This window comes from Miscanthus floridulus, unplaced genomic scaffold, assembly GCF_019320115.1.
Source record: "Miscanthus floridulus cultivar M001 unplaced genomic scaffold, ASM1932011v1 fs_327_1_2, whole genome shotgun sequence".
Lineage (NCBI taxonomy): Eukaryota > Viridiplantae > Streptophyta > Magnoliopsida > Poales > Poaceae > Miscanthus > Miscanthus floridulus.
Window position 1 is genome coordinate 1,363 of NW_027096586.1, and position 72,089 is coordinate 73,451.

The 72,089-nt window shown below is 49.6% G+C and overlaps 1 protein-coding gene, 1 long non-coding RNA gene and 1 pseudogene across 2 annotated transcripts; 1 reads left to right on the top strand and 2 right to left on the bottom strand.

Moving 5' to 3' along the window:
- Positions 1–11,984: 11,984 nt before the first annotated feature.
- On the bottom strand, positions 11,985–18,441 carry LOC136531326 (transcription factor Y1-like; annotated as a pseudogene).
- On the top strand, positions 13,180–17,194 carry LOC136531328 (uncharacterized). Its single transcript, XR_010778004.1, has 9 exons — positions 13,180–13,470; positions 14,529–14,977; positions 15,111–15,509; positions 15,607–15,724; positions 15,806–16,011; positions 16,085–16,379; positions 16,464–16,556; positions 16,643–16,984; positions 17,077–17,194. It is a non-coding gene; the product is annotated as an uncharacterized lncRNA (long non-coding RNA).
- A 5,275-nt stretch (positions 18,442–23,716) lies between the features above and the next one.
- LOC136531327 (transcription factor Y1-like) lies at positions 23,717–28,829 on the bottom strand. Its single transcript, XM_066523994.1, has 3 exons — positions 28,330–28,829; positions 27,998–28,127; positions 23,717–24,916 (listed from the first exon to the last, which is right to left on the bottom strand). Exons 1-3 carry the CDS (start codon positions 28,460–28,462, stop codon positions 24,052–24,054), a joined length of 1,128 nt encoding a protein of 375 aa, XP_066380091.1. The 5' UTR covers positions 28,463–28,829; the 3' UTR covers positions 23,717–24,051.
- Between the last annotated feature and the right edge of the window lie 43,260 nt (positions 28,830–72,089).

Here is a 72,089-nt window from a genome sequence, read left to right on the forward strand (position 1 = left end):
TACCATCCTTAGCACCATGGTTAGCTCAATACCACTTGGAAAAGAAAGTTATCTAGTGATTTCAATTCATCATTCAATCTAACAACTAATATACATCACACAAGCATGGATGTTTAAATTTAATACTCGTGCCATGCAAGCAATCATATGAAATGCACATTCAAATGCACCATACAAGTTCATGAGCTTGCTCCCCCTACTTGTGTGCTCAAAATTTTAGTTGATCCCTTTCCTTTGTCATATCTCTCCCCCTATGTCATATATCAAGATATCATATGTTTCTTTCCCTTTATGATATTTCTTCCCCTTTTTCACTATCTTTGCTACTATCTTTGTTTCTCTCCCCCTTTGTCATCAATGACCACAAAGGTTCTAAATATAGATAGTATTACTTGTAGGGTCGAGATTATCAATGTCAATCAATGGGGTGAGGATCATTTTCTCAAATTTGGTCCAATCTAGATTATTTGTCAAAGATATTTAACTCGGTTTGATCCAAGGACAAGCTTCTTCACACCTCCAAATAAGGGTTATCTTGTACCATGTTGAGTTAAAAACTTAAAGCTCATTTTCTAGATCAAACACTAGGTTTACAAGCCCATAAACATGTCATATGCTATCACTAGATCAAATCAAGCATAGAAGCAATAGTGATACCATATAGACATCAAAATTATTTGATTTTCATGAATGAGCCTAATAAAATAGAACCACTTGAAATGTTCTAATAAAATTGAAAATGTGACTAGATGCACTAATCATGTCCTTAGCAAAGATGTATGTCATGCCAATCAACTTTTACCTTGGATAGCTCGAAGGAGAGGCATGCCATATGAGTGGGCGTGCATCAACACATATTTGAGAAATCCAATATGTTCAACTCATTCCTTAGCTTGCAAAACCTTTTCTTATCCAATGACTTGGTGAATATATCGGCAAGTTGATCTTCGGTGCCTACACTCTCAATGCCAATGTCCCCTTTTTGTTGGTGATCTCTTATGAAATGGTGGCGGACATCAATGTGCTTTGTTCTTGCATGTTGAACCGGATTGTTGGTTAACTTGATTGCACTCTCATTGCCACATAGCAATGGCACTTTCTTGAACTTGATTCCAAAGTCACACAAAGTGGTCTTTATCTAAAGTATTTGTGCACAACAACTACCGGTGGATATGTATTCGGCTTCAGCGGTTGATAATACAATACTATTTTGTTTCTTTGATGACCATGAAATAATTGATCTTCCCAACAATTGACATGTGCCCGAGGTACTCTTCCTTTCAACCTTGCATCCCGCATAATCCGAATCAGAGTAACCAACTAGCTCAAACTTTGCTCCTTTGGGATACCACAAACCAACATTTAGTGTATGCTTCAAGTACCTCAATATCCTCTTTGTAGCCTTCAAATGACTTTCTCTTGGTGAGGCTTCAAATCTTGCACACATGCATACACTAAACATGACATCCGGCCTTGATGCGGTCACATAGAGTAGGCTTCCAATCATAGACCGATACAATTTTTTATCTACCATGTTTCCACTTGCATCACTATCCAAGTTGCCATTGATTCCCATTGGTGTGCTAATGACTTTGCTATCAATCATGCAATACTTCTTGATCATGTCCTTGGTGTACTTGCCTTGACTCACAAATGTACCATTCTTTAATTGCTTGATTTGAAGACCAAGGAAGTAACTCAATTCTCCAATCATGGACATTTCAAACTTATTAGCCATCATTTTTCCAAACTCATCACAAAATTCTTGATTTGTTGATCCAAATATGATGTCATCTACATAGATTTGCAAAACAAATAGATCTTTTTCAATCTTCTTGATGAATAGAGTGGTGTCAACCTTGCCCATTGTGAACCCTTTAGAGAGGAGGAAATCCCTCAATCTCTCATACCATGCTCTAGGTGCTTGCTTCAAGCCATACAATGTTTTCTTTAACTTGTACATATGGTTGGGCTTCTTATCATCTTCAAAATTGGGAGGTTGCTCAACATATACTTCTTCATTGATATAACCATTGAGAAATGCGCTCTTGACATCCATTTGATAGAGCTTGATGTTGTGGGCACAAGCATAGGCTAGCAAGATTCTAATTGCTTCCAATCGAGCAACCGGAGCATATGTTTCTCCAAAGTCAAGACCTTCAACTTCAGTATAGCCTTGTGCTACCAATCTTACTTTGTTCCTTACTACTATCCCATCTTGATCTTGCTTGTTTCTAAAGACCCATTTGGTTCCAATCACATTGTGTCCCTTTGGTCTTTCTACTAATTCCCATACTTGATTTCTTGTGAAGTTATTCAATTCTTCATATATAGCATTCACCCAATCAACATCCTTCAATGCTTCATCTATCTTCTTTGGTTCAATGGATGATACAAATGAGAAGTGTTCACAAAATGATACCAATCTTGATCTTATTTATACACCTCTTGAAATATCTCTAATTATAGTGTCCAAAGGATGATCTCTTGAAACATTGGTTGGTTGGAGGATTGGAACTTGATTGCTTGCACTTGCTTGATCATTGGGTTGAGATGATGTACTAGCCACTTGATCTTATTCATTGTCATGAGAGCCACTTGCACTAGCTTGATTTGTATCATCTTGCACATTTGAGTTAGAGAGCACTTGCACTTGATCATCTTCATCATCATCATTCACTTGCCTAGGTCTCAATTCACCAATATCTATGTTCTTCATGGCATTTGAAAGTTGAATGCCTCTAACATCTTCTAAGTTCTCATTTTCTACTTATGAACCCTTGGTTTCATCAAATTCAACATCATGAACTTCCTCAAGAGTACCATTATCCAAATTCCAAACTCTATATGCTTTGCTTGTGGTGGAATAGCCAAGTAGAAATCCTTCATCACATTTCTTGTCAAACTTGCCCAATCTTGTGTCTTTCTTCAAGATATAGCATTTGCAACCAAAGACCCAAAAATATGCAATGTTGGGCTTTCTACCATTCAAGAGCTCATATGGTGTCTTCTCTTTCAATCGGTGATAATAGAGGCGGTTGCTACAATAGCAAGCCGTGTTGATAGCTTTGGCCCAAAAAGATTGACTCACATTGTACTCACTAAGCATAGACCTTACCATATCAATGAGTGTTCTATTCTTTCTCTCAACAAGGCCATTTGATTGGGGTGTGTACTTGGCTGAGAATTGATGTCTAATTCCAAATTCATCACATAACTCATCAATTCTAGTGTTCTTGAACTCACTACCATTGTCACTTCTAACTCTCTTGATGGTTGTTTCAAACTCATTGTGAATGCCTTTGACAAATAATTTGAATGTTGCAAATACATCACTTTTGTCCACTAGAAAGAATACCTATGTGTATCTAGTGTAGTCATCCACTATCACAAATCCATATTTGTTACCACCAATACTAGTGTATTGTGTTGGCCCAAACAAATCCATGCGTAATAACTCAAATGCTTTACTAGTGCTCATCATGCTTTTCTTAGCATGGGTGTTTCCAACTTGTTTGCCGGCTTGACAAGAGCTACAAAGCTTATCCTTTTCAAACACAACATCTTTCAAGCCTTTAACTAAGTCATGCTTAATCAATCTATTCAATTGTTTCATTCCAACATGACCAAGCCTTCTATGCCATAACCAACCCATGCTAGACTTAGTGAACAAGCATGTAGATAATCTAGCTTCACTAGCATTGAAATCAACCAAGTATAGATTCTCATATCTAAAGCCTTTGAAGATCAAGTTAGAGCCATCTACACTTATGATCTCTACATCATCTACCCCAAATATGCATTTGAATCCAAGATCACACAATTGTGCCACGGATAGCAAATTGAAGTTCAAGCTCTCTACTAGCAACACATTGGATATGCTCATGTTATTAGATATTGCAATCTTACCAAGCCCTTTGACCTTGCCTTTGCCATTGTCACCAAATGTGATACTATCATAACCATCATTGCCATTGGTGTTGATTGAGTTGAACATTCTTGCATCACCAGTCATGTATTGAGTGCACCCACTATCAAGAACCCAATGCCTTCCTCCGGCTTTGTAATTGACCTACAAGAGAAGATCAATTCTTTTTAGGTACTCAAACTTGCTTGGGTCCTTGAAGGTTAGTCATTAGGCTCTTTGGTACCCAAATGGTTTTCTTCTTTGAGCCCATCCATGGTTTACCAATGAACTTAGCCTTTACACCATTTGTACCCCTCGTGAGCATATAGCATGAATCAAGCTTAATGGAGGATACATTAGCATTTTTGTTCTTGTTCTTGTATTCTTGCTCTTTATGACCAACTTGCTTGTAACTAGTGCAAAACCGACCATTGTTCTTCACAAAACTAGTCTTGTGAGGAGCAAAGGTCACTTTGCCTTTCTTGGGGGTATAGCCCAATCCCTCTTTGTAGAAAGAAGCTCTTTGGCTACCCAAGCACATAAACAAGCGGTCCTCACCACTATAAGCCTTAGCTAAGGTGTGAGTGAGCTTAGTGACCTCCTTCTTGAGGTTCTCATTCTCAACCACTAGTGAGGCAGCATAAGTGAGACCATCACTACTAGATGAGGTGGAAGTAGAAGTGCTACAAGAAGGGTTAGTAGTAGCAACAATGATAGGCATAGATAGTGATTCATCAATTATATCACAAGTTAAACCTACATTGCAAGTTTCAGCATGCTTCTTTTTATTTTGCTCATCAAGCAAAGATGAATGAGCCTTTTCAAGTTTTTTGTGAGCTTTGCCAAGCTTCTCATGGGCTTCCTCTAGCTTCTCATGAGTTGCTTTGAGCTCATCAAGGGCTTGCTTAAGGGCTTTTACCTCCTTATTCAAGCTCTTGCATTCTCTTCTCTTAATGTCAAAATGTTCTTTAGCATCTTCTAACATGTCAAATAATTCATCTTTAGTAGGTTCATCATTATCACTATCACTATCATTTTCATTTTTATCATCATGTTCTTCATCACTTTCATCATCATGAGATGTACCTTAGTGGCCTTAGCCATGAAGCATGATGAAGATTCGAAGAGAGAAGGCTTCTCATTGATAGCAATGCTTGCAAGAACCTTCTTCTTGGTGGTCTTGTTATCATCACTATCATCATCATCATCACTTGAGGAAGCATCACTATCCCAAGTGACTACATATGAACCACCCTTCTTCTTGAATGTCATCTTGTCCTTCTTCTCTTTCTTTTCCTTCTTGTCCTTCTTCTTGTTCTTCTTGTTGTCATCATCATTGTCGCTATTGTATGGGCATTGAGCAACAAGATGATCTTTGCTTCCACACTTGAAGCACCTTCTTGACTCTTCTTTATTCTTGAATGAAGATTTCTTTCTTCTTGCACGGTAGCCCTTCTTCACCATGAACTTGCCAAATCTCTTGACAAAGAGAGTCATCTTCTCATCATCATCATCATCCCATGATTCATCTTCTTCACTTGATGTTTCTTGCTTTGCTTTGCCCTTGGATGATGTGGCTTTGAATGCCACGCTTTTCTTCTTGTCATCCTTCTTGTCATTTTTCTTCTCCTTCTTTTCTTCCTTCTCATCATCATCTCTATATGCATCATTGGTCATGATATCTCCCAAGATTTGGTTTGGTGTCATTGTGTTCAAACCGGTCCTCACTAGTAGGGTGACCAACATGCTAAATCTTACGGGCAAACATCTCAAGAACTTATTGGAGAAGTCCTTGTCCTCTATCTTCTCACCAAGTGCCTTGAGATCATTGACAATCACTTTCATCCGATGGAACATGTCCGGCACACTCTCATCTTCCTTCATCTTGAAGCTTGCAAACTTCTCTTTAAGAATATATGCCTTTGCACCCTTCATGGCTTGAGTACCCTCAAATGATTCTTCCAATTTCTTCTAAGCTTCATGAGCCATTTCAATATTCTTGATTTGCTCAAATATTCTTTCATTAATCGCATCATGAATAGCACTTAGAGCAATGTCATTGTTTTGGAGAAGTACTTCTTCGGCCGCGGTGGGATTCTTCGGATCTTTAATCTCAATTTTTGTTTCTACCACCTTCCAAACCTTCCTATTGATTGACTTGATATAAGTTATCATCTTAGCCTTCTAATAGGGATAGTTGGAGCCATCAAATTGGGGTGGCTTATTGGTGTTGTTGATTTGAGCCATTTTAACACCGAAGGTTGTTAAGCCTCAAATAACGGTGACCTCGGCTCTGATACCACTTGTAAGGTCCTAATGGCTAGAGGGGGGTGAATAGCCTAATAAAATTTCTACAACAACACTTAACAAAAGGATTAGACAATTATGAGGCGAAGCGAGTTTTGTGCTAGCCTACCAAAATACAAGCCACCTACCACAATTCTAGTTTGGATGGAGTATATCCACACAATAGCTATATCACTACACTAAGTTAGTGTGCTCTCAAATGCTAACTAAAGAGCCACACTAACCAAACTAACAAGCTCTCACAACTAGTTACACTAAAGAGCTTGACAACTAGTTTGCGGTAATGTAAAGAGTAGGCAAGAAGGTTATACCACCGTGTAGATGTATGAACCAATCAATCACAAGTGTGGATAACAATGAAGACCAATCACCTCGGAATCAAAGGATGAATACAATGATTTTTTACCGAGGTTCACTTGCTTGCCGGCAAGCTAGTCCTTGTTGTGGCGATTCACTCACTTGGAGGTTCACGCGCTAATTGGCATCACACACCAAACCCTCAATAGGGTGCCACACAACCAACACAAGATGAGGATCACACAAGCCACGAGTAATCTACTAGAGTACCTTTTGGTGCTCCACCGGGGAAAGGTCAAGAACCCCTCACAATCACCACGATAGGAGCCGGAGACAATCACCACCCTCCGCTCAACGATCCTCGCTGCTCCAAGTCGTCTAGTGGCAGCAACCACCAAGAGTAACAAGCGAATCTCACAGCGAAACACGAACACCAAGTGCCTCTAGATGCAATCACTCAAGCAATGCACTTGGATCACTCCCAATCTCACTATGATGATGAATCAATGATGGAGATGAGTGGGAGGGCTTTGGCTAAGCTCACAAGGATGTTATATCAATGAAAATGGCCAAAGATGTGAGCCATAGCCGGCCATGGGGCTTAAATAGAAGCCCCCACGAAATAGAGTCGTTGTACCCCTTCACTGGGTACTGATTGGGGTGACCGGACGCTCCGGTCCTACTGACCGGACGCTGCTCCTCAGCGTTCGGTCGCCCGATGGCGGCCACGTGTCTCATGCGTTCAACAGTGAATGTTTGATCTCAACGGTCGACATGTTGACTGGATGCTCCGACAGAGCTGATCAGACGCTGGACCCTTAGCGTCCGGTCGTTTACAGTAAGGGTCCAAAACATGATTTTGCCGACCGGACGTGTCCGGTCATGCAGGACCGGACACAGCCCAGCGTCCGGTACTTAACCCTGATCATTGTGCCATCCGACAATTTGATCGGACACCGTTCCTCAGCGTCCGGTCGCTGATCGACCCAGCGTCCAGTCAGTGGACCGACGCCAGCATCATTGCGACCAACTCCATTTCACCTCTAACTTCTTCACCCTTGCTCAAATGTGCCAACCACCAAGTGTATCACCTTGTGCACATATGTTAGCATATTTTCACAAACATTTTCAAGGGTGTTAGCACTCCACTAGATCCTATATGCATATGCAATGAGTTAGAGCATCTAGTGGCACTTTGATAACCGCATTCCGATACGAGTTTCACCCCTCTTAATAGTACGGCTATCAAACCTAAATGTGATCACACTCTCTAAGTGTCTTGATCACCAAAACAAAATAGCTCCTATGGTTTATACCTTTGCCTTGAGCTTTTTGTTTTTTTCTTTCTTCTTTCTAAGTCCAAGCACTTGATCATCATCATGGCATCATCATCATGTTATGATCTTCATTTGCTTCACCACTTGGAATGTGCTACATATCTCATGATCACTTGATAAACTAGGTTAGCACTTAGGGTTTCATCAATTCACCAAAACTAAACTAGAGCTTTCAACACGGCGGTATAATCACCCTACTCAGTCCTTTATATTTCTTGCAAACTAGTTGCTAAGCTCTTTAGTGTAGTTAGCCTTTGAGAGCTTGTTAGTTTGGTTAGTGTGGCTCTTTAGTTAGCCTTTGAGAGCACACTAGCTTAGTGAGTAGTGACTTAGCTCTTGTGTGTACCTAGTGATCATAGCTACTAGAATTATTGGGATAGGTGTCTTGCAACCCTTGTAGAGTTAGAGCAAAATTGCATTACACCGTTTGTGGTACTAATCAATTGCTCTAGTATCCTGTAGGTTTTTTAAATAGAATATTCACCCCCTCTAGCCATATTAGAACCTTTTAGGGTTTTTCCTTAGCAATTGGAAATGGCAGTCATGTCCCTCGTCCTGTCAACGCGTTTCGGGAACAATTTCGTTTCATGTTCTGGCCTTATTTATTAAACAATTACGTACATATCTGTATTGTAAAAAGCTTCTAGAAGTAAAGCAGTAAAGTATCATGGTTCTGGCCATATCGTTCATGAGAACACAACTGCTAAGGATTGTTTGAGGCGTTGTCAAGATATTATCTATTCAAACTCTAATCCAAGAGCTCAGAATTTAAGGGTCCGTTCGGATTGAAGGAATTCTAAAATAATTATGGAGAAATCTATTCCTATGAGAAGGTTTAGCATTTTATGCTGCGTTCGCTGGTCTTATCAGACCAACCAGCCGGCTGATCCCCCTCTCAATTTATTGTTCATCAAACCAGCAAAATAGTGTTTTTCTCTCACAACAAACCAACCAAAACAGTGTTTTTCAACCAAGTTTCAGCCGGCCGAACGGGGCCTAGTGTTTGGAACAAGGGAATGATAAATTCCTTTCCTCGTGAACGGCTTCATCCTGTGTTCAGAATGCATACGAAATAAAACACCCTAGACCCGTTGGTTTTTGTTCCTTCACGAAGACCGAAACAACTGCACACACTTTATCGTTGTCTTGTGTGTGCCATCGACAATAAACTAGCTTCTTTGCTGATGTTGCTGTAGGTCTGCACTTGAATTATGTGGTCTTCTATCTAGTGGACCCTTGTGTCAGTGTCTCATAAATGCATAATGTGAGTTCTTGTGCTCCTTTGCGAATTCTTTCGATCCAAACACCGGTTCCTATGTATTCCTAGGTTTTTCTTTCCCTCTGTTTTGATATGAACTCCTAATTCCTGGGTTTTGCATTCCTTCAATCTAAACATGCCCTCAGAGTGTGTGTTGTTTTTTCCCTTCAAAACGGTACAAGTACATGCATATATATGCCAGTTAACGTCACAAGAAAATATATATTGAAGTATTATTCATGATTTTTGCTATTTATCCGTTGACAGATTTTTTTACTAAATCTGTTAGATTTATGTACGTTTGATTGTGTTTTAAGATTTGTGCTACAACTGTCTACTGGGTCACATTTATAAGATAATCTGATAGATTTGGCCAGATAAAAATCTGTTGATAGATAACTGGACGTTCTCATTACTGATTCAACGGGTGGCACAACAGTCCGTTAGTTAACTGTGTGTGTGTGTGTTTTTTTCTCTCTGCGATATGATGCATGCAAGTAGCACCACCAACCGAAGCCGAAGCAATGGCCCCTGGAACAGCATGTTGATGAGTTTGCCGCTATCCGCGTTGCGATCAATGCCAAGTGACAAATTTTCATGATGACATTCAGCAGTCGAGGCCGGTGAGCGATCCAACAATTCGATGGTCCATCAGCATCAGACGACGGCGCCCAAATAATGATTCTCGTTTAGCACGAACAAACGCGCACATTAGCCAGCGACACACCGAGAAGCAGCCGCTGCTACATCATCTATCGACCATGCATGATCATCCATGACCATCGATATCGATGTGTGAAAGCAAAGAAAGCATGCACGGACGGCGCTTTGGTTGAGGAGGTGAGACGTCATGGATAGATAGATCAGGGCTCATTCATGTGGAAGCATGTGATGGCTCTCCCGGCTGCAAGCTGACAAGCGCGTGGTGGGCACTGGGCACTCACTGCTGCCGCTGCCGCAGCTGCAGCGGCGATTGGTCCCGGCTCTCGTACGCAGTAGGCACGCAGGCACAATTATTTGGCCATCTGAAGATGCATGCAATGCAGCGGCAGCGAGCGAGTACATCTTGGATAGATCGATCGATCGATCGATGGCCAAATAATTGCGCAAGGGAGCAGACGACACATGGATGGCGAGAAAAAGTTGGAGCAGGCAACAAACCTTAGGTTGAGCGAGCTCATCATCGTCTGCCTTTCCACACCTCGCTTTCGATCGAGCCTATTCAGACGCGGCACCTGCTTTTTCATAGCGACTATTGGGCAGGGGGAGAATGTACCGTGGCAAATCAACTGTCAGACGCAGATCATGGCAAGCATGTCCTAGGGCACTATGGGTACATCGATCTGCAGCGCCAGATTGTAACGGCGGCAGCGACAGATTGCCATCCCACCCATTTCCTGAGAAATCTGACGCCGGGAAGACTCGGAGGAAGACGTTTCGATTGGGAAGCCTGCCGGAGGCGAAGCCGGCCAGACATACATCAATCGCGCGATCCAAACGGCCGATCGGTCTGCCCCCGGGCGTGCCGGGCAAGCGGCGACTGTTGGCTGCCGCGGTCGCACAGCCGCGGACACTGACCGGCCACCGAACGCCGACGCCGCCCGTAATACAAGGCAGGCAGTTCGCGCGGAGTTGGGTTGGATCGGCACAGCAGGGCGCGGCCACTGGCGGTGTGCAGTGCGGAGCGAGACCTAACGGGACGGGAGAACGTGCCCGATCGGCCAGAGCCGTCGTAGCTTGGAATGCCCCTGTGACAGATCCGCGACACCTCCTTTCATTTGCCAATCGTCGTGTGTCCCGTGCTGCTGCTGGTGCTTGATATGATCATCGTCAGGGACTCGGCCACTCAGGGCAAATAAGTGAAGTGCTTGGTGAATGGTTACCACGTCGACCGCGAACGCGTTGGCGAGATGCACTGTGAGTCTGTGGGACGGTACGGAGCGGAGGGGGCTGCAATCAGAGGCCAAGGCGGATTTCGTGTGAGGATGTGAAGAACACATTGGGCATGTCCACTTGTCCAGCATCTGATGTTCCGATCTGACAGCTAGCACTAGAGGTTTATAATCAGAAGGAGAGGATCTTATGACGAGGGACAAATCCGCTGAGCAGAGCTTATCCGGCTGTACGCAGTACACGCGCGCACGGTACCAACCTGCTCCAACCTTTTTCGCGTCGACACGGAACCATGTGTCCATGTGAGGTGGACGCAGGCCACGGCCACAAGCTGTTCACTGCGGCGGCCTATACATGCAGTTCAGCAGGAGTGCTCGACTGCTCGTGCTGTGTCATTGCTTCCTGTCGGCTATCCCTTCACTTGATCCAAGGAGGAATGAGCTCACTGCTCACGAGCCAGATGGGTACTTGTAACAGTTGTAAAATGTCTAGTAGAGCAGTGAAAGTTCGGCTCATTCCTTCAGCCGATGCGATGATTCAGGCATTCAGCTTCGAGACAGTGCAGCGTTGCTCATTCGCTAGCTCTGTCAAGGGGTCTTCGCATATTCTTCCAACGAGGAGATTGTCAGGACTCAGATCACAAGGAACATTTTCATCCCTGTTCACAAAGCCATAGCACACACTGCCAAACCGGCCGCCTCCCTACAAGCTACAGCAACGTCTACTGCTGCGCTTTTATTGGTCTTCACTTCACTTCACTGAGAGATGGACGAGCACCTGGTTACTACTACCCTTACATGCCATGCATCATGCAACTCTCTGCTCTCTATTCTACAGCAAATGTGAAGAAGAAAAGGGTCCATGCCAATACGCCATGCACGAAACATCACCTAGTTATTACGAGCTAAAAACAAAATCCACAAAAGCTGTACTGCGTCGATCATATGGCCACCTGGTTGGTCTGATCGGTTTGATGGCGGAACTGTCAGAACGAGTCGGACAGGACCCAAGTCTCCAACGCCTCAAGCTGTTCGTCCGGGGTGCAGGCCGCAGCAGCAGCCTGCGGCTCGGCGGCCTGCTGCAGCTCCGCGCTGTAGTCGTTATGCTCCGGCCCGCCCCATAGATGGGCCGCGAAGCCGTCCCAGTCCATGTCGAACAGGGCGTCCACCTGAGCCTCACCGCCGCCGACTGCGTAAATCCTTCCAGAGGTGCGCCTATGGACGACATCAGGGCGTCTATCTCACTCTCGGCCTCCCAGAGGTCCCCGAGCTCAATCGGGTCCAGCACCCACGGCCCGGTTGCGTCCTCGCTTCAGGGCCCCTCGGCCGTGCTGCCGCTGTTGCTGTTGGGCTGGTTCGGATCCGGGTCCACCACGGCGGAGCCCAACGCAGCAGCAGCCTGCGGCTCAGCGGCCTGCTGCAGTTGCAAGCTCTGGTAGTTCTGCTCAGGCCCGCCCCATAGATGGACCGCGAAGCAATCCCAGTCCATGTCGAATAGGTCGTCCACCTGGGCCTCACCGATCACCGTGTCAAATTCCAATCCTTCTGGGGTAACCGTGGAATCGTGGCCAGCCCCGATAGCCATCAGGGCGTCATCGCTCTTGGCCTCCCAGAGGTCACCGAGCTCTATCTGGTCCAGCTCCCACGGCCCGGTCGCGTCATCGCTGTAGGGCCCCTCGGATCCGGATCCGGGTCGCGCCCCGTCGCTGTGCGCCGCCGACGTCGCGGCGGTGGCCGGGCCGGACCCGCCTTTCGCGTCGCCGGACTCCGGTTCGGGCTCAGGGTCCGGCTGATTGCTCTTGGTCTTGCTGCCCGGGGTCCTGTCGCTGCGCAGCTTGCTCATGTCGATCTTGACGGTGGCGTTTTTTTTTATTATTTGGCCCCTCTCGTGTGCCCTTAACTCCGGCTTGATCCACTTTTTTTTATCCGGAGCCGTGTTTTTCTCACAAATTTCTCCAGCATTCCTCTAAACCATCCAAATTCCTCCAGAATTCCTCCAAGCGAACAGTTCGCTTGGAGAAATTCTGGAGAAATTTGGATGGTTGGGAGTAAACATTTTTTTAAATTAATTTTAAATCTAACATTATTTGTCTTTTTCCCTCCAAAACTAACACTTCTGGCCGCGCCTATTGCCAGGTGCGGCGGGAGGGGTGACATGGTGAAGATCGGGGGCACTGACCAGTGACGTGGCCGCGCCACCGATCTTGGCGCGGCAGGCCCAGATAAATATCGTTCGCGAGCCGTCTTCCCTCTGTCTGCCTGCCCGCCGCCACGCACGCCCGCTCGCCCGCCGCCAGCGCCCGCCGGCCGCTCGCCCGCAGGTCGCGCCGGCCGCGCCACGCATGACGGCGCGCCACTCCCGCCGCGCCACGAACGTCAGCGCGCCACGGCCGCCCGCTGCGCCCGCCGCGCCCGCACGCCGACGCACCACCCCCTCCGGCCGTCCGCCGCGCCCTTCGGCCACGCACATAGGTATTTTTTCACAAATTCAGCAAGGCTTTGTAAAATTCATATAGGTATTTGTTAGGGATATCAACAGTCTTGTGTGTAATGAATTCTGTGTGTATATTTCGTTAAATTTCTTTTGTAAAATATATACATCATCTTTCATTTTAGAGTTGTCAAAGAAGCTTCTAGTATATATGTTATTATCGTGGGGCTATGGTTATCTTTCTTTATAATCTGTATCTATTTTTATTTTAAAGTTAGCAAAGAAGCTTTTAGCATACTCAACGGTACAAAACCATGGTTTTGTTTTCCTAAATTGTCTATAGATACGTCACATGTTCATAGATACATTCATCCATTTTCGTATAGCAGTTAGTAACGTAACCTCTAGCATACTCATTAGCGCGGTGCTATGAATAGCTTCCCGTATTATCCGTATTCGTTTTCATTCTAAAGTTGGCAAAGAAGCTTTTAGTGTACTCGCTAGCGTGAAGCTGTGGCTTTAATTTATCTTTTCAAGTTGGGCGTAAATGCTTAAATGTGGGGAGCGAGTAGAAAAAGATCGTCGCTTCTGGTGGATGAAAACGGGCTATCATGAGAGGAAAGAAAGGAAAGCTGTATAGCAAATACAGTTATGGCACCTCTTCAATTATAGATTGTGTAAATCATATACTTTAAATCAATAGTGCAATAAAAAAGAAAGGAAAGCTATGGCCCCGCTCGGTTTGCTGAATCTTGGCTGAGACTGGCTGAAAAACATTATTCTGTCTGAATTGTTGTGAGAGAAAAACACTGTTTCGGCTAAAAAACAAGCCGAACAAGCTAAATATGGGGTAAGCCGAACGGAGCCTATATAGCAAATGCAGTTATGACATATTATAGTTGTCTTGTGTCTGATCAGCTATACATAGAAGTTGCCTATTTTTCTAGTGAAGTTGTTTAATATGTCTGTTAATGTTACTTTGAATATATACATGTGCTTTCATATTATGTTCGTATTGTATAACAAGTAGTTCAATTTTTGCAATGCTACAAAATGTTAATTTGAATACTCTAACCCTTTGTTTATTAATTTGTAACAGGATGGCCCCTTCCACGCAGCACCCGTTGTATCCCCTTTTTGATGTGGAGTACGACGAACCGTACCGAGCACACATCTTGACTGACACTGACGTAGAGGTGCCCTTGCCTCCTTTGAGGCCCCACACGCACACTAGGGCGCACCAGTGAGGCGAGCGTTACGCGTCGTACATACGACGTGCCGGCTTCCTCGAGCTTGTTCGTGTTGTCAACTACGGTCTTCTGCCCCTTAACTCAGCACTACTTACTACAGCTGTAGATAATTACGAGTGTCTTCATTGTACGTAAACATTCTTATAACAAATTTGAGGTAACTAACAGTCGGTCTATTCTTATAACAGGTGGAGGCCTGAGACCCACACGTTCCACCTACCTTACGGCGAGTTGATCTTGACCATGCAGGACGTGAAGGCTATCTTTGGCTTTCGATTGGGGGGACTTCTAGTGACAGGTGTTGTTGACAACGATCACTGGAGGAAGCTGGTGGCTCAGTTCACTGGCTTTCTTCCACCGGACGACGAGGTTTTCAATAAAAATAAGTGAGCAATTCAAACCTATTTAATACTAACATTGCTTTCCTGCAGCCATCGGGTCTCATTTTCTTTGGTGAATTTCAAGAAAAGTTCCGATGTTTCATCGTCGTGGATCACAGAGCGCTTTGATTACTTGGACCTATAGGCTGATGAGGCTCAGATCGATAGGTTCGCTAGAGTGTGGCTCTGGCACTTTCTTGGTGCTTTCCCATTCCCAGACGCCTCGAGCAACACCATCAGCTGGATCTTTATTGACATACTACGCCAGCCGTAGGATAACATAGTGACGTACAGCTGGAGTAGCGCAGTCCTAGCATGGAAGTATCAACAGCTTTGCGTTGCCTGCCGTCGCACCTCAGGGTATGCGAACCTTGGGGTTGTTCCTACCTACTTTAGGTTTGGTGTTGGGAACGATGGCCTGTTGGAAACCCCCTTGTTACTGGTTTACCAGTAAGTACTTCGGTTTACTATATTCTTTGAGGAAGTTACATATGATGAAATTATTAATGGCTAATTCATTATCATGTTCAATTCAATATTGGAACAGGCAGGATGCACTCCCTACAGCTCTGTATATCTGGATGCAAGCAAAGTTAGTTAGAGAGAATGTGAGGCGCAAGTACAGGGAGTACACTGACTATCTCGACGTCCTAACACAACACCAGGTTACGCTCTCTTTACTATCATACATGTGTCTTGTTTGATGTACACTATATTACAACCTAACTCAATTACAAAATGTTTAGGTGCATTGGTGTCCTTGGGATGCTTCGGAGCTCTAGTACTATCTGAGTCCTATCACTAGGGATAAGTCAGACGAGTATCGCCGCAATGTCTCTCTTATTTTCTTCCACGTGGTCGAGATTTACTTGCCCATCAGGGTTTGCAGGCAGTGTGGAAGAATGACAGGCTACCCACCACCGCTTTACTCCACCAACCAAGAATTGCACGGGTACATTATCGATTAATAATAAAGCTATAATTAAGAGGTGTGTATGGTACAACTAACAATCGTTTTCATGCAGGTATGAACGTAGAAAGAGGTACAAGATCAAGGATTGACACGTGACACACAACACGTACATCTACTTGTGGCAGAACAGGGACCGGTAGCCGGTCGATGCGGGTCCCCCACACGACCAGCACACCCTCGACGAGTACCTGCGGTGGTTTCATAGGTCTACGAGGACACATATCAAGCCCCCGTATACTGAGGAGACGATTGACGAGGACAACGAGGAAGATGTGATCGAAGATGTGTACGACGTTGCCACTAGGGATGACACACAACTATAGAGAGCCCCGCTTCAAACATACATGGTAAGATACTCGAATGGTACAATTTGTTATCCATTTGGTATTAAGTATGTATACTAAAACTATCCAATCGCGTTCTGTACCTAGGCGACATAATTGTCAAGGCTGTCCAACGAAGCAGCGTTTCAGCTTCATGAGTCTAGAGGGCAGGGGTCAGGCGTTCTCAAGGCTTTTGTGGAGGTAAACATAAACTTGTCTGTTCTAAAAATATTTTTTAATGTATATGCGTTTAGAAAATGCACTAACTTTAACGTCTATTTATGCAGAAGGTGAAGAAGAGCTGCAGGAAGCTAGCTCAGAAGCTGAGCTGCATGGACACTCCTTGGGTGGAACCCGATTACCTGGCGTGGTCGGGTGGCACGTCTTCTGGCTTTCTGAGGACACTAGCCGGCTCTTCTCAGCCGGTGACAGGTGCCGCTTCCGTAGTACGTACACCACCACATCATAGCGCTGGGAAGGACCCTGCAAACGAGGACGGCGAGGACGATGATGACGATGACCCCTCGGGCTTCCACATACAGCACCACCAGTGGGACAATTGGCAGCAGGACGAGATCGACATGTCTCAGCTAGGTGGTGCCCCGCTTGGTACCTAAGGAGCCTCATAGGTAGTAACAAAGATAGTTTCTTTAAATACGTTGGCTCCTTGAACTAACGATCATACAAATTATAAGTAATCGTGCATATCATATACTTGCAGGGTACGAGCCGTACGCACCAGTAACGCGACCACACCGACGTTGGCTACACTCCCAATGTGTTCCCTATAAATCCAAAAAGACAGAGACGTCCGAGGGATACTTACACTCCTGAGACTTAGTTGGTTATGTCGAACAAATATTGCCGTCCAAAACTTATATCGAACAAATGTTATGTGGCAACTTGTCAACTTGCGCATGGACTTCATTTATTTGATTTATATTTGTTTTAATGCGTCGCGGCAGCTCTGCCGGTAAGATTAACTAGCAACTAGTTCGGTAACCGACAGTCCCGACGTATCTCGTCGCCGGTTGCCGGCATCTTGACCCCGATCCTCTCGAGCTTGGTCATCGCCGCCACGATACCACCGAAGAATACACCCTGGTTGAACGCATAGTAGTCGACCGTGCTGCACGACCTCATGTCGGAGTAGAGCACCTGGTCGGAGCCCAGGAGGCCCTTGCCGACCTACAGGTTCTGGTAGAAGGCGTTGGCTCCGTTCGCTGGTCTGAAACTTGACTGAAACTGGCTGAAAAACACTGTTCCGGCTGAATTGTTGTGAGAGAAAAATACTGTTCCGGCTGAAAAAAGAAGCCGAACAAGCCATTTTTAAGACAAGCAAACGGGGCCGTTGTTGAAGCCCACCGGCGAGGGGTCGAGGAAGGCGAAGGCGTTGGGGTCGGAGCTGTAGGTGCTGTTCAGCTACGACGCGAAGCCGAGGTCCATGGTGGTGTCGTTGCCGATCCTCACCGACAGCAGCTCCCGTTCAATTATAATTGAGGCTGGTCTTCTGTCTGCGTCCAGGTCCTGACGCGCCGTGGGCTATGACGCGTCAGTGCCGCGTCAAGATCGGTGGCGCGGCATACCCTGCCACGTCACTGGTCAGCGCCCGGTCTTCGCCACGTCACCCCTCCCGCTGCGCCACCATTTATAGCGCGGCACAGACGTTTCGCCGTGCCATGACAATAGACGTTACAAAAAATATTAGTTTTGGAGAGAAAAAACAAACAATATTAGATTTAAAATTAGTTTAAAAAATGTTAAAAAAATTCACGGTGACCGGGCTGGACGCGCCTTTCGCGTCGCCGGACTCCGGTTCAGGCAGGGTCCGGTTGCTTACTCTTGCTCTTTCTGCTGCTGCTGGTGGTGGCGCTCCTCGGCGACCGGCCCGGGGTCCTGCCGCCGTGCCGCTTGTCAGCGCTGTGCATCTTGCTCATGTCGATGGTGATGGTGTTGTCCGGCTCGGCGGTGTATTTCCGGCGGTACCTGTGGATCTGCCGGCTGAGGTGCGAGTTCCAGTCTTGATCTCGTTGTCTGTTCGGCCGGGGAGGTGGCTGGCGATCACGGACCACCTGCATGGAGGCATCGGAGCAAATACGTAAATCGCAAGGACGATTCTGAGTGACCACTGCTTGTTGTAAAACTTGGCTGCTCCGTATTACACGGCACAACAAAAAAGGACAACCGAAATACTGCACGCGAAACGAAGGCAACATTTCAGTTTCACTGGCTGGCTAGTGCGTGGCGTCGTGTTTCTTAACATAGTACTAGCAGTAACATCACATCATCACTACATCAGATAGCGTCTGTATGCATGTGTACATACAGGGGCCGTTTAGTGCGTGTTTAGTTGGGGAGCATAAATTTTTAGGTGTCACATCGGATGTGTCGGAAGAATATCGGGAGAGGTTTTTAGATACTAATAAAAAAACAAATTACAGAAACTGCGAGACAAATCTAATGATACTAATTAATCGGTCATTAGCACATGCGGGTTACTGTAGCACTTAAGGCTTTTCATGGACTAATTAGGCTTAAAATATTCGTCTCGCGGTTTTGCCGAGAACTGTGCAATTAGTTTTTTTACCTACATTTAGTACTCCATACATGTGTCTAAACATGCTTTTTTACTGTAGGAGTTAAAAAAATGGAAAAGTAAATAGGGCCTTAGTATAGATTCTCCGGTGGCTCCGGGAGCCGTTTCTTAGCTCCTGCAGCCAAACGCCTGTTTCCTCGACTGATTCATCGGAGGAGCTCCGTGTTTTGCGCTCTCACAGGCACAGTGCGGCAGGTGAAGCTGTAAAATGGAGCTTCTCCCAGTTCCGATCTGACACCAGTGGACCAGTCTGCCCCCGACGTCAGGGGTGAAATTTTTGTATTTTGGTCCCTTTTGAAAACAATTTTTACAAAAAGACCTACGCCAAAATGTTTTATGAAAATAGACCATTTTTAGGCGTCTTAGAACATGACGTCGAAGTATGAGGGTCGGCGTCGACTGACACGACGCCGAGGTATTGCCACGTCACGGACGACCGGGGTCGTCGGCGACACGGTGGCGCGTGGGGTCCGAGACGTCGGCGTCGTGGCAGCCAACGCCAAGCGCCTAACCTCGGCGCGGCTGGACTGCGCGCCGAGCTATTGGCACCATCCGGAGCGCGGCCCAGGCGGCCCAACAACGCACGGTGGTCCAGTAGCTCAGCGCGGGGTCACTTAACGTCGAGCCACAGACCTCGGCGCGGCCCGACTCAACGCCGAGGTCTGGTCCCTTGAGGCCGCGCCGAGACCCCCTTCTTCTTCCTCCCTCCATTCTGAAGACCGCCGGTCTCCTCTCTTTCTCTTTTCCCCCACGCCGCCACCAAACCCTAGCCTCCAAAATCGACCCTAGGTGCCACGATCTCGGCTCCCGAAGCTTCCTCGAGGTAATGGTCCCTCCCCTTCTCTAATCTATCCACATAGATGTGCTTACATTGTCCCTAATCATGTGGAATCATGGGTGTATGGTGTTTTGGTATATTTGTGTTTGCATTTGCAAAATGTATGGCTTAGGATGATTAAGTGCATTGTTGTTTAACTGTTTTATGTGTTGAACATGTTAGGTTAGTTTGGTTTCTAGTTATTTTGATCATTAGGGTTCTTTGTTTATTGTAGGTGTCATTAGGGTTAGTTATTTGTTGGTCATTAGGGTTAGTATGTATTTTATTTATTTGCTGGTCATTACAATTCAATTTTTTATGACTAGAAATGATTATGTCGTTGGGGTTGAAAAAGATGAAATAATATATTTTAGTTTCTACTTATTGGATTGAAACTCGCATGATATATTGATATGTGACACTACTTATTGTGTGGTGGCTGTAGATGAATAAATTAGTGAGGTTGCATCATGGAGGCCGTATTGTTAGGACAAGAGATGATAGTTTAGAATTTCTGGACATGTGTGAGGAGTTGTTGTTTTTTTTCTGAAACATCATCTTTGACCCAGTTAGTGGAGCGAGTGAAGGTTAAGTTAGGCTGAAATGAAGGAGACGTGCATGTTCAGTTTGAAGGTGTCATAAATGTTGGGTCATCGAAGGGTCCTCGGATCAAGCGGTTGCTCAAAATTACAAGCGAGACTGAATGGAATGATTACAAGGCAGTTGTATTGGCCTCAGAAGTGCGATCTTTGGATTTAGTAGTAAGTACGGAGTCCGGCTTAGGAAATGATAACTTCGAAGCATGGCCATCTTCCCCCACTCACATAGGTTATGGTCCTTTGTCTGAAGAAGAAATACTTATCACACAACTAGGCTACGGTGGAGATGAGGAAGAGAATCCGGTTGCCGATGGTGAGGGCAATCATGATAGTGATGAAGAGGATGATGATTATATAATTGGTGATGCAGAAGAAGGTTTGGACGACGCTAGCGGAGACTTTTCTATTGAGGATGAGCTTAGCGACGAAGATGATCTTAGTGGTGAAGAATATTTTGGTGATGCTAGGGCTACGAACCGTTTTGACATGGAGATAGCTGGAGATGATGAATCCTTCGTAGAGGAGATAGCCGAAGACTCTGATTACGATCACCCTGTTGGTCGTCTTAATTTTAGGGAAATAGAGATATTGTCTAGGGTCTTGCCTTGGAGAGATCCACTAGTTGGTGATTTCGAGGACCTTAGCCATGGTCACAGGGCAGTAGCTGATGGTGGGCCAAGTGATACAACTGTGCCTGATGTTAGCGGTTGCCTCATCATACGGAAGGGCATATTGTTTGCTACTATGGATGAGTTGAAATCATGGTTGCAAGAGTACTCCATTATACACAACCGACCTTTTAGGGTCATCAATTCATTCAAGGAGAAGAGGTACACTGTTGCTTGTGAAGAACAACAGTGTGGTTGGAGAGTATGTGCTAGGAAGACGAAGACAGGCAAATGGAAGATTACCTCAGTGAAGCAACCATATGTTTGTGCCACTGCTGAGGCAGAAGAGAACCATCTGCAGCTCAATTCTAGGTTCATTGCAAGGCAGTTATGCCCCGTGGTGAAGCATATGCCAACCCTACAATAAACAAAGAACCCTAATGACTAAAATAACTAGAAAAACCAAACTAACCTAACATGTTCAGCACATAAAACAGTTAAACAACAATGCACTCAATCATCCTAAGCCATATATTTTGCAAATGCAAACACAAATATACCAAAACACCATACACCCATGATTCCACATGATTAGGGACAATGTAAGCACATCTACGTGGATCGATTGGAGGAGGGGAGGGACCATTACCTCGAGGAAGCTTCGGGAGCCGAGATCGTGGCACCTAGGGTCGATTTTGGAGGCTAGGGTTTGGTGGCGGCGTGGGGGAGAAGAGAAAGAGACGAGACCGGCGGTCTTCAGAATGGAGGGAGGAAGAAGAAGGGGGCCTCGGCGTGGCCTCAAGGGACCAGACCTCGGCGTTGAGTCGGGCCGCGCCGAGGTCTGTGGCTCGGCGTTAAGTGAGCCCGCGCCGAGCTACTGGGCCACCGTGCGTTGTTGGGTCGCCTGGGCCACGCTCCGGATGGTGCCAATAGCTCGGCGCGCAGTCCGGCCGCACCGAGGTTGGGCGCTTGGCGTTGGCTGACACGACGCCGACGTCTCGGACCCCAAGTGCCACCGTGTCGCCGACGACCCCGGTCGTCCGTGACGTGGCAATACCTCGGCGTCATGTCAGTCGACGCCGACCCTCATACCTCGGCGTCATGTTCTAAGACACCTAAAAATGGTCTATTTTCAGAAAACGTTTTGGCGTAGGTCTTTTTGTAAAAATTGTTTTCAAAAGGGACCAAAATACAAAAAATTCACACGTCAGGGAGGCGCATGCGGGGAGGGAGGGCGAGCGCGCAGTCGCCGGCGCCGCCGTCCGGGCTTGGCTCGCCGGAGCGCGTGACCGCCGTGGTGGGCGCGAGGTCACCGGACTGCGGGGCCGCTGGGCGTGAGGTCGCCGGACTGTGGGGTCGCGAGCGCCGCGCACAGCGCCGGCTCTTCCTTGCGTCTGCAGCCTACGGGAGGAGGCGAGCGGCTGGGGAGAGGATGAGGAGAGAGAATAAGGGGAGGGGAAGAGAAAAAATAAGGAGAAATAAAAGAAACGCTGGCCGTTGGGAACGGATAAGGCAAGAAAATAAAAAAGAAAAGAAAATGTACTATGGACCTTCTACTCTTATGCAGGCTCGTTCCGATGGTCCGATGAACAGTGTTTTTGGATGGTTTCGAAGATTGAATAGTATTCTGTGAGAGAGATTAAGCTGAAACAAGCTGAAACTACCCTGAAAAGCTGTTTTGTCAAACGGTCTAAAAACGGCTCTAGCTCCCTAAGATAATCTGCTCCTTCGTAAGAGCCAGAATCGGAACTATTTTTGAAGGAGCCAAAACCGTACCAAACAGGCCCACACTTTTGCCCTTCTAACAAGGAAAAATTGTACCTACACCTTGAGTGGACTCGGTTCCTTCTGACTGCTATCCATATGCATAGCAAAATAGATAAACCAAAAAAAAGTCAAAGCGACTTATAATTTAGAACGGAGGGAGTAGCAATGAAGCTAGGACACTGAACTAGCTGCATCATTCGTTAATAGTATTTTTAGATACTGTTCTTTTTTCGAAAGAATTTTGTGTATTGTACTAGGGAAAGATATAGCTATATTATCTCTCACTCTATTCTAAATATTATTGTTCGTATTGATTGTCCTAAATTTACGACACATTAAATCTGTTGTTAAAAAATATCTTGACATTGTATTTATATATTTGGTATTATAAATACTATTGCCTGTATATTTTTCTACATGTTGGGTCAAAATCAAAGAAGTTTCTTCAAAAAAAGTTAATTTTTTTTATGTAGCAATTTTTTTGCATTCTATAGAATATATATATACATATGCATGTTGCTATCACAGTATTGCTTAATACTTCCTATGTTAAATCAATCTTTAGGAGGCTAAATCGTCCACCAACTCATTTATTTTCCTCAGAGTTCTCTCATATTTAGGGCTTGTTTGGTGCGGCTTTGGCTCCGGCAGCGGAGTCGCACCAAACAACGCAGGTCGTAGAATGAGGAGGAGCCATTTCTTCGTACGGCAGGCGAAGCCATGATTTCAAGCTCTGGCAGAAGGGCTCCGGCTTCGATAGGGGAGCGCATGGAGCGGAGCCATGCCAAACAACCCCTTATTACCGCTCCCAAATTCCCTAGTCCAATCTTGAGTTTCTGCCGTTGAATAGGGATAGTAAATGCTACAACTGAAATAATCACCAAAATGTGTACATGCCAATACGCATGCACGAAACAACACCTAGTTATTAGACTGTCTCCAACAATCAGCGACCCAAAATACAACACTCATTCGTCTTTTAGGTAGCATTACAGCCAAAGGATTCGATGCCTATTTTTTGTCTCCTCAAACAAGACATAAAAGACAATCCTTTCTGCAAATGGATCTCCAGGAGAAAGGATACTCAGATTTGGATTATGCGTTTCCTAGCATACAAAATGGGTCTTTCCTATATGTACTCTGTTGGAGACCATATGTAATGTTGGAGACTATTTTAAGTTTGGATTCACAGTAGGTCTCCTATTGCGAGCTAAAAACAAAATCTACAAGAGCTGTACACACGAACAACACCTAGCTGCGTCGATCATATGGCCACCTGGTTGGTCTGATCGGTCTGATGACGGGACTGTCAGAACGAGTCGGACAGGAGCCAAGTCTCGAACGCCTCCAGCTCGTGTTCGTGACCAGCAGCCGCCGCCGCCTGCTGCTCGTGTTCGTCCGGGGTGCAGGCCGCAGGAGCAGGAGCAGCAGCAGCAGCAGCCTGTGGCTCGTGTTCGTCCGGGGTGCAGGCCGCAGGAGCAGCAGCCTGCGGCTCGGCGGCCTGCTGCAGCTCCGCGCTGTGGTCGTTCTGCTCCGGCCCGCCCCATAGATGGGCCGCGAAGCCATCCCAGTCGATGTCCATGTCGAACAGGTCGCCCACCTGGGCCTCACCGCCGACCGGGTCAAATCCTTCCATAGGTGCGTCTATAGACATCAGGGCGTCGATCTCACTCTCGGCCTCCCAGAGGTCCCCGAGCTCTATCGGGTCGAGCTCCCACGGCCCAGTCGCGTCCTCGCTGCAGGGCCCCTCGGCCGTGCTGCCGCTGCTGCTGTTGGGCTGGTTGTTCGGATCCGGGTCCACCACGGCGCTTCGCGCCCCGTCGCTGTGCCGCGGGCTCGACGCCGCCGACGTCGCCGCGGTGCCCGGGCTAGACGACGCGCCTTTCGCGTCGCCGGACTCCGGTTCAGGCTCAGGGTCCGGCTGCTTGCTCTTGTTGGTCTTGGTGCTGCTGGTGTTGGTGTTGGTGGCGCTCTTCGCCGACCGGGCCGGGGTCCTGCCGCCGCGCCGCTTGTCGGCGCTTTGCAGCTTGCTCATGTCGATGGTGACGGTGGTGTCCGGCCCGGCGGTGTATTTCCGGCGGTACGTGTGGATCTGCCGGCTGAGGTGCGAGTTCCAGTAGTTCTTGATCTCGTTGTCTGTTCGGCCGGGGAGGTGGCTGGCGATCAGGGACCACCTGCATACAGGCATCGGAGCAAATACGTCATTAAATCGCAAGGACGATGCTGGTGAGTGACAATGAACTGCTTGTTGCACACTAGGCAGATTCGTAGGAGTATTACACGCACGGCACAGCAAAAAGGACAGCCGAGGACATCATACTGCAGGAGAACCGAAGGCGACATTTCACTGGTGACTACAGTGCGTGGCATCGTGCTTCTTAACCTACTACTAGTAACATGAGTACAGCATCTATAGTAGTAGTGTATATATAGTACTCTTTGATGCAACTTGACAATTTTAGCGCAATTCACTTATTGATCGCGCCGCTCATGACGTAGGCCGTTGTAATCATGTGCCTGCGTGTGTATTGCGCTATAATGTACAGTACTCGTATACATCGATCGTTTACGTAACGACGGACGGGCCGGCGATCGATGGACCGTGTACGAAGCTAGCGCAGGCTGAATGAAAGCTCCCGTATACTGTCCAAAGCAGGCGCCGGTGGGTCGGACCCGGAGCTCTCGCGTTCTCGCCGTCCACAGCTGCACCTCGCTCTCCATTAATCCCACGGGGCCATGGACAGGGACATCTTAGGAGCGCGCTATCAGATGACGGCAACAGGGGACCTAGTAGCCAAAGTGCGTCTTTGCACAGTACCGCCGGCGATGGCGAGACAAGGGAACGGACACGCCACCACGCCAACGCCGTGGAGAACGATGGACGGAAAGGCGCCCCTGTGCGCGCTGTGTGCGCGCGCGCGCGAAGACCGTGGCCCGTCCGCACGGCAGCATGCAGGGACTAGTCGTCTGGCTCTGGCATGCGAGTTCGCTCTCAGTACTTGAAGAGAGCGTTGGACTAAAACTGTCGCTTCGTACGTGGTCCTCTCCTCTCCTTCCTCTCACTCTCAGCCGCTCACGATTTGACACCTAATTAAGCTGCTTCGCCAAGGCTTTGTAAGCTGCAGCCTGCAGGCTAGCTAGCTCCGTCCGTCCTCCATGTTTTGATGAGTGTTGCACTACCGCTCTCGCAAGACCATGTGGGCTGTGGGATTGTATAGTACTGTAGCAGGGAGAATAACACTATGCCGCTACAGTGACAAAACACTACGCTTTTTCTTCCTTTTATTTACTATTATATACCGTCGTGTATGTGTATGCACACACACACGTTTGCCCTTCTATAAGAAGAAAAAACTGTACGCTTGCTGACACTTGGACTCGGTTCCTTCTGACCGGTAGATAGTAGAAATAAATGAAGTCAGGACACTGGGGATTCTCCATCCGATTCTCCATCCGTCCATCGTTTGTGAATAGTGTTGTCAGATGAAAGATGCTGTCGACGAATCGCATGCTTTTGTGTGCTGTTTTTTTTTTGGAAAGATTTTTCTGTTATGGCTATATATATACTATCACTATTCTAAATTATTGATCGTATTGGTTGTCCTAAATTTTCGGTAAATCAAATCAGTTTAATTTAAAAAATCTATTGTTAAGAAATGTCTTGACATTGTAAATTTTTTTGGTAGTATACAGAAATAATACGGCTAGTATATTTTTCTCCATGTTCAGTCAAAATCAAATAAGTTTTTTGAAAAAAAGTCAAACAAATTTCATGTAGCAGAAAAAAAAACTGCATTTTATGGAATGGAAGGAGTATATACATGTGCTGATGTGCATGATGCTATCACAGTACTGCTTAATAGTAGCGTTCTAATCTCTCTCTTTAATTGTATGTATCTTTGAACACGAGAAAGTGCCTATAGATGGAGCATTTCCTCGTGCTGTTGCTTTTCGTCTTAGAGATGTAACGACCATATGACCGATTACGATCGGCTTTTTTTTTTTTTTGCGATTAGGTTTGTTTTTAGCCCTTAGTACCACATTATATATGCGAATTACGACGAAGCCACGAGCACTGGCGGGCATCATGCCATATTGGCATATTGCCTTGCATGCACGTGCACGTGGCCTCGGAAATGACCCACGCATCTGACTCTGGAAATCTTCACACGCAGCACGCCCTTTTGGCTTCTGCCACACGTACGGACAACTTCAGCGACACATGCAGTGAGCCAGTGACAAGGACCGGACCAACAGTCAAGTGGAGAATGCCCTCTGTAGAGCAAGCGTGCGTACCCTAGAGCCCACGTGTACATATATGAGCAGTACTACTGAGGCTGTTGGGCTCGAGCGAGAAGTTGCTTACTATTTAGAGGGATCGGATGGCCATGCTGTTTTCAGCCATGCAGTCTTTATTTAGCCTACTATTGCTACACCCCTATTCCAGCAGGGTGTGCCCTGGTCTATTTCATAAAAACCTCAAATTCGTACTGTGTACGTGTATGGTGTATATGGTGCAGTGTCTCAACTCTCAACCGATTCGCCATTAAAATTATAAGCAGGGGCTTCATTTATTGAAAGCAGCCACTTGTTACTATACTACTCGATACTGATCCTATGCACGCCTTTATTGTGAGGGTTGATGCTTCTAGTCTTCTGCCTGAGATTCTTTTTTTTTCCCCAAAAATAGTTTAAAATTTGTCAGGAAGCGTGTTTATAAGTAATAAGCACACATGGTACTCCCTCAATTTAAGGAAACTCGCTCAATCAACTAGATTTATAATAATACCAAGATTTGTATATTCAACAAGCTAAGTAAGTTTATTATAAAATATATTTCATAATACACATCGTAAATTATTACTTCTATTTTTATATATTTGATCAAACCCAGTGGCGGATCCAGGGGGGCTACCCGTGCTGCAGCCCCCTCGGGAGCCTTAAATCACATGTAAAATACTGTTTATTAGCCTCTAAATCACCATTATTTTCTTAACTCTAGCCCTAATCTTCATTATTTAGCCCCCCAGGAGCTTATCCTGGATCCGCCCTTGATCAAACCTGATACTGTCCAACCAGGTTTCCATTTTCTTTGTGTAAAGGAGGAAGCTAAGCACCAAGATTGGCATATACGTGGCGTGCATTGACACCCCATGTTGTGTATGGAGGAAGTATTTTCTAGTCGGAGGATGCACACTCGCTCTCAGTGTTGATTAGCACTATTATATTAGGGAGGCCGGGCGCGCATTAGTTACCTGTTGCCGAGGGTGGCGTGGAGCTTGATGATGACGTCCTCTTCCTCCTTGGAGATGTTCCCCCTCTTGACGTCCGCCCGAAGGTAGTTGATCCACCGCAGCCGGCAGCTCTTGCCGCACCGGAGCAGCCCTGCACATCACCGTACCACCAGCAGAAAGATCTTAATAAAGTGCGGCGGCGGGCTAATCATATCATATCATCATTTGCTATTGCTGCTAGCTACCTAAGGATCGGACGACGGACAAGATGGATCGGAGTTGCAAGATAGAGCTGCTGGTAAGTGATGATGCGTGCGTGGCGTCTATTGTATAGCTTGCTTGCAAATGGTTACCTGCATTCTTGGGCAGCGACCTCCAGGATCCCTCGCCGTGCTCTGCAATGTAGTTGGCGAGTATCTGGTCCTCCTCCGCCGTCCACCTCCCACGCTTGAGCCCCACCTTGTCGCAGCACGGCGCCCTCCCCATCGCGCGTCGCCGCCGGCCGGATCGATCGGATCCCCCCAACGACGTCTGCCCTCGCCCGCAGCTAGCTAGCTATAGCGTGGTTACGTTCCCCGGCCCGGCCGCTGATCACACCGTAGTACCTGGTACTACCGCCGATCGAGCGAGACCCCGGCGGCGTACCCGCGGAGCTGCTGAGTGCCCACTCTCACTCGCACTAGCTTAGCTCCCACACTACTGCGCACGGTTAGCAGGTCGCGTGCGTCCAAGGGAGTTGGTGACCGTAGTACCCGGCCGCGCTCGCTCGCTCGCTCGTTGCCGCGCGGAAGGGCGCCGGACACACGCTCTCAGCTCGCAGTGTGTGCGTGTGTGTGCTGGCTAGAGAGGCCACGCCACGGCCGCCCATAATATAGCAGTGGCGCGCGGGCTCGCGGGCTGCGTGTGCACCCAAACGGGGTTCGCTGGCGCTTCCACGTAACGGACCGGCCGGTCCGTTACGACGTGGGGGAACGGTAAGTGGGGAGCGAGCGAGTAGCTAGCGGACCGCGGCGGCCGTACGTGTGGCTGCTGGCGCGGGCACGTGGGCGCGCCCGGCAAAGTGGGCGCCGTGGCGCGAGGCCGCACCACCGTCCGCTCAAGCGGCCTCGCCAGCGACCACGTTGTCAGCGGCGCCCCCCGCGCTTTATTATCTCCTGTAGCGGATGTGCCAGCCCTGTCACTGCGCATCTCAGTAGCAACGTGGAGTGCTCGCTACTGAAATACTGATCGATCCACGACCCGACCATAGTCAGGTTGTTTACTTTAAGCCAAAAAAAAACGTATGATTTGATTTGGTTGGCCTTGTCCTGCCCTGGCGCATCCTCGCTCCTCGGCCACCAGCCAACAGGCCGGCGCCGTGAGCCCGTGATTGTGTGCAACCAGGACTGGCTAGAGCGAGGCCGCATAGTATGATTTTCTTGCCTCCCTCCCGTCGCCCTGCAAGATTCCCCCTTGCATAGTTGCATTGCACGTCTGGCTGCCTGGGATCAATGGCACACAAAAAATGAAATTCGCTTGCGCGCCGATAGGATGGCCGCTTGCAGCTGCATTCTACGGGCACGTACAACGGTCATTATTAGGCTCTCTATTTAGCGTCCTTTTTGAAAATTAGTCCTTCCTAGAGGCAATTAAATGAGACGGGAGAGGATGGACGTGGTTTCATGAGGCGACCAAGGGGGCGGCTCCCAGAACTTACCGACGGTGAAGCCCTCGTTGTAGGCATCGTCGTCCCCAAAACAAGTGCCTTTATGATAATCATGCCAGTTATTTTTTTTAAGTTTGACTATTTTTTTAAAAAAATATTAACAATAATTGTGTCTTCAATAAATAAGTTTATTATAAAAATAAATTTAGCGATGTATCTAGTTGTCGGTGTTTTGGAACCGGGGGTCCCTCAACCGACGAGTGAATTTGTGCTGCGTGCCCCTAATCCCGGATGGTGATGCAAAGAGACACAAGGTTTATACTGGTTCGGGCAATCGAGGCCCTACGTCCAGTCTGAGAGATCGATCTTGCATTCCTTGCACCGGAGTGCTTGTAGTAGGGGGTTACAAGCTAGGTGAGAGAGGGGGATAGCCCCAGGTCTCGGCGAGGGTGGTGCGGGCTGCTTGAGACGTTGTTCCCAAGCAGCGTAGAGGTGTGTAGTTCTATCGGTGTGTTCGTCTTGCCGCCCCCCCTGGAAATGGCCCCGGCTACCTCCTTTTATAGCCACAAGGAGGAAGCCGGAAGTACATGAAAAAGCTACTATTTGCTGACGTATTCCGCACGTATTCCGCTCCCTGGAGCAGCATGGCGTCGTGGGAGTTCCCGTCGATGTCTAGTCAGTATGGTCTTCAAGGCTGGCGACATGCTGCGCTCCTGTACTTCTGTTGACTTGGTGAAGCGCCGAGGTCTGGTGGCTGCTGTAGTAGGCTGTGCCGAGACCTGCCGTGCTGAGGCCGAGACCTACTGTGCTGAGGCCTGCTGTGCCGAGGCCTTTAGCAGGTGGCAATGTGAGGCCTGGGCGGCCATCGTCGATAGTTGATTTAGGCGGAACAGTGCGGAACGTGCGTCTACAGGATACGGTACCATGCATTGTCAGTAAGGGATGGTAAAAAGGCGATTTGACCGTTGTCCTGTCGCTCCTGTCGCGGCGTACTGCCGATCGTGGCTTACGTAGTGGGGGCAGCTGGGCGCATTAATTGGATGCGATAGCCTGCCAGAGTGACTTTTGAGGCGGAGGCGACGAGGTTGCGGGACGAGCCCAGCCTCGGGCGAGGCGGAGCATGGCCAGTTCGCCCGAGGCCCTACCGGGAGCCTCGGGCGAGGCGGAACTCGGTTAGTTCGTCCGAGGCCTATCGGGGGTCTCGAGCGGGGCGGAGCGGTCGGTTCGCTGGTCCCGAGGTCACAGGAACCCGGTTCTGACTCCCCACGTCGTGTTCGTCCTTGGTGCAGGAGTTTAGGCAGCACAGTGAGGCATGGGCGTCACGGTGGTTAGTACAGTGGCGGGTAACCCCTGCCCAGTCCTGCCTCCTGTCCCATCGGCCATTCTGCTGTACTGTGCCGGGCGTGCGGCTGTTGTCGGGGACAGCAGTCGGCTGAGTTGATGTGACACGACGTTTTGCCAGAGGGACGGGAGAAGGAAGAGGTAGCGGAGTGCTGCCGAGCCCGCCTCGCGCGAGACGGAGGATCGGTGGCCCTGCCGAGGCCTGCGACGAGAGAGGGGGTCGGCCGAGGCCTTTGGTAGGGGGTCGCCCGAGGTCAGCGGCGAGGGGGCCTCGGGCGAGTCGGAGAATTGCAGACCTCGGTGATGGGGCCTCGGGCGAGTCGGAGAATCGGCCGAGGCCAGCAGCGTTTAGCTGGTTTCGATTTTTACGAAGTCTAAGCAGTCGTTTTTTGGATCTTGCTTAGGGTACCCCTTCTCACGGTATCCGACAGTAGCCCCCGAGCCTTGGGGGGAGTGGAGGCACTCCCCCTGAGGTTCTGACGAGAATCGGCCCTTGATAGTTCCTGTCGGGATGGTGTTTCGTACTCGAGGTTTTGGTGGGTGCGCGCGAGCGCACCCGCCGGGTGTAGCCCCCGAGGCCCTGGAGGAGTGATTTCACTTCTCCAGGGGCTTTTTTCTCTTTCGAGTGAGGAGTTTACATTGTGTTTGCCGGGCCCGTGGGTGCGAGTTCGGATCGCAGGGCCTCGACGATGCTGCGGGAAGAGCCCCTTAGCCTCCGCCTGGAGCGAGAGGGCCGTCAGGGGTTCACCCGACTTTTTGTACGACCCTCGCGCTTCCTTTTCGCTCGGAAGGAGGGTTTGTATTGCCGAGCCCCCTCGTGTGCGAGCCCATGTCGCTGGGTCTCGGCAAAGTTCGCAGGAGGAGCCCCCGAGTCTCTCGCACGGAGCGAGAGAGCGGTCAGAGGTCCCCCTGGCTTTTGGTTCGCCCCTCGCGCGTGAGGGTCTGTCGGCCGAGGCCCCCTCGGGTGCGAACCTAGGTCGCGGGGTCTCGGCGTCTTTTGCAGAAGGAGCTCCCTAGCCTCCGCACGGAGCGAGAGGACCGTTAGGAGTTCTTCCGGCTTTTTGAACGACCCTCGCGCTTCCTTTTCGCTCGGAAGGAGGGTTTGTATTGCTGAGCCCACTCGTGTGCGAGTCTGAGCCGCTGGGTCTCGGTAAAGTGCCGCAGGAAGAGTCCCTTAGCCTCTGCGCGGAGCAAGAGGGCCGTCAGGGATTCTCCTGACTTTTTGTTCGACCCTCGCGCTTCCTTTTCGCTTGGAAGGAGGGGTGGAAGATGCCATGCTACCCTCGGTGGGCGCGAGCGACGGCATTTCCGGTGAGCTGTTATCGGGTAAGTCCGAGTGGAGGCCCGTACCCCGTTCGCTGGGGGTCGGCTAGCGGTCCGGAGACGCGCTCCAAGAGTACCGGAGGGTTTCTCTAGTGGGTGCCGAGGCCGTTCGTTGGGCCTCGGTGGCTCGGTGCCTCCCTACGGTGGGATCCCATTCGGAGACCTCCCTGCCGGTCTCGGACACGATACAGGGCGCGCTCATACAGGCTTTCCCGTAGTCGTCCCTGACTCTTTTGCCCTGGGGCGGCTGTCGAAACCCCTGGGGGCCCAGCCTTCGAACCCCTGGACCGTAACGGGCTCGGGTCGCTTGTCTTTATCTCAGGTGCAGGAAGAGCCCCCGAGCCTCCGCACGGAGCAAGAGGGCGGTCAGGGGTCCTCCCGTCTTTTTTGCTCGTCCCCCCCCCCCCGTCCTTTTCGCTCGGACGGGGGGGGGGGGGGCTGTTTGCCGAGCCCACTCGTGTGCGAGCCTGAGCCGCTGGGTCTCGGCAAAGTTGCAGGAGGAGCCCCCGAGTCTCTCGCACGGAGCGAGAGAGCGGTCAGAGGTCCCCTGGCTTTTGGTTCGCCCCTCGCGCGTGAGGGTCTGACTGCCGTGCCCCCCTCGGGTGCGAGCCTAGGTCACGGGGTCTCGGCGTCCTTTGCAGAAGGAGCTCCCTAGCCTCTGCACGGAGCAAGAGGGCCGTCAGGAGTCCTTCCGGCTTTTGAACGACCCTCGCGCTTCCTTTTCGCTCGGAAGGAGGGTTTGTATTGCCGAGCCCCCTCGTGTGCGAGCCCAAGTCGCTGGGACTCGGCAATGTGTCGCAGGAAGAGTCCCTTAGCCTCTGCGCGGAGCAAGAGGGCCGTCAGGGATTCTCCTAACTTTTTGTTCGACCCTCGCGCTTCCTTTTCGCTCGGAAGGAGGGTTTGTATTGCCGAGCCCCCTCGTGTGCGAGCCCAAGTCGCTGGGACTCGGCAACGTTTCGCAGGAAGAGTCCCTTAGCCTCCGCGCGGAGCAAGAGGGCCGTCAGGGATTCTCCTGACTTTCTGTTCGACCCTCGCGCTTCCTTTTCGCTCGGAAGGAGGGGTGGAAAATGCCACGCTACCCTCGGTGGGCGCGAGCGACGGCATTTCCGGTGAGCTGTTATCGGGCAAGTCCGAGTGGAGGCCCATACCCCGTTCGCTGGGGGTCGGCTAGCGGTCCGGAGACGCGCTCCAAGAGTACCGGAGGGTTTCTCTAGTGGGTGCCGAGGCCGTTCGCTGGGCCTCGGTGGCTCGGTGCCTCCCTACGGTGGGATCCCATTCGGAGACTTCCCTGCCGGTCTCGGACACGACACAGGGCGTCCCAAGCGTTTCGCTTGCTTGGGCCTCGGCCTCGCATAGGCTCGCCCGTAGTCGCCCCTGACTCTGTTGTCCTGGGGCGGCTGTCGAAACCCCTGGGGGCCCAGCCTTCGAACCCCTGGACCGTAACGGGCTCGGTGCCCAGTTCCTTTTCCTGAAAGGAATCGGGTGGGGGTTACCTCTCTCCCTGCGGTTAGCAACGGCAGGCGCGCCTTTTGAGGCAGCTTTTTAGGGGAGGTGAAACGGCGCCTGCTGCTGCGGTTGGGCGCGACGTGGCGTCAGTGGACGGGACGTAACTGCACGCGCAATTAATGAGGAGGGAGTGGGCGTGTGGGCGGTAAGACCGGATCTGGGTAACCGCAGCGGATTTTCTGGGGGAAACTTCCCCGATTTCGTCGCCCGGCGGTTTCGACTCGTCCCTGCATAAATACGCAAACAGCCTCGCCCTCTCCCTCCTTACCTTTTCCGCGTTCGCTTTTGCTGCCTCCGTGCCGTTGCTGAGAGCATAGAGCGCCGGGGAAGAGAAGGGCGAGGGCGAGAGATCGAAAGAGAGAGAGAGAGAGAGAGATTACCGCCGTAGCAGCGTCCTTCGCCGCACAATGGCTGGTGGTCCCGTCATCCCTCCCTGCGGATCCCTGGGAGCGGTCCGACGTCACCGAGGAGAAGCTGCAGTCGCTCGTGGAGGCTGGTCTTCTTCGCCCGATCACTGACCCCGACGAGCCGGAGTGGATTGCTCCGGGGACGAGTCGGAGCCGAGGCCGCATGACGGCTACGTGGTGAGCTTCACCGTCTTCCACGAGCGAGGCCTCGGGTCGCCGGCGGATAGCTTCATGCGGGCGCTCCCGCACTACTATGGCGTGGAGCTTCAGAATTTCAGCCCCAACTCCATCGCGCAGGCGGCCATCTTTGTCGCCGTCTGTGAGGGGTACTTGGGGATCGCTCCCCACTGGGAGCTGTGGCTCCACTTGTTCCGGGCGACGTTCACCACCAAGCCGGGGGGAACGAGGGGGGCCCTGGAAAGCGCAGAGGGCCGGCGGCTGTACCCTTCACGTGCGCCAAGACCGGCAGTCCCTCTATATCCCGGCCCAGCTGTCAACGTCCAATCGTCGTTGGTATGACGGCTGGTTCTACCTCCGCAACGACGGCGGAGGACTTCCCCCTTATACCGGGCGGGTTGTGGAGAGCCAACCGGAAAAATGGGGATACAGCGTCGTCAAGGCCGATCAGCCTAGGCTGGAACCGCTCCTGAGGGCCTTGGGGAAGCTGCGTGACCACGGCCTTTCGGCGGCCGTGGTTGTGGCGGCTTTTCACCGCCGGAGGGTGTTGCCTCTGATGGCCCGGCGGCGGCGGCTGTTCGAGATGACCCCGGGCGATTCGATCGCCGGTGTCAAGATGTCTGCCTTCGGTCTTACCGACGACGAGATCCTGCGTCGGGTGAGAGAGGCGGTAGACGGGAAGCCGAAGATCGACGATTTGACGCCGTTCCCGATGCAGCCCGTCGCGGGGGTATGTCTCGCTGGTAAGTTGGATGTTGCCGAGGCTCTCGCTGCCTTCTTGTTTTTCGCCTTTTTTGTCTGTCGTCTTACTTCGTCGTTCCCACAGAGGATGAGAGACGTGCGAGGCTCCCCGCCGCCCGTTCCCGAGGACGCCCGGCGGCGATCCGTGAACAGGGCGCGCGCCGAGGAGGCAAAGAAGAAGAAAGATGCCAAGGAGGCGAAGCGCACGAAGAAGCTCCTTGCGCGCGAAAAGCTGGACGCCCGTCGCCGGCGTCAGAGTCTCGACGGTCTCCCGTTGGAGCCGTCTCCCTCGTCGTCGGTGTCGGATTCTTCGAGCGACGGCGGCGGGCGCGAGGTGGGGTCGGCCTGCCTGGAACACCTCCCCGACATTAGGGAGCTGTTGCCTGGGGCGCCGGCAAGGAGCCCGACGCCCCTAGGAGGAGGAGGAGGTGTCCTGGGGCCAGTGGCGGCCCATTTCCGGGGCCGAGGCCGACACACCCGAGGTGCGGGTGTTGGAGGAGCGTGCCGTCAGCCCGGTGGGTTCGACGGTGGAGGCGGAGCAGGTGACGGTGGAGGCGACCCCATTATCTCCGCGAAGGGTCGAGGAGGTGCCGGGGTCCGACGGAGGCCAGCTGGCACTGGTGGACACTGAGGCCGCGCTGCTGCCACCACCGCCGCCGTTGCAGAGGAGGCTGGTGGTGTCGAAGCGGCTGCATCCCCGTTCGCGGTAAGTGTCTTCCGTAGTGCTTCTTGTTTGCCCCTTGGTTGCATGCTGACCTTGGGAGTGTCTTTTCTTCCAGCCAGACGCTTCTGGTGGGAGATCCTCCCTTGGCGCCCCGTAAGGCGCTCAAGGTGAACGTTAGCTCCTCCGCCCATCAGGCAGCGGAGGCGCAGGTTGGCGTGCGACGCGGCGCGGCGTCGGGCGAGGCCGTTTCGGAGGAGGCGGCTGCCCAGGAAAAGGAGGCTGAGGCGTCTGCTATTGCCGAGGCCATTGAGGGCGAGGCCGGAGCCCCCGAGGCCTCCAACGTCAGGGCGGTGGATGCCGGGGCCATCGAGGTAGAGATGGCGGAGGCCAGAGCCCCCGGGTCCGTCGAGGCCGAGGTGATGGAGACGGAGCAAGTTTTGGCACCGCCCCTGGTTCAGGCGATTTTGTCTGATGATTTCTCCCATGGGAAGGAGGCGGCGGACGTCGAGGCGGCTAGTACCGTGGAGCAGCCAGCCCCTGATCCCGCCGAGGGGAGTTCGGCTCTTGTCCGGCTACGGCCCGAGCCTCGCGGGTGGAACTTCCCGCGTGTTTTCTGGCGGAACCGGGCTGACCCCGAGGGGGAGCCCGTGTTCGCCCTTGAAGATACCGCAGAGGGGGGTCATTGGGGTACCCTCGAGCAGTACCGCCAACTGGCAGTGCGGTCGCTGCAGACAGCGATGACTATTATGGGTCAGGACTTGCCCGGTGTCACGCGGGTAAGTACTTTCCCCTCTCGTGCCGCGTTGTTTTCTCTCCGAGCCCCCTCGCAGTGTTTGACGTGCGTTTTCTGCTTTGCCTCCTTAGGAGCTCGAAACCCGATCCCTTGGGAAATCGGTGTTCCTGCGAAATGAGAGGGATATCTAGGACCAGCTCCGGCGCCAGAAGGGCCTGCTTGCCGATGCCTAGGGGCTATTGTCGGCGCGGAGTGCGGAAGTGGAGGACCTCCGCCTTCGCTGTGCTGACATTCAGGCGGAGTTGGCCACGGCTAAGGAGCAGTCCGCCCCTCTGGTGGCCAAGATCAAGGGACTGGAGGAGGAGCGAGACTCCTTCAGGCTTCGGGCCCAAGAGGCGACGGCCTCTGCTAAGGAAACAGCCAGGCAGCTGGGTGCGGAGCAGAGCGAGCATCAGGCGACGAAAGTCGCCTTGGCAGAGGCTACCAAGGCGGCCGAGGCCTCTCGGGTCGAGGTCTCAGCCTGGAAGAGCAAGGCCGAGGGTAAGTTCCGCTGAACCATGTTCCTCGCTCCATTTGCTCTGGTTCGTGTTTGACTCCTGACCCTCGTCGCGACGTAGATCTGGAGAAAGAGGCCTCCCAGGCGGCTGAGGCCTCCATCGCAGCGCAAGCAGCGCTGGATGTCGAGGTCCGAGAGCACGAGGCGCTGCGCAGCGCTGTCCGGACCGCCTGCGAGGCTCTGGACGTCGAGGAGGTTCAATCAGCTAGCTCCCTTGGGAGCCGTCTGATCGCGCTGAGCGGCCACGTCCGTGAGAGACTCCGAGGGGCGTTGCACACGGGTGTCAAGCGCGCCCTGGCCATCGTCTCCTCGCACTACGCCATCAACCTCGAGGCTGTCAGCGACGGCTATGTGTTGCCAGAAGATGACGAGGAGGCTGATGCAGAGGTCGTGAGGCTGTTGGAGGCAGCCGAGGCGCCTGGCACTGCGTTGGCCAAGCTGTTCGAAGAAGAGGTGGTCCCTCCCGCGCCAGCCGCCGATCCTTGAGCTTTGACCTGGGCCAAAAGGGGCCATGTAACCGGATTGAGTTAGCTGCCGAATCGTGACGTTTTTTTATGGCCGTCGAGGCCCTTAAAGTATTTGCGTATGTGTGTTTCTTAACCGTTTTCCATTCTATTTCTAAGTCTGTGCCCTCTGTCTCGATTCACGGAGAAATCCCTCGGAACCTAAAGCCGTCCTTCGGCGAAGGGTGGTGAGGGAGCTGCCGTAGCCTAGAGGCGTAGGCCGTTCTCATGACTCGGCCGGCCCTTTGGCCTCCAGACAAGCTTTTGGTCTCTGGGTTTCTTGCGAAGGTCCTGTCGGAGCGCGAGAGAGTTTGGCGTGGAAATTTTCAGAAAACGGTTGAGAAATGGTGTCCGGGACTTAGGGGGGTTCCCCCTTTTTAGCCCCCGAGGGAGGCTCGACTTTGCAGAGGCAGAGCCGAGTCTCCCTTATTGCGTTATAGTGACGTCGAGCCCCTATCGATAGACAACCTCTCTGCAAAGAACTTCCTCGGAGCCTAAGCTGTCCTTTGGGCGAAACGGTGGTGAGGGAGCTGCCGTAGCCCAGAGGCATAGGCCGTTCTCACGGCTCGGCCGGCCTTTTCGCCTTTGAGACAATCTTTCGGTCCTTAGGTTCTATACAATCGATTTGTCTATAAGGGGGTTCCTCGAAAGATTATAACAACTAAAGAACGCTTCTTTATTGTATTTCGAGGAACAATGTAAACAACGTTTGGAAATTTAAGGGTAGAAACGACGTAGCTGTTCTATGTTCCAAGCGTTGGTGAAGATTTCGCCCTTCTCGTTGGCTAACTTGTAGGTCCCGGGCTTCAGCACTTGAGCGACGATATACGGCCCTTCCCAGGGTGGGGTCAGCTTGTGGCGGCCCTTGTTGCTCTGCCTCAGTCTCAGCACCAGGTCGCCCACCTTCAGGTCCCGGCTTTGGACGCGCCGGGCTTGGTAGCGTCGTAGGGCTTGCTGGTACCTGGCTGAGTGTAGTAGCGCGACGTCGCAGGCTTCCTCCAGTTGGTCGAGGGCGTCTTCGCGGGCAGTGCGGTTGCTTTGCTCGTTGTACGCCTGTAGCCTCGGGGAGCCGTATTCTAAGTCAGTGGGGAGGATGGCCTCGGCTCCATAGACCAGGAAGAACGGTGTGAATCCCGTGGCTCGGCTCGGGGTATTTCTTAGGCTCCAGATGACTGACGGGAGTTCGGCAAGCCATTTCTTGCCAAACTTCTTCAACTGGTTGAATATTCTTGGCTTAAGGCCTTGTAGGATCATGCCGTTGGCACGCTCTACTTGGCCATTCGTCCTTGGGTGCCCTACGGCCGACCAGGCCACCCGGATGTGGTGGTCGTCGCAGAACGTTAGGAACTTGCGACCGGTGAATTGTGTCCCATTGTCAGTGATGATGGTGTTAGGAACCCCGAACCTGTGGATGATATCCGTAAAGAACAGCACCGCTTGCTCGGATTTGATCTGAGTGATCGGACGAGCCTCGATCCATTTGGAGAATTTGTCGATAGCTACCAGCAGATGGGTATAGCCCCCGGGTGCCTTCTGCAGAGGCCCAACCATGTCCAGCCCCCACACAGTGAATGGCCATGTGATGGGGATGGTTTGGAGGGCTTGGGCCGGGAGGTGCGTCTGTCGAGCGTAGTACTGGCATCCCTCGCAGGTGCGTACTAGCTTTGTGGCGTCGGCCACCGCTGTTGGCCAATAGAAACCCTGGCGGAAGGCGTTACCCACGAGCGTCCGAGGCGCCGCGTGGTGTCCGCAGACTCCCGCGTGTAAGTCCCGAAGTAGGGATTGGCCAGCCTCGGCGGTGATGCATCGTTGGAGAATACCAGATGGGCTGCGCCTATATAACTCGCCGTCGTAGAGGACGTAAGTCTTGGCGCGTCGTGCAAGCCGTTGGGCCTCGGTTCTGTCAGCAGGAAGGTCTCCTCGGACGAGGCGATCAAAGAGAGGGACTCGCCAGTCCGTTCCTTGGTCGGCTTTGGGAGGCTCTGCGTCAACCGCCATGGCCTCGGGCTCGGCTGGCGGGGTCTCGGCGGCAGAGGGGGCCTCGGGCCCTGCGGTGGGCTCGGCCGATGGGTCCTCTTCCGTCGCCGAGGCGTAGTCGACGGACGGCTTGTGGAGGTCTCTGGCGAAGACGTTCGGAGGGGCCAGGGTCCGTGCCGACGCCATCTTTGCCAGTTCGTCCGCGGCCTCGTTGAACTTTCGTGCAACGTGGTTGAGTTCGAGACCGTCGAACTTGTTCTCCAGACGACGTACCAACGCGCAGTACGCCTTCATTTTGGGGTCATGGCAGCTTGACTCTTTCATCACCTGATCGACGACGAGTTGCGAATCACCCCGTACGTCGAGACGTCGTACTCCAAGTTCGATGGCGATTTGCAGGCCGTTGACGAGGGCCTCGTATTCGGCGACATTGTTGGAGGCGGCGAAGTCAAGCCGGATCATGTAGCGCATGTGAGACCAGGAGCAGGCCCGCGCCGGCCCCAGTCTTCATCAGAGACCCGTCGAAGTACATGGTCCAGCATTCTGATTGGGTTTGAACGGGTGGCAGCTGTGTGTCGGTCCATTCGGCTACAAAGTCGGCCAGGACCTGTGATTTGATCGCTTTCCGAGGCGCGAAAGACAAGGTCTCCCCCATGAGTTCGACAGCCCATTTGGCTATTCTACCCGAGGCCTCCCGGTTTTGGATTATCTCTCCCAGAGGAAAAGACGACACCACAGTCACTGGGTGGGACTCGAAGTAGTGACGCAGCTTGCGCTGAGCCAAGACTATGGCGTAAACCAACTTCTGGATGTGGGGGGTAACGTGTCTTAGTCTCGGAGAGCACTTCGCTGATGAAGTAGACAGGTCGCTGGACGGGCAGAGCGTGTCCCTTCTCCTGCCTCTCGACGACTACGGCCGCGCTGACCACTTGGGTCGTCGCGGCGACGTAGAGTAAGAGGTGTTCGCCCTCGGTGGGCGGAACCAGGACGGGGGGGTTGGTGAGCAGTGCTTTGAGCCTGGCGAGGGCTTCCTCGGCCTCGGCGGTCCAAGAAAAGTGCTCGGACTTTCTCAAGAGGCGGTACAGGGGCAGGCCTTTTTCGCCGAGGCGGTACCCGTCGCCCTTCGGTGGTGGAGGGCTCAGGCATTGCTCGGACCAGCATCGCAGCAGCTGCGACATTCTGGCTAGCGCGGTTAAAGATCGGGGGTGGCTCTCCCCCCTCGTTGTCGTTGATGCGGTGATGGACGTCATGGGCCCTCCCTCGGGCTCCTCCGCCCTCGCCGCGCCCTCGCTGCTCCTGCTCGAGAGTATCCCGGAGCTGTTGCAGAAGGAGTCGGTCCTGCTCGACCTTGGCCTGAAGCTCGCGGAGCTGCTCCAGGTCTAGGCGACGATGCCCCCCGCGAACGGGATTCTCGTTCCGTGCTGCCGGGGCTACGAGACGCGGAGGCGTGGCATCACGCGCCCCTGCCCGGGGCGGTGAATGGTTGCCTGTCCTCTCTTCCTCTTCGCCCGCCGTTGGCATCCCAAGCCCGACGTGGAAGCACTCACGGGACGGATCGTAAGTCCCTTCGTCGCCGGAGTCAGAATAGCCGAGGCAGTAGTCGCTTGCGGCCAAGAATTGGCGCAAAGCCCCAGGGTTGTGGAGTTCGGAGAAATCCACCCCGGGCCACGCCTCGTCCTCGTCCGAGGGGTCGGAGTGGGTGCTCAGGTCGAGAGCGAAGCGCTGGCGGCGTTCCGAGGGGTGCTCGTGAGCGGCAGCGTAAGCGTAAGCGTAAGAGGTGGCGGCATTTCTCAACCCAAAGGGGTATGGGAACGGGGCCGTCTCCAGATTCTGCCCTGCCGGGGTCGGCTCTTCAGAGAGTGGCGGAGCGGGGTTAGATGACTGGGCATCGCCGTAAGCCCCCGGCGATTTTCCATTGTCCAGGCTCAGGTCAGACAGGTCCCCAGCCAGGGACCCCGTACCAACAGCTGATCGTAGGATATCGGCGGGGAGTGGCGTGCCGCCCCGGGCTCGCGTAGCGTCGGGGTGGCCTTGCTCGCGCGGTGCCTGGCGAGCGTGGCGAGAGCGGCCGCCCGGGCGCCGCCTGCGCCTGGGCTGCCGGGGCGCGACTTCGTCGTCGGACGGTGGGATTCGAGGAGTGAGGAGCACCATGTCGTACTCATGCCCTAGAGACATGAACTCTAGGCTCCCGAACCAAACTATGGTGCCGAGACGCAATGGTCGTATGTGGTCTGCCATCCGGAACTTGCTAGGATGACGAAGCTGACACGCAGAGACCCCTACCTGGTGCGCCAACTGTCGGTGTTTCAGAACCGGGGGTCCCTCAACCGACGAGTGAATTTGTGCTGCGTGCCCCTAATCCCGGATGGTGATGCAAAGAGACACAAGGTTTATACTGGTTCGGGCAATCGAGGCCCTACGTCCAGTCTGAGAGATCGATCTTGTATTCCTTGCACCGGAGTGCTTGTAGTAGGGGGTTACAAGCTAGGTGAGAGAGGGGGATAGCCCCAGGTCTCGGCGAGGGTGTGCGGGCTGCTTGAGACGTTGTTTCCAAGCAGCGTAGAGGTGTGTAGTTCTATCGGTGTGTTCGTCTTTTTTCCTCTCCCTGGAAATGGCCCCGGCTACCTCCTTTTATAGCCACAAGGAGGAAGCCGGAAGTACATGAAAAAGCTACTATTTGCTGACGTATTCCGCACGTGTTCCGCTCCCTGGAGCAGCATGGCGTCGTGGGAGTTCCCGTCGATGTCTAGTCAGTATGGTCTTCAAGGCTGGCGACATGCTGCGCTCCTGTACTTCTGTTGACTTGGTGAAGCACCGAGGTCTGGTGGCTGCTGTAGTAGGCTGTGCCGAGACCTGCCGTGCTGAGGCCGAGACCTACTGTGCTGAGGCCTGCTGTGCCGAGGCCTTTAGCAGGTGGCAATGTGAGGCCTGGGCGGCCATCGTCGATAGTTGATTTAGGCGGAACAGTGCGGAACGTGCGTCTACAGGATACGGTACCATGCATTGTCAGTAAGGGATGGTAAAAAGGCGATTTGACCGTTGTCCTGTCGCTCCTGTCGCGGCGTACTGCCGATCGTGGCTTACGTAGTGGGGGCAGCTGGGCGCATTAATTGGATGCGATAGCCTGCCAGAGTGACTTTTGAGGCGGAGGCGACGAGGTTGCGGGACGAGCCTAGCCTCGGGCGAGGCGGAGCATGGCCAGTTCGCCCGAGGCCCTACCGGGAGCCTCGGGCGAGGCGGAACTCGGTTAGTTCGTCCGAGGCCTATCGGGGGTCTCGAGCGGGGCGGAGGGGTCGGTTCGCTGGTCCCGAGGTCACAGGAACCCGGTTCTGACTCCCCACGTCGTGTTCGTCCTTGGTGCAGGAGTTTAGGCAGCACAGTGAGGCATGGGCGTCACGGTGGTTAGTACAGTGGCGGGTAACCCCTGCCCAGTCCTGCCTCCTGTCCCATCGGCCATTCTGCTGTACTGTGCCGGGCGTGCGGCTGTTGTCGGGGACAGCAGTCGGCTGAGTTGATGTGACACGACGTTTTGCCAGAGGGACGGGAGAAGGAAGAGGTAGCGGAGTGCTGCCGAGCCCGCCTCGCGCGAGACGGAGGATCGGTGGCCCTGCCGAGGCCTGCGACGAGAGAGGGGGTCGGCCGAGGCCTTTGGTAGGGGGTCGCCCGAGGTCAGTGGCGAGGGGGCCTCGGGTGAGTCGGAGAATTGCAGACCTCGGTGATGGGGCCTCGGGCGAGTTGGAGAATCGGCCGAGGCCAGCAGCGTTTAGCTGGTTTCGATTTTTACGAAGTCTAAGCAGTCGTTTTTTGGATCTTGCTTAGGGTACCCCTTCTCACGGTATCCGACAAATGGGTTCACAAATAAAAGTACAAGTTTGGGTTTCAAAACCGCTTAGTGAAAACAACATAGCTTTCAAATGATTACATTAATATAAGTTCCAAATATAATGCTAGCATAAGTGATATCCTCAGACAAAAGCATATAGATGAGAACTAAATATAGAATCACCGAGCCCACCGGCGGTTAGCCACCATCTTCAACAGGCCGAGAACTCCACCTGCAACATGGTGGGATAAACCCTGAGTACTCGAATGTACTCAGCTAGACTTACCCGTCGGAAACCAAAATAATTGACACCAAGGATTATGTAAGGCTTTATCAGTGGATCTAGCTGGACAACCTTTTTGCATAAAAGCTTGAGTAATCATTAGCATTACTCACCTATACTAGCAATGACTTTTAGCCATTACCTACCATCTATATTAGCACCTGTACTAATCAATCACTTAATTAAGTTGCAAACAATAATAACCATATCAGGTATTTCATGGCTCATTATCATAATTATCATCATCATCATTTAACCATATCTTTAAATTTAGTGAATCTACAGTGCCGCTACTCAGTCAAGTTCTCACTATCCGGGGAGAGACGGTGATTCGAATCGATTCCTATCCAGCTAGAGGGGTATTCCTAACACAAACCCTGCTTCCCCCTGTCGGAGTTGCATCAGGTCACCTTTGGTACAACTCAGGAATCGCGGTTCTGAGCAGCGCCACACCCTCAGGGAGTCCACTCTGCCAGGTGGTCAATCTCACCTCGGACTTACGCCAATAGCTCCCCGCACATCCTTACTACCGCCAGGGTGCGCACTTTCACTTCCCAGACTTCCGGCCTGAATTGAGCTACTTGGCTTTGCGGTCGGAACGAGTTATCCAGCCAACTAAGTGATAGGCATGTGTTCAACATGACATGAGGACGTACAGTGCATCGGTCCTTAAACGACACAGACGGGGATAGATTCACACCCAAGACCTCCATGCCTTGTTGCTGCACTACCATCATCCCGTCTGGTCTCTTTTCATTATTAACACATGGTTCTTTTTCATGATAGCAAATATAGCCAACCGTGACCAGAGCTCATCCTACATCTCGCAGGTGACAGGAAATCACTCGACTTCTACCGGTCTAAGCATAGCTAAGCATCATTCGATCCTACACTTAATTAGGATTCACATGATTTTATCTGGACAAGGTAAGGATATAATGCAACAATTGGTTCCAACCAATCCCTATACTTAATGCATCATCAACAATAAAAGATACTCAAGATATTTGTAAAAACATGGGAGGCTTAGAATGCTCCGGGGCTTGCCTGGGATCCCACACTGAGTCAGTGTTAGTTAGACGACACTCGCTAAGTGAGCATCTCCCGTCCTAGCACTTGCTTAGTCCTTCCATCTTCGGGATAGAGTCACCAAACACCGTCTTCGGGTTCGGCTCCAACATCACGTCCTTCACATGGTTCATCTAGCGCACCTAGATGAGATGCAAGATGCAAGTGCATGAATATGAAGAATGGTAATACAAGATGCATCACATAAACATTCAAGACAAACACAAGATTATGCAAGACATAGACACCAATAGCTATTTAACTAACATCACACCACTAACTATAGAGAGCAAGCACATCAAGCATGACACAAGTTTAACAAGGTCACAAGTATCATAACTTGACCATCAACAAGGGCATAAGCCACACTTAGCAACACATGGTGTAAACAACGACAACTAGCATATGTCTATTTCTGGACTGGAAACAACAGCTTCATGTTTGGATCATAACTAGAGTTATACAAATCCAATAGCCATGCAACAAGACATTCTGGAAAGCTTATGGAATTTTCTACAATTCATCTTTAATCATCTTAGCATGATTCTCAAGTTAACTAAGTCGAATATACCCATTTACAGAAACTGGTCCACAATTGACAGAGAGCAGCCATTTCTGAAACCCAACTTTAAACAGGCGTAACTCACAAACCACAAGGCCAAATACCCCCAAATTTTTATAGAAGCTAGATACATGAATTATCTACAACTTCTGTATAAACAAGTTTCACAACAAAGCACATTATCATGAAGAACTTTGCTAGGTTCCCAGATCTGTCCATAAACCACATCGGCAAGAAAATAATTATTAACTTATGTTGCAAACACATAATTGGGCAAAACCAACTTTACCAACATTTCACACATGACTAAAGAACACCAGAAAGCATGGTGCTCACCTCTAAATAAATTTTCTTAAAGCATTTCTTAATTTATTTAGACATCAAGGTGTATTTATGAACATATACCCAAAATGCACAATAAATTATACAAAAATTACAGTAGCTCACATATCCTCTTAATAGTCTACCGTACAAATTTCATACCATTTGCATAAGCATAGCTACCTCTATGAAAAAGACAATTTGCTATTGCAAGAAATCATGTGAGAGCGAGATAAACTAATAACTCACTCATACTTTATCCAATACTCATGAAATTTTTACCACACATCAACTATCACATGAGTAGCATGCCACAAAAATTTCACTTCATTTGGAGCCCTAGATCTGCAGTTATGGAAAATAACAAATTCGACTAGCATTACAACCTTACTGCACAAATCTATTTTTACAGCAAAATATTTAAACTAAAACATGCCATATTATAGATCTAATGCATATATAATTTCACAAGGATTCCAAAAAGTCCTGATTTGCTATTTTGCGATTTTTATACTAATTACTATGAATTTTCAAAAGTTCATCATCCAAATCTGCAAAAATCAAAGAAAAGACATGTAAAGCTTGCATCGGGGTCCCTATGGAAAACACAAATTAAACATCAACGAATCGATCCTTCATGGCACTATTCACTCAAGTCTATATCCTTGCAGTTACACCCCTGGAAAAGCTTCAATTTAAGCAGGAACTCCCTGGTCGCGAATCAGAGCAAGCGACGAGCTCGGCACGGCCGATTTCCATCGGCACAGGCCCTTGCCGACGGCGGAAGGTGGCGCTAGGGCACGATGGGGCCTGTGCGCACCCAAGGAGGGGCACAGCTTGTACGGAGGCAACCTGAAATGGCCGGACCACGAACAACAGTGGCTCCAAGCCACCAGCTCCGGCGACAATGGAAAAAGGGCGGCAACGGAGGTGGGTTCGGCGGGCACAGGTGGCTCCGGCGGTGAGAGGTAGGGCCGCTGCAAGCCATGTACTGCGCCTGGCCATAGCTTGGCTAGTGGTAGCAGCTGGAGGAGGGCGCAGCTGCTCGAACGCTCTACCGGGAGCCAGCCATGGCGGTGTCCGCGCACAGCCTGGAGAGGGGGCGAGAGAGTGGACCGAGAGAGAGGGCAGTGAGTGAGCGAGGGACAGGGAAGCTCGGGCGCTCGGTTGGAGGAGTAGGGGCGCAACAGGGAGGCAGAACATGCGGCATCGACGCGTGGCAATGGTGGGAACGCGCTCTCACGCATGGGCGACGCGTCGACCTTTCATCGAACACATGGCGTGCGTCGCTATGCCTGACTTGAAGTTTGTTTTTGGGCTGGCTCTGCTCCGAACTGAGTCATGGGCCCTTAAGAAAGTTTGCTCTACACGGCCTGCTCTACGTTTCTTATTTAAGGTGCCTGATCATTTGAGCTCTGTAACAGTGGGTAATTAAGCCTCAATATGATAGTGTCAACATGTTGATAACGGTCATGGGAACTCGCCTTTGGAGGTCAAAACTCGGTCAAACTCAGTGCAACTTTTTGTATGCTCTTCTCCATAATATAACCTTCAACTTTTATTTTTGGACCAACTCAAGTTGCTTAGCAAAATTTGGAGAACGTGGGATGTCAATGTCGATGTCGGTGAATTCCATACTGCAAACACTGTCGGGTTGATTTCAGCTTTTCTATTAGACTTTGAGCCTTGTTTTGATCCATTTTGAAACCGAAACATGACTGGGTCTTTTAACAAAGTTTGTTATAATCATACTTTTATTCAACTTTCATTTTTGGTCAAACTTCATATCTATTCCAGGAGTCAACTTTATTTCTCGGTCAACGCAAAGCCCTTTTTGCTATAGAATCTAGGGTTTCCATTATTTTTGGATATTTTCTCCACCTTTGCTCAACACGAACCCTTCATAACTTTTGTTGTAGAGTTCAATTAGAGTCATTTGGGTAGGGTTGAAAGGTTTGGTTGATGACCTACATTTCCATTCACTTAATAGTGCAATTCAAGCACTTAGTAAAGTCATTCCAATAAGGATATAACTTATCATTTCATGTGACTTTTTGATTCCAAACTTCATGAAACTTTTCCACTGGTCTAGATGGATGCATGTGGATGTAATGTACATGGAATGAGCATGTTTAGCCTTACTCTTGCATAATCTTAGCAAGGATCCATATGTAAGCAAAGGTGCGTTGTCCAAGTTTAAGTTGGAGCTCACTCTTGTAGATTTGATCTTAACACCTTCATCACCACTTAACATGCCATGGTTGAGCTCAAACCCATTGCTTAACTGGTGACAAACACCTGGGTGTTACAACCTTCCCCCCTTAAAGGAATCGCATCCCGAGATTCGGTGCAAAAGACTTTCAAGGGAAGAGAAACTTGTCATCTAGTTTCCAACATCAGGGATAGCATTAGGCTACTTAACTTCGGAGTATTAGAGAGGCTAATTTGGTCATGACACCTTCTGATACTTGCTCTTCGTCGTAAGCTGTTGTCTGAAGAATTTCCTTCGTTGGCGTCCATAAAGCATTGTTATATTGGAAGGAATCCAAGATAGCACTGTCCTACGTACTTCGTCCTCGATGTACGAAGAGCTATACAAACGTAGACTAAATACTTGTAGCATCTACTTCCCTAGTGGATATAGCACAGACCATTTGGACTTTGCACTAGATCATAATCTTCTGAAGGATACTCGTTGCAATGGTTCCATGTGTGCAGTTCTCTTTCTCTAATAACAATATTGTATGGTCTGAGTCTGCCGAGTGAGTGGTAAACGTAATAGCTGACTCTGTCGGCTCAACGTTCTCGATGATCATTCCTTAGGGAGCCTTTGGATCCAAGTTGCAACAGTGATCTGGGTTGAATCTGATGCAACCTATTGGGTAAAAACACATATAAGGTACCAAAGGCATGTCAGTATTAGAGAACCATTGACGCAGAAGGATGTTAGCGAGGCTTGGAGGACACACAAGTTGCAAGTAATCACAAAACTAGGGACTAGTTCACTACCAAGCAGGTTAAGTATAATTTGCCTTCGTGGTGCAGTTGCACAGCAAGTTGGGTTGACTTGCATCATAGCAAAACCAGCTTGCTTAAACTATATTTGACATCGAGGCTTCCATTCTTAGGCCAATCAATATCTCAAAAAAAAACCAAAATCCAAAAATCTATGGTTTAACACCTTTGCAATTACTTTTGAATTGCAAGGGCACAAAGCATTATTCCACATGTAGGGCATTCCTACATAGACAAGGAATCATTTCTGAATATTCTTTGGCACTTGGTCCAATAGAACCTTGAACAAATCCGTTTGTGGTACCTAGGGGCACAATGATGCTAATCGAAACTAGGCACATGCTTTCTCTAGTTCTTCACTTAGCTGATACAACATCTTGCATTGCTGAACGTCCTTGTTGTTTCTTTGCTTAACATCATTCTGTGAGACATAGTCTTCATAGCTACCAATAAGTCGCTACCTAGCTGGAGATTAACCTTACTATGGGTAATTAATCAATTGTCTCTCAACACTCAAAGTTCCAAATTCTTACTCTTGACCACAACAATAATTGCAATTGAGGCACAAACAGACGGTCGCCATCGAAGTCTGCAGATAAGGAGTCACACTAGAGATGGTTGATTTCAACTGTATGACCATCATGCACCTACAGATCAAGAACTTGAATGGGAGGTTCATGAGCACCCGGTGACCTATTACACCACATGATATCGCCATCCATTATCATTAGATTGATAACTTGTCCAACATTAAGTGTTGGGTACCTTTCTGATCCAACATGGATGACATAAGTTGCTCATCAGACGATCGACATCATTACAGGGACAGTTAGGTAGAGTTGCTTGTTTACCACCTCTTGCAGTCTGTTAATGTTTATGCTGGTGATCTGTTCTTCAAAGGTTATCTTCTAGACGACATCAGGAGGAAGCTCTACTACATACGGTCCTAATAGATTGATCTTCTGATAAGATATAGGGAGATAACCAAGAAAGGATCACAAGAAAACATCACATCGGCTGTCGTTTCATAATGGATCATGACTAGCAACCCTGATACCAGCGCGTGCCGAGCAGCACAACCTTGTGTGCATGCCCATAGGAGGCTCTTGGTTTCATCGTGGCACCATAGAATGTTAATTGTAACACCATTACTGAACTGACAACCAAAGTGAAATTTCTAGTGGCACCAATTAGATTGTAAGAACAAGCATTGTGCAAAAGAGGGATAGCAAACAAGGATAGTCACAAGGTTAGGAATCAACAAGGAGGCGATCTGAAGATCAAAACACAGCGCAAGAGAACATAGCTTAATTGCCAAAGACAACTGAGCAGGGGACTTCTTGCCTAATTTCCATATACGCCTCGTGTCCACCAAAGTGATTATCAGATAAAGATTAACATGAGATTTGGTCTTGTCGAGCAGCAACATAAGATCAAGACTGATAAACATCCAGAGACTTGAAAGAGTTGGAGACAAAATACACGAGATTCGAGGGACAGAGCCATTGCACTAACTAGGGATTCAGTTGATAAAGCAATGACATGATCTGCGAGGAAAATGTTCCAAAGCTAGGGCAGATAGCGATTAGCGTTGCACTAGCTCATCAGTAGGAGAAAGAGCAATGAGGTCCGACAAGGATTTTTGAGCAGGGTCCTCCCACACAGGAGTAGGACAACCACGACACATGCAAGCATTCAAGGGAACTAAGCTTGGGCCTATGGTTCAAGCAAGGCATAGATACACAAACGTTCAAGGGCTACTGACCACGTCTTTAGGCTCAGGCTCCCAAGAGAGAACCTAATTGGAGACGACAACCGTGCAATTACGTAACTTGAGCATTGTTCTAGGATAAAGCTATTTGACACTCATATGCTTACCGAGGACGAACGATGTGACAACTATGGCACTAATTAGATAACAAGCATACATACCACATCATAGTTTCAAGCAAGCATTTGAGAGATTCAATCAAATTAGCTTAAGCACAAATACTAAGCACAAGGCTCACACACATAACAAGCATTTACCAGACAAGATTTAACTACAAGCTTGGCCCAAAACCAAAGCAAGCTAAAGCATCCACTTAGTATATGCACAGAAAACTTAAAAGCAGTACAGTAGGCACATGTTTGAAGCATAACTGAAGTTGTAGGCATCAAACAAAGGTGATCCTAGACTTTAGGTAAAGCTTATTAAGTTGTCTATAACTTTCTTATTATCATATTAAGATGATCCTACAGCAAACAAGACCAAACAAGACAAAGAAGACATCTCTGCCTAGATTTAGACAAATTCTGTCATTCCATTTTGCAAGCTCATAACTGGAGATTTAGATCACCAAAAGCAGTGCTATTAGACATTTTGGAAAGCTTAGAAAAATTACTATACTTCTTCTACTATTTCCAAGAAATAATTCTATATGCACACAGGTAAAACAGACCAAATATTCAGATCTGTTCAGAACATAAGCAAAACCTGACAACAAACTTCTAAAATTCATAACTCCTAAACCATAAGGCCTGGGGTCATGAAATTTTAGGACAAGCAAGATACGAAAGTTAGCTACGACTTTGGTACTCTCCATAACTATAGAAAACACCGTTATGACCATGAAAACATCACTACTACAGAAACTATTCTAGCAGCCAACGTCCCACAAGCAAAACAAAACTTGCCTTTGTTCTACTTAACAAGAGAGCACACAAACATGTTATTCTAGCAGCTCTAAACATTGTTACCTTAGACCAACAATAAATTAATTTTAGTCATAAGAATCCCAAGTACTTAAGTGAGGCCTAAAGCATTTGCAAAAGCTTGTAAGAGCAACATAGCCACCACTTGGCTAAACCAGAGGACATTATAGGTTTAAGCATGTAACCACAATTATTTCTAGCAAGGCTAAGCACACACTTTTCTCAAGCACTTCCTATTCAAGCAACATGGAACAAGGCATTCTTGTTTAACTCCACACAAGGAAGATAGTGCAACACATCGATCACAAGTTACTTAGTACTAGAACAAAGGAAGGGAAGCATATTTATGCACAAGCACAATCATGTTGCATGCTTGTCCTATTCGTCCTCACGAAATTGCCAGCCTAAGGTGGCAATCACGTTCTATGTCGGTGGCATAACACGTACTCTCTTGATATATTGCTAGTCATCAGCTACATCCAATCTACGCATTCGTGGTTAGCGTACCTGCAGGCAAATTCATTGCAGCCCATCCCCACAAGAGATAAATAAGCACACAATGAAAGTAGTAAACTAAGATACTCTCCATATATACATCCCCAGATGTATATACTTCGGTATCATAGCTACCCGACAGATATACCCACAATTAAGTACCTTCATATATACATATGTGTACATGTAAATATTCCAGTAACCACAACTAACTCTCCCCTAGACTGACAGTTGGACGATCATGCTCTCACAACTCACACTTACCTGGGCGTAGAGGCAATTGATCCATACATTACCATTCAAGCGAATGGCATCCATACAATAGCACACCGTATGGACGACGAAAGTAAAAACCCCCATGTTAGTACATAGATAGCCACCTAATAGTCCTTAACTGGGCATAAAGGAGGATGTCGCTAGTATAGTTTTGTAAATAAGTTTTGACCAATTTGCCTGTAGCTAAAGTTTTAGTCAAAATAGGATTTTTAAAACCAAAACTTTATTTTTAAAACTATATACATGATAGTATTATGCTTAATCTTGCTCTGATGCCAGCTGTGACAGAACCGCCCAATTTATACAAGATCAAGTATGACTGTCCCCATTTAGCACGTTGACGCGCACATACTTTCACTTATATAAACCTGGTAGTCCACCGAGTATCACGAAGGACCTCGGTAAATCCACATCACAACCAAGATCGCGTGATTAAGCAAATACACATCACATACGTAGAGTTGCAGCGGAAATAATATTACAAATGGGTTCACAAATAAAAGTACAAGTTTGGGTTTCAAAACCACTTAGTGAAAACAACATAGCTTTCAAATGATTACATTAATATAAGTTCCAAATATAATGCTAGCATAAGTGACATCCTCAGACAAAAGCATATAGATGAGAACTAAATATAGAATCACCGAGCCCACCAGCGGTTAGCCACCATCTTCAATAGGCCAAAAACTCCACCTGCAACATGGTGGGATAGACCCTGAGTACTCAAATGTACTTAGCTAGACTTACCCGTCGGAAACTAAAACAATTGACACCAAGGATTATGCAAGGCTTTATCAGTGGATCTAGGTGGACAACCTTTTTGCATAAAAGCTTGAGTAATCATTAGCATTATTCACCTGTACTAGCAGTGACTTTTAGCCATTATCTACCATCTATATTAGCACATGTACTAATCAATCACTTAATTAAGTTGCAAACAATAATAACCATATCAGGTATTTCATGGCTCATTATCATAATCATCATCATCATCATTTAACCATATCTTTAAATTTAGTGAATCTACGTTGCTGCTGCTCAGTCAAGTTCTCACTATCTGGGAGAGACAGCGATTTGAATCGATTCCCATCCAGCAGAGGGGTATTCCTAACACAAACCCTGCTTCCCCCCGGCGGAGTTGCATCAGGTCACCTTTGGTACAACTCAGGAATCGCGGTTCTGAGCAGCGCCGCACCCTCAGGGAGTCCACTCTACCAGGTGGTCAATCTCACCTCGGACTTACACCAATAGCTCCCCACACATCCTTACTACCGCCAGGGTGCGCACTTTCACTTCCCAGACTTCCGGCCCAAATTGAGCCACTCGGCTTCGCGGTCGGAACGAGTTATCTGGCCAACTAAGTGATAGGCATGCGTTCAACATGACATGAGGACGTACAGCGCATCGGTCCTTAAACGACACAGACGGGGATAGATTCACACCCAAGACCTCCATGCCTTGTTGCTGCACTACCGTCATCCCATCTGGTCTCTTTTCATTATTAACACATGGTTATTTTTCATGATAGCAAATATAGCCAACCGTGACCAGAGCTCATCCTACATCTCGCAGGTGACAGGAAATCACCCGACTTCTACCGGTCTAAGCATAGCTAAGCATCATTCGATCCTACACTTAATTAGGATTCATAGGATTTTATCTGGACAAGGTAAGGATATAATGCAACAATTGGTTCCAACCAATCCCTATACTTAATGCATCATCAACAATAAAAGATACTCAAGATATTTGTAAAAACATGGGAGGCTTAGAATGCTCCGAGGCTTGCCTGGGATCCTACACTGAGTCAGTGTTAGTTAGACGACACTCGCTAAGTGAGCATCTCCCGTCCTAGCACTTGCTTAGTCCTTCCATCTTTGGGATAGAGCCACCAAACACCGTCTTCGGGTTCGGCTCCAACATCACATCCTTCACATGGTTCATCTAGCGCACCTAGATGAGATGCAAGATACAAGTGCATGAATATGAAGAATGGTAATACAAGATGCATCACATAAACATTCAAGACAAACACAAGATTATGCAAGACATAGACACCAATAGCTATTTAACTAACATCACACCACTAACTATAGAGCGCAAGCACATCAAGAATGACACAAGTTTAACAAGGTCACAAGTATCATAACTTGACCATCAACAAGGGCATAAGCCACACTTAGCAACACATGGTGTAAACAACCACAACTAGCATATGTCTATTTCTGGACTGGAAACAACAGCTTCATGTTTGGATCATAACTAGAGTTATACAAATCCAATAGCCATGCAACAAGACATTCTGGAAAGCATATGGAATTTTCTACAATTCATCTTTAATCATATTAGCATGATTCTCAAGTTAACTAAGTCGATTATATCCATTTACAGAAACTGGTCCACAATTGACAGAGAGCAGTCATTTCTGAAACCCAACTTTAAACAGGCATAACTCACAAACCACAAGGTCAAATACCCCCAAATTTTAATAGAAGCTAGATACATGAATTATCTACAACTTCTGTATAAACAAGTTTCACAACAAAGCACATTATCATGAAGAACTTTGCTAGGTTCCTAGATCTGTCCATAAACCACATCGGCAAGAAAATAATTATTAACTTATGTTGCAAACACATAATTGGGCAAAATCAACTTTACCAACATTTCACACATGACTAAAGAACACCAGAAAGCATGGTGCTCACCTCTAAATAAATTTTCATAAAGCATTTCTTAATTTATTTAGACATCAAGGTGTATTTATGAACATATACCCAAAATGCACAATAAATTATACAAAAATTACAGTAGCTCACATATCCTCTTTATAGTCTACCGTACAAATTTCATACCATTTGCATAAGCATAGCTACCTCTATGAAAAAGACAATTTGCTATTGCAAGAAATCATGTGAGAGCGAGATAAACTAATAACTTACTCATACTTTATCCAATACTCATGAAATTTTTACCACACATCAACTATCACATGAGTATCATGCCACAAAAATTTCACTTCATTTGGAGCCCTAGATCTATAGTTATGGAAAATAACAAATTCGACTAGCATTACAACCTTACTGCACAAATCTATTTTTACAGAAAAATATTTAAACTAAAACATGCCATATTATAGATCGAATGCATAGAGAATTTCACAAGGATTCCAAAAAGTCCTCATTTGCTATTTTACGATTTTTATACTAATTACTATGAATTTTCAAAAGTTCATCATCCAAATCTGCAAAAATCAAAGAAAAGACATGTAAAGCTTGCATCGGGGTCCCTGCGGAAAACACAAATTAAACGTCAGCGAATCGATCCTTCATGGCACTATTCACTCAAGTGTATATCCTTGCAGTTACACCCCTGGAAAAGCTTCAATTTAAGCGGGAACTCCCTGGTCGCGAATCAGAGCAAGCGACGAGCTCGGCATGGCCGATTTCCGTCGGCACAGGCCCTTGCCGACGGTGGAAGGTGGCGCTAGGGCACGATGGGGCCCGTGCACACCCAAGGAGGGGCATAGCTTGGATGGAGGCAACTTGAAATGGCTAGACCACGAATAGCAGCGGCTCCAAGCCACCAGCTCCGGTGACAATGGAAAAAGGGTGGCAACGGAGGTGGGTTCGACAGGCACAGGCGGCTCCGGCGGTGAGAGGTAGGGCCGTTGCAAGCCATGTACTATGCCTGGCCATAGCTTGGCTGGTGGTAGCGGTAGGAGGAGGGCGCAGCTGCTCGAACGCTCTGCCGAGAGCCGGCCATGGCGGCGTCCGCGCGCAGCCTGGAGAGGGGGCGAGAGAGTGGACCGAGAGAGAGGGCAGTGAGTGAGCGAGGGATAGGGAAGCTCGGGCGCTCAGTTGGAGGAGTAGGGGCACAACAGGGAGGCAGAACACGCGGCAGCAGCGCGCGATAATGGTGGGAGCGCGCTCTCACGCATGGGTGACGCGTCGACCTTTCACCGAACACGTGGCGTGCGTCGCTGTGCTCGACTTGAAGTTCATTTTTCGGTAGGCTCTGCTCCGAACTGAGTCATGGGCCCTTAAGCAAGTTTGCTCTACAAGGCCTGCTCTACGTTTCTTATTTAAGGTGCCTGATCATTTGAGCTCTGTAACAGTAGGTAATTAAGCCTCAATATGATAGTGTCAACATGTTGATAACGGTGACGGGAACTCACCTTTGGAGGTCAAAACTCGGTCAAACTCAGTGCAACTTTTTGTATGCTCTTCTCCATAATATAATCTTCAACTTTTATTTTTGGACCAACTCAAGTTGCTTAGCAAAATTTGGAGAACGCGGGATGTCAATGTCGATGTCGGTGAATTCCGGACTGCAAACACTGTCGGGTTGATTTCAGCTTTTCTATTAGATTTTGAGCCTTGTTTTGATCCATTTTGAAACTGAAACATGACTGGGTCTTTTAACAAAGTTTGTTATAATCATACTTTTATTCAACTTTCATTTTTGGTCAAACTTCATATCTCTTCCAGAAGTCAACTTTATTTCTCGGTCAACGCAAAGCCCTTTTTGCTATAGAATCTAGGGTTTCCATTATTTTCGGATATTTTCTCCACCTTTGCTCAACACGAACCCTTCATAACTTTTGTTGTAGAGTTCAATTAGAGTCATTTGGGCAGGGTTGCAAGGTTTGGTTGATGACCTACATTTCCATTCACTTAATAGTGCAATTCAAGCACTTAGTAAAGTCATTCCAATAAGGATATAACTTATCATTTCATGTGACTTTTTGATTCCAAACTTCATGAAACTTTTCCACTAGTCTAGATGGATGCATGTGGATGTAATGTACATGGAATGAGCATGTTTAGCCTTACTCTTGCATAATCTTAGCAAGGATCCATATGTAAGCAAAGGTGCGTTGTCCAAGTTTAAGTTGGAGCTCACTCTTGTAGATTTGATCTTGACACCTTCATCACCACTTAACATGCCATGGTTGAGCTCAAACCCATTGCTTAACCGGTGACAAACACCTGGGGTGTTACATTTCACCATATGTAAACAAAACAGGGAGGTAGTCATTAAGCATAATGATAGTAGTGTACCCTAGTGGAGCCCCTGAGCGCCTCGGGCCAAAAAGTGTTCGGGTCGGGGTGCTTTTGTAGGAGCATATACTAAGTAAACAATGGTAAGATTGAAGCTTAGGAAAAAATGACATAGCTATTCCAGTAGTTTGGAGAGATGGACGTCATTGTTGTCCTTTGGTCGGTACACGTCCGATCAGATCACTTCGTCTTTCAGTCGTCCGCATCGTAGCCCGCTACGCCCCCTTTCTTGGTTGCTGCTTCCTTGCCTTTTTCTTCCTTTGGCCTGCTGGCCTGCTATAGAAGGTGCTTGAGGAGCTGGCAGTCCTTGTAGAGGTGTTTTACGGGGTAGTCGTGGTTGGTGCATGGGCTCTCCATGAGCTCGTGGAAGTGGCCGGAAGGGCCCTGCTGGGGCTGCGTGCCCGCATGATCAGCCGTGGTGACCAACGCAGAGTTGGCCAATCAACGGTGATTCTTTCTGTTCTTTTTCCCCCTCTATGTGGAAGGGCCTTCGTCCTGATCCCGGTGCTTGGCCTTGCCCTTGCCCTGGCCTCCGTCGGAGCGCGGTAGGAGCGGCGTTTGTTGGGGGTTTTGGACGAAGGTCTACGGTCCTAGGCCATCAGTGCTGGGACTCCAGTCGCTGCTGCGTGTGTCTCGGTTTGGTCCGAGCCACGCAAATACAGGCGGTCGGTGCGGAGCGGTCGCTGGGTCAAGATGAGGTGCTAGTGTGGCCTCCTATGCCACACTCATCGATTGTAGCGGCGATCAGGTGGAGCGACCCATCTGCCGCGTCCTCGTTCCCCTGGCAGAGAGCGAGGATGTGAGTCGGCGTCACGATATGGAGCACTCTACTCGTTGAACGGCGGTGGTCTCCACTAGTGCCCGGAGGTTCCAGTGGATCGCCTGTTCATGAGGGTCGTTCGGCTTGGACAGGCCGCGTAGAAGCATTACCACGGCGGCGATGTTCTGGTTCGCCTGAGTGAAGTGCGGGGGATTGTTCCCCCTATCCATGGTGTTGTGCTGGACCTGACGGGTGCGCCCCCGGGCGCTGCTCGCCGGTCTATGCGTGCGGGGCATAGTGTGGTGCGCCAAGCGTGCCGGCGCAGTTGGTGGTTGATGCAGCCACCGTTGTCGTAGTTCCTCCCCGTGCTCAAGTGTGAGCTTGGGGGTCTCCGCATGAGGGTCCGGAGAGGTGTGAGTCCGTGAGGACTCCGCTTCCGCCGGTGGGTGTCCTAGAGGGTCCGCCATGGCGCACTCCCAGGACAGACAGTGGCTAGGTGCCATGTCGCTGATGCTAGAGCCGTCACTCTCGCCATCGTCATCCATGAGGTTGAGGAAACAGGTGGGAGCATAGCTCACCATTCCCACGAATTCAGATGCGAGGGGGGCGGCGCAGGCATCCTTTAGAGCCCCTGGGCATATGTGTCCACGGAAGACACGAGGCCATGGGGGAACTAGTCGTACGGCGGTTGCGTTGGGGACAACGGGGTTCCACCGGCTAATCGGCGAAAGATAGAGAATAGTAAGTAAATAATAGCGTGTATATTACTCATAGCGGGGTTTGAGTAGAGAGTTTGCTCAGAAAGAAGCGCAGATGTTGCGTTGTTGAAGTCGTGCGTCCCGAAGTTGATGGAGGGCACCCCTCCGATGGGTGCCGAGACGGGAGCCTCCTCACAGAGGTGTAGCACGCTGAGCCGATCGGCGACGAAGTCCAGGCTTCCAAAGAGGAAGGCCTGGGATGGCTCGAAGATGGGTGGAACCTGCATCCCAGCAGGTGAGAGTGTAGGAAACTCCAGCGAGCCAAAGCGAATCGTATCGCCCGAGCCCGCCACGGCGAGGGTGGTGGAAAAGTGGGCCATCCGATGACCAAAAAGTGTTGAACGTACAACGTCTTCCCCATGGACCGTGCCAACTGTTGGTGCAGAATGTGACCAACTAGTAAATATTTGTAGTTTTGCCATACGTTGTGCTCGGAGGTGGTCTAGCACTCAATGACACAGGGTTTATACTGGTTTAGGCAATGTGCCCTACGTCCAGTTTGGGTCGATCAGTGACTTTATTCCTGAGCCCAGGTGCTCGAAGTTTGCAGTGGGGTTACAAACAAGAAGGAGAAAGATGGGGTGTACAAGAGGTCTGGTCAGCTCCGATCGGAAGGGCCAAGAGCGACAGGAGCTACGCTATGAGCTAAGTGTTCAAGCGTGTGCTTGGGGTACAAATTCGGCGGTTCTGTGGTTGTGAGCTAGTGGACTTGATCGGTGCTTGTTATCTTCAAGAAGGGCTCTCCTTTTTTGGAGGAGGCGCATCCCCTTTTATAGATAAAGGGGATGGCTTTACAAGTGAGAGGGTGAGGGTACGTATGCTACCGAGCCTTGTTGCCCACGTCGGTGGGTACAAGATAATGGTAGGCGCCTACAATACTGTTGATGTCACTGTAGAATGTCAGATGCATGTGGGAGGTCGTGCTGCCTTCTTCAGGGATGGTCGACGTCAGTACCTGTAAATACTGCTTGATGCCTAGAGGCATGTGAGGAGTCTCACCACGTTCACCCGGTACGGTAAATCCCGGCGCCCATAACGCTATCGATGCCCATAGGCACGTGGGGGGGGGGGGCTTACCGTATGGGAGTTTTAGCGGCGCCTACAATACTGTAGAGGGAGATGTCGGCGCCTACAATACTATTTGTGTCAGGGTGGCTGCAGAGTACTATTCCATGCAGGGTATGTTCTCGGGTACAGTGATTTTGACTTGTGAACCTTGCCTTGCTTTTCTCTGTACGTCTCCTGGTTCCTACCGAGCGGGCGTCCTCGGTCGGATGGCTTCAGTCGGCTCTGAGTGCGCCGGTCGGAGAAGAGCGGTGAGCAGGGTTCCTACATTCCCTGGTCAGAGACATGGGGTCAGAGTTGGAAGTAGTGTTTTGGGCCAGGCCTTCCAATCGGAGAGGCCGTTCGGTGGCGGCTGGAGTCGAAGCGAACGCTCCAGTCAGAGAGGTGGGCTAAAGCAGCCAACGAGCGGGCGCTGTTCCTCTTCGGCCAGACCTTCCGGTCGGTGACTGGGCCACCCTTCCGGCCTGTCGTTTTAGACTCTTGGGCCGACCCATGAGTTATGTGCTGTCGGCTTGGGCCAAGCCTTGGCGTGAAAGCCGATCCCCGAGGGACCCCGGGTTTATGAACCCGACAAGGGGATTTTCCATTTTCCAAATCTTTTTCCATTTTGTTTTCAAAACCAAATTCAAATGTAAACCAAATCAAATTCGAATATGGTTTAAAATACACTTTTCAATTCAAATAAAAATGAGAAATTTTGGTAAGTTTTCTAAAAATAATTTTTACAACTTTTAAATTCTTTTATTTTCTAATTTTCTTTTCTTTTACTTCAAAGCCATTTTCAAAAGCATTTTGATTTAATTTTGAATTTTGGATTCAACCACTCAATCAACAAATCAAATGCACCGGCATGTATGCACAACTGTGTTGCTACTCCTATAGTGAATTTTATTTTAATGAAAATTTTTATTTCCTACATTTTCATAAGCACATAAAATACCAAAATAAATTATTTTAACTCTATTTCCAAAGAAGTAAATTTTAGGGTGTTACACTTGACCCTGAGGCCACGGGCTCCGTCTTGCCCGACCCTGAGGTCGCGTGCTCCGCCTCGCCCGACCCCAAGGCCACGGGCTCCGCCTCGCCCTACCCTTGGGTTCACTCCCTGCCTCGCCCGACCTCTGGAGGCGGACTCCGCCTCGCCCGACCCCGAGGCCACGGGCTCCACCTCGCCCGACCCTGAGGTCACGGACTCTGCCTCATCCGACCCTTGGGTTCGCGCTTCGCCTCACCCTGCCTCTAGGGGAGAGCTCCGCCTCGCCCGACCCTTGGGTTCACGCTCCGCCTCGCCCGACCTTAGGGGGAGGGCTCTGCCTCGCCCAGCCTTTGGGGGAGGGCTCCGCCTCGTCTGACCCTTGGGTTCGCGCTCCGCCTCGCCCGACCCCAAGGTCGTGAGCTTTGCCTCGTCCGACCCTGGGGTCCGTGCTCCGCCTCGTCCAACCCCAAGGCCACGGGCTTCGCCTCGTCCGACCCTTGGGTTTGTGCTCCACCTCGCCCGACCTTAAGGACGCGGGCTCCGCCTCGCCTGACCCTTGGGTTTGCGCTCCACCTCGACCCGCCTCTGGGGGAGGGCTCCGCCTCGCTCGACCCCAAGGCCGTGGGCTCTGCCTCACCCAACCCTTGGGTTTGCGCTCCACCTCGCCCGACCTCTAGGGGAGAGCTCCACCTTACCCAACCCTGAGGCCATGGGCTCTGCCTCACTCGACCCTTGGGTTTGTGCTCCGCCTCACCCGACCCTGAGGTCACGGGCTCCGTCTCGTCCGACGAAGACCCATACCACCGCCAACCACTCCAGAACCAAGCGTATGATCCTGGGTCAAAACTCTGATGTCAAGGAAGGGACCGGCATGCCTCGATGTAACCCACGGCCATGACGGGCCATACCCGAGGATTCACATCAGGAACAGTGTCAGGCGTACCAGTGTTGTTCTGCCTAACCCCCGTACGAACATTGACAGGCACGTCATATCAACACGACGTTCGCCAGGACAGAGTGGAGCGCCGTGACCGGCAGACGACGCCTACGCATGGCGCCTATGGCGGATAGGACCACGACGTGGAGCTATCCCTATTGACGTCTACAGGGTCAATGGGACCCGTATGAAGGAGAAGAAGGACCCAACAATCTTGAAGGACTTCTTCTCTCTCTCTCTCTCTCTCGTTCTCCTCTCTTCCTCTGCTATAACCCATTGCTTTCCCTTGGCCTATAAGAGGGAAAGCAGGGCGTCCCATGAGGGCATGGGAAAAATCTGACCGAACCCACCAGATCGATTCAGGCCAGACCCGATCGAACCATCACGAACCCATCGAACCTCGAACCGATCAGAACACAACACAAGCACACGGCTGAGCAGCAACCAAGCTCTCGGCACCCGTTCATTCCTGCCATCAGAGACTTGGGATCTGTCCCTCTCTCACCCATTTGTAACCCCTACTGCAAACTTTCAATGCTAGTAACATGAGCAGCAGCGACGAACTGGACGTAGGGACATCCTGCCCGAACCAGTATAAACCTCATGTCCTCTAAGCACGCCATCCGAGCCAGACACGAAATACAAGAAATTTACTCATTGTTGGTAACTCGAAACACCGACAGAGGGTTACTCCCTTCGTCTAGAAAAAAAATGCTAAATCAATTTATTATGAAAATACATTTTGTAATTAATCTAATGATATTTATTTGATATCATAAATATTGATAGTTTTTTTTATCTATAACTGGTCAAACTTAAGATACCAAAACGTGATACTGTGCTAGAATTGCTTGGACAAAGGGAGTAACTTTTTAGGGACCTCTTGGAGTTGCTCTTACTCCTAGCTATTTTAGGACCAATTAAGCTGGAAGAGATGTCCTCTCTAAGCGAGGACCACATTCCAATTGGTATAACTGTAGGCTCAGTGTTTGACCACATTTCAACTTTAAAGACCCTCTAAATATATCATTTTTAGTATGTATCTAGAGTCTAGATATATGTATATCTAAGCGCATATCAAATGCTATGTATCTAGAAGAGGCAAAACGCTTTATAATTTGAAATGGAGGGGGTACTTTACAATCAAATTTGAACTCCTAGATGGAGGGATGATGTGCACGAGATAATGTGTGGCCCACCGATCAATTAATTAGTTGCGGGGCTAATTCCTATAAATGTTTTAGAGATATAGATTTTGAATGCTTTAATATTTAGGGCGAAGGACGTATATAGGCATTGTTCATGGCCATTGTTGTGTTCTTGCAGTTTTACCATTGAATCATTTGGATTTGCTCCACCTGAAGTTATACGCAAGTGCACACTGAATCTGTTTTCTAGGTCCTCCATCTTATCCCAAATATAAATCAATTTAGCCTTGTCCTAAGTTATTTTTTTAGTTTTAAGCTGTTGTTTAGTGTATATGTTTGGTTACTTACAATAGTTTTATCTTGCATTAGACTTTATGCAGCACAACCTAAGCTAGCATAACATATATAGTATATTTATTTTTGGTTGTTCTACACAGGCAAAATGTTTTGCTAAAATTGTGCTTGGTTCCTTACATCTTCTAGAATAGGTATCGTGTTTCTAACAGTAGGAGAGCTGAGAATATTTTATTTTTGTATGTTGTGTAAATATTTTTGTATGTTGTTTCTACACAGGCAAAATATTTTTGTATGCTTGTGCAAATATGTGTTGTCTGATCTAGCGTACTAGCTAATGCTGCATTGTGCTTGTTTTGACAATTATGTATGCTTCCATAAATTCTCTGCATCAACCAAATATGCACAAGTTTGGATATTGGCTATGTAAGCAGCACAGTGAAATGTTAGGTGTAACAACCCAAAAATCCACACACCAAAAATCCCAACTACAAAATTTTTTCTTCAAAACCCCATATGATGATGAGTGACATTTGTAGGAGCTAACCCTAAGTGTTGCATTAGTCATAATCTAACTAAACCTACATGACTTGCACAAGTATCTCACCCCATCACCTTGAATTTGATTTACCACATAGCATACATCAAGTTGCATTATATTCAACACGGTGATTTGGATTTTATTTGGGTTTATGTGTTGATCAATAAAAGCTAATAAATATTTGTTTGTAAATAAATCAAACCCTAACCAAATTGGCAACAAATAAAAGAGAAAGGAAAACAAAATAGAAGAAGAATAAGAAAAAGAGAAAGGAAAGAAGAGGGAGCAGCAGCAGCCCAGGCCTGCTCGGCCTTGCGAACCAGCCCGCCTACCCTCCCACTCGCGCACGCGGTCCACGAAGCCGGCCCAGCAACACCCTACCGCCCGCGCGCGCACAAGCCACTAACGAGCCGGACCCGCCCATCAGCCATCACGCGCCGCACGCAGCCACAACGCGCCAAGCGCCTAACGACCCGACCCCGCTTGTCAGCACAGTAGCGTCTCCTTCCCCTCGCCCACGCATTCTCCCCACGCGACCAGGAGCCGACCACGGAGCAGGTGCGGGCCCGGGGTCACACACTTCGCATGACCCTGTTTCCCCTTGCACCGCGCCTACGCTACCGCATGCGAGCCATCGGATGCACCGCACGCATCACCACCGCCCGATCGCCGTCCGCCATTGGAGCCCTTGGAGCTCGGCTATAAAAGCCAACGCCCGTGAGCCCTAACCCTCAGCCCGTTCATCGCCGCCGCTAGTGGCACAGCACCATGCGGCGTCAAGCCGAGAGAGAGGGAGGAGGGAGAAGCAAGGAGGAGAAGGAAGCCGCTGCGGGGAGGACCTCGCCAGAGCCAGGAGCGCCGCCCCGATCAGCTACAGCGACATAGCTGCTCGGCACGGCACTGCATCGCCTCATCACGGCCTCGCCTCGCCACTGCACCGCCATCCTACCACCACGAACCCTACGGTGAGCCATCTTGCTGAGACCACCTCCCTAGCCAAATGGAACGTGCACCGCCATGATCGGAACCTTGCTGAAGCTTCGAGCTCTGGCCTAGCCCAACTGGATAGCTAGAGAGACCGCCATGGCCACGCTTGCCGAGACCTAGGACGCGCCGTGCGCGCTGCCATCAGCCAAAAGGAGGATCCCAGCAATGACATAGTACATCGGAGCAGGAGCGCACCTACACGAGCACGCTCACCATGGCCGAGAGCACAACCATGGCGAGACCACCGCGTCTTCTACGTCGTGGTGAAGGCAACGTTGACACACCGACTGGCCCCGCCATGACGAGAGCCACACCGCGCTCACCTTAGCCGAGGAAGAAGCCCACCGGAGCCCTGCGTGGCCGCACCGCACCTCGGCAGAGCGCCACTGCCTCTGTTTTACCCCCACCACCATGGCTAGAGCCACTGGGAGCACCAGGAGCTCCTTCAACACGCCCACCATGGCCGTAGAAGCATCGTGGAGCTCACACGCTCCTCCAACTAGACTCTCGCTACCACCACAGCCCTGTCCATGCACGCCGACGGACCCACGCCGCCGTTCACCGTGGCTGGGACCCTAGGAAGCCCCAGCCACCACCTAGACCCCACTGCTGCCCTCGCCAAGGCATGGGGAAGCTATTGCCTACCCTAATCGGACGCTAGCGCCGCCACGGGGGCTCGCTAGTGACCTCACCGTCGGCGGGAGCCCCGTCGGGGAAGAGCAGGGGATTTTTCCCTCGTCGACCACGTCGACCACATCTCGAGCAGCTTCGCCGAGCAGCTCCGACCACGACCACAATGACCACATCCTGAGCAGCTTCGCCGAGCACCAACCACGACCACATCGACCCCAACCACGACCACATTGACCACATCCCGAGCAGCTTCGCTGAGCAGCTCCGACCACAACCACGTCGACCACATCCCGAGCAGCTTCGCCGAGCACCGACCACGACCACGTCGTGCTCGTGAACCAAACCCTAGGAAGGAGTAAGTGGATCGAGTTCTTCATAGACCGGCTCTGTGGTCTATGGACCAACGCAGGTGGGTTCACCATGAACCGCGCCTCACCTACGCCCATGGACCACGGCCCGTTTGTGGCCTAGTATGGCGATGTGGCCGCTCCAGCGCACGCCACGTGGCGGCCCAAAGCGCAGCCCAAATCTAGGCCCAACCAGCCTAGTCGAGGCCCGGCCTGTATTGACCATTGATCGATCAACGTTGACCGTTGACCGGGGCCACCAGTCAGTGACTGTGATCCGTTGACCGTTGACTCACCCGTTAACTTGACGTTGACTTAGACCAGACCCACATGTCAGTGACCCAAGAGCCTCTAGTCCCACCTGTCAGTAGCTGATGACGTAGATGACATCATGCTGACATCAGCATGGCACGTGGACCAGTCACAGTGTGACACGTGTCAGCCCAGGATTAATTCAGCCTTTTCCCATTTTCTGAAATGATTGAAACTTTGGAAATTCAAAACTAATTCATACGGACTCAGAAAAATACAAGACTAGGACCAAAATTCATCTAAAATCGAGCTCTATGCAATGAACCCATGTTTGAGTGCATTTGGCTCTTTTAAATTTTCATTGCTTCTTTGTGCTATTCTATAGACATCGCTAACGCGACTATAATGCAATCGTTTGCAGACTCGGAGGAGAACCAGACGGACGAGGACCAAGAGTACCGAGAAGAGTACGGAGACGACTACACTGAAGGTGCCACATCCCACCCAATCTTGTAGCACCTATTATGCATGGCTAATATAGAACTGCTATTGCTTTACTTTATTGCTATAATCATACTATAATAGGACTTACATGGTAGTATGCTTTCTTGATGGCCTTTACCTTGACACAACCTTACCCCTGCTCACCCTGCTATTAGGCTAGTCACACGCTCGCTGCTATATTTTCTTGCTTATTACTTCTACTATGCTTGCACTACATCGATACGTGGTGGAAACTGGTATTTTCTGGACTATGGGGAGAGTGCTGCGTGTGTGCCTTAGGTGCGTGGAGGGTGAGGGTTGTGTCGACCAAGTTGGAGTATACGATGAGCCTGGGGCAAGTCTTGCTGTGGGGTGCTACCTAGGCACCCCTGGAATGAATACCTGTGGTGGGTAAATGGTATATGAGGTGGCCCTGGGTGTGAACCTATGATGGGAGGAGCCCTGGGTGGAGGTGCTGTGGTGGCACGGTAAATGGAAACCTTGATGAAGACATTCTGGCTTGGTCATCCCTAAGGACTTACTAGTACTCAGATTCACTGGGAAGCCTTACGTACCACTCGCCCTATATGGTGCGGGACGGCCGGACTACTTGGTAGGATATTGCCACTACTGCTAGGTTGATAGCGGACAGTGTAAGGAGGTACGGGGCACGGAGGATTTCCCCCACACCCTTCTGAGACTTCATGGAGACCTTGTGGACCCGGCTCATGACTCACAGTTTCAACCACCCCAGACTAGACTTGGGGTGTACCAGGGCTGAATGGTAGGGTGGCAGAATCCTAGGCTAGCAAGCGGCCGGAATCAGCCTAGTTGACGATGGTCAGCGAGGAAGGTGGATCTTGTGGTTATGTAAAACCTCTATAGAGTGTATGGTTGATCGATCAATACATGTGCCGACTTGTCGGCTATGGACCTTTCCTAGGTTTCGCTTAAACTAGACAGTGAGATGAGTCCTTCTCTTCTTCCCCCGTGAGAGAGTGTCGGTCGTAGCTAGGGGCTACGGGCCTTGAGATAGTGCCGAGAGGGAGTTGGCCTGTCGACTGAGCGATGGTATGGAGATAGTATGGTGATGGTGTGGAGATGGTGGTGTATCGATCCCAGGGTCAAAACCTGGCTCTAGAAAGGGAATAGGGTGGAATGGGTGTGGGAATGGTGTTAAAACTTGACCAACTATTATTATATACTTGATATGCTATTGCATAGGAAACCCTAGCCTTATAGGTTCCTTTTGATTATATCCAACTTGCATCCAATTTCCACAAAGCAATGCTCATAGGGTGGGAGTGGCCAGTACAAATCATACTGATAAATTTTAGCACATAGGTTCTGCTAAGGAGTATAGCTCCGAGGAGTTTGACGGTTGAGGAGTTCGTTCCTACGCTCGAGTTTGGCGATCTTATCTTCAAGCTATTCTGAATGAATGCTACCATTGATTCCGCCAATGCGGTGATGTAATAATTTATGTTATTCTGCACTTTATGTACTCTTATGTTATCGTTGTATGGATGTGATATTCGACTGGAATTTGGGTAAAAAGATCTATAATGGTCTTATTACACTTTGACTTTGTGGATTTCCCTTCACGGAAATCAGGTCGCTTCAGTTGGTATCAGAGCCATACTTGACCCTAGGACAAAACCCTCTGAAATGGATGATAGAATAGGACGTGAACAACCCTTCTTTCGGTTATATACCAACCCTGCATTTACTTTTATGCAAGGCTTATCTATTTATGGACCTGCTAACACCTATTTCCTTAAAACATGCAGATGGTAACGAACGTCGAATGGCCGTCTCTAGAACCGCTACCTCTAGACCACACCAAGCTTACCTTCGACCTACGTGAGCTCAGGGGTTTTGCGCACACCCTTTGCTGAGTTCTTGTCACGTTAGGAGTCCCTGACGAGCTTGTCAAGGTAACCTGCACTGGAAAGTCAGCTCAGGAAGGAGGAATCAAAGGACCGATTGTCACCTCAGTCGAGTTCCCAGCTAGCACTACCTTACCTTCTGTCCTAGCTTTCACCGAGATGACTATAGAGGACACAGTTGAGGAGGGACTGCAAGCTATCCCACACAAGGCACTTCGCAGAGTGATGAGGGACCACTACGAGCACCTGAAGACGACTGAGTTCCGTCTACTTCCCTAGGCCCTTGACCTCAGCCTTACCTCTAGTGAGCAGAGTTTCGCAGCCGGTAGAGTTATCCTTGTAGAGGAGGACAGATGCCTTCATATCTCGGCTATCCACCTACTAGAGCAGGACAGGTACATGACCTAGCTTGAGCAGAGGAGACGTCAGGACCGGGCCCTTTTGTGGGAGTACCAGGAGCGAGACTCGCAAGGAGCATAGGAGCGAGCTAGTCTGCTTGAGACAGTTGCCAAGCTATAGGACGAGCTCAACCGTCGTGAAGAAGTTCATAGAACCGAGGTCGCAGACTTATAGGACAAAGCCGCCAACCTAGGCAATAGGAACTGGTACCTCGATAGCAAGGTCTTGGAGTTGCAGAGAGAGTTGGACGACAAGAAGGCCGAGTTCAACCGTAGAGGAGACAAAGAGAGGTCCAAGGGGATTGATATGCTAAAAATCCAATCCAAGAACAAGACCATGACTCAAGAGCTAGAGGAATTCAGGAAGAAGGCCGTTCACAACTAGGGTCACCTGATCGAGGCACTCAGGCAGAACGAGGACCTATAGGACAAGTGTGAGAGGACTTGGCAGGCTTGGTAGAAGTCTGACAAGAAGCGCCTCAGGGAGATGAAGGGTATGTGGGATCAGCTACCCAAGGAGATTTGTAGCAAGATGAAGCCTAGGATAGAGGAGTTTGAGTTAGCCCCGACTTGCCTCAACCTAGATGCCTGCCCTACCCTACCTAGAGCCAAGCCTACTGAGGAGCTCGCCGAGGCCTTGAAGTACGTGTCCCGACTTCACAAGTCTAACGAGGAGATCGAGATCGAGAACAATCGTATCCTAGCTACGGTGTATGAGTTAGAGTACATGACCCTGTGTGGTCATGAGTCATGTTAGTGGCTTCCATAAGTTGTACCCCATGATGTACCCCTTATGAGATGTATTATGAGGCACTATGCGTAGTACGATTCTCGCGAGTCTCCAAGTGTAGCTACTGGAGATGAAGCTATGTAATAAAACCCATGTAATGAATGTTTTGGATCTTATTGCATCTTATGGATCTTATTGCTTCTTTGTAATGAGTGTTGGATAGAATAAATGTTTTTCTTTAAATCGTCAAAATCATGTAATCATACTAAATTATAAGCACTTATGGCACAAACACTAAAATTCATATGATCCGTGTTGTAGATGCCAAACCGTTGATCTGATTGCCTGATGAACCGTGGACGTGCGCCCACTCCCGAACTAGTCGAACCAAACGGGGGGCATGGTGGCAACAACCGTGGCCGAGGCCGTGGCCGTGGACGTGGAGGGATACCCTTCAACCTGGAGAATACCCTGCCGTTAATGAGGAGAACATTCCGCCACTACCACCACCGACCCTGGCAGAGGTGATGGCACGACAGACCCAACTTCTTGCAGCTCTTGTTAACAGAGCAAACCGTCGCCAGGGAGGTCAGCAGAATGACTTCCAAAGGAAGCTGGAAGGATTTCTGAAGCTAAGGCCACCTACCTATGATGGCACCAACCCTGACCCGCTTGTAGCCAATGACTGGCTCAAGGAGATGGAGAAGAAGCTTGACCTCACTACTTTCACCAATGATGAGTGCGTTGGAGCTGCCGCACACCAGCTCACAGGTGCAGCACGCGCCTAGTGGAACAGTTTCAGTGATTCCCATGAGGACCCTGCCAACATCTCATGGGATGAGTTTGCCAAAGTATTCACTGAGTATCACATTCCCAAGGGTATCATGGAGGCCAAAGCTGAGGAGTTCCGCAACATCAAGATGAGAAAGGACAGGGTGACTGAGTACACTACTCGTTTCACCAACCTTCTACGCTATGCACCTTCCTATATTGTGAACTCTGAGAAGGAGAAGCTATACTATTACCGCAAGGGACTTAACCCACACATCAAGTTGAAGTTTGGCGGTATTGAGAGTAGCACACTGCGTGCTCTGGTGGATCGCTGCATCCAAATCGAGAAAGATCATGCTGAAGCTAGAGAGGAGTATAGGGAGAGGAAGCGTAAGCCTGAGGAGTCCTTCCGTGGACATGATCGCAAGAGGTTCCACAGAGATGCACCATCCAGGGAATGCTCTCGCCACAATAGGGATGACAACCCTGGATCGAGTAGGGGTAGTGGAGGCTACACCACCAAATACTCCCGCCCTGCTCAGGATCGTTACACCCAAGACCGTTATGCTCAGGACTACAACACTTAGGACCGTTTCAACCATATCCGCTCTATGAATGAACGCCCAGCATAGAACCGCTCCACACCAAGCACTGGAAACTAGAAGGTGCCCATGCCAACCCCTACAGGCGGTGCGCCTTTCACCTGCTTCGCTTGTGGCCAATCGGGTCACAAAGCCACTGAGTGCCCTCAGAACTCAGCTGCTCAGAAGCCTCAGTTCAAGGGATCTACTACACATGGATGTCTCAACCATCTGGACGCTGAGGAAGCATAGGCTACCCCTGACGTTGTGTACGGTATGTTTTTAGCTAATGGCAATACTGCATCAGTTCTATTTGACTCTGGAGCAACTTGTTCTTACATATCATCCAAGTTCGCACGAGAGCATGACCTGCCTGTAACCCCACATGGAAAGCCTATCATCACCAGTTCCCCTTTAGGAGACCTAAAGTGCACCCACATCTATAAGGGAGTGAGTCTTACCATTGAGGGTCTTATCTTTAAAGCCGACCTAACCCTATTACCTTCCACTAACCTAGATGTCATCTTAGGTATGGATTGGCTAACCATTCACCGAGGTATCATATCATGTTCACCTAGATACGTCCAAGTGACCCACCCATCAGGCCAAGTTATTAGATGTGAACCCCAGTCCAGAAAGTCCACTACTATCCTATGTGCCCTTAAAGCCAGTTCAGAATCACAAAAAGAGGAGAAGACAGTTCATGATGTGCCTGTGGTCAGAGACTATCCCGATGTATTCCCTGAAGAATTACCGGGTATGCCACCAGACCGTGATGTAGAGTTCATCATTGATCTTTTGCCGGGAACAGGACCCATTGCCAAGAGACCCTATCACATGTCAGTTGATGAACTAGCCGAGCTCAAGAAATAGCTTGATGAGCTCATCTCGAAGGGATATATCAGACCCAGTGCTTCACCCTGGGGATCCCCTGTTCTATTTGTTAAGAAGAAGGATGGCTCAATGAGAATGTGCATTGATTACCAGAACTTGAACGCAGTCACCATCAAGAACAAGTACCCCCTGCCAAGAATTGATGATTTGCTTGATCAGCTTCGAGGTGCCAAATATTTCTCCAAGATTGATCTCAGATCTGGCTATCATCAGATGAAGATTTGAGAGAGTGACATCCCGAAGATAGCCTTTGTGACTAGGTATGGGCAGTTTGAGTTCACTGTGGTGTCCTTTGGACTCACGAACACGCCCGCCTACTTCATGAACATGATGAATAAGGTTTTCATGGATGAACTGGATAAGTTCGTGGTAGTATTCATTGATGACATCCTTGTCTATTCCCCCACCGCTGAAGAACACGAACATCATCTAAGAACTATGCTTGAGAAACTAGCCCAACATCAGCTCTATGCAAAGTTTAGCAAATGCGAGTTTT

Excerpts from the sequence above, each read along its gene's own strand:
- LOC136531327 (XM_066523994.1), bottom strand. The coding sequence starts at position 28,462 with ATGGGGAGGGCGCCGTGCTGCGACAAGGTGGGGCTCAAGCGTGGGAGG. Across the intron at positions 28,128-28,329 it reads GTCGCTGCCCAAGAATGCAG|GGCTGCTCCGGTGCGGCAAG; the intron begins GTAACCATTTGC and ends GGTGATGTGCAG. Across the intron at positions 24,917-27,997 it reads CACGCCACCCTCGGCAACAG|GTGGTCCCTGATCGCCAGCC; the intron begins GTAACTAATGCG and ends GCCTGTATGCAG.